The sequence below is a fragment of the Limulus polyphemus genome, unplaced genomic scaffold (assembly GCF_000517525.1).
Source record: "Limulus polyphemus unplaced genomic scaffold, Limulus_polyphemus-2.1.2 Scaffold252, whole genome shotgun sequence".
Classification (NCBI taxonomy): Eukaryota; Metazoa; Arthropoda; class Merostomata; order Xiphosura; family Limulidae; genus Limulus; species Limulus polyphemus.
In genome coordinates, this window is record NW_013665862.1 from 451,205 (window position 1) to 519,478 (window position 68,274).

Sequence of the window (68,274 nt, forward strand, 5' to 3'; positions counted from 1 at the left end):
CCCGCAGATTGCGAATCGAGTACCCTAACCACCTGGCCATGCCGGGCCAAGAAGAAATGCACAAATTTGAAACTTCAAAAAATTACAGGAGATGGGTAAACCAATGTCTCAGTGTGAGAAGTCACTTATGCTCAAAGCAAAAAACTTCAACAATCCTAAGTAAAAATATTGGTTAAGTAAAGATGTGCTAGTATTATTTTTCACTATCTAAGAAAAAGAAAAGAAATACAAGAGTATCACAGAAAAAAAAGGAATCAATTAAAAATAGGAACTTGCTAGTCAATCTACTGAGTTGTCTGTTTTACATTCAACCTCAGGAACAATCTTGAAAAACTAAAATAGCTTTGGTAAAACAAGATTAGCTTTTCTCGTTTTGTGCTGCCCTCTATATGCGAACTTTTTTCAGAAACTTTTGCCACGAGCCTTCGTCCTCCCTCTGTTGGAATCCAAAGTTCCAACACGTCTCTCATGCAAATCATCATGCGTCACCTCTCCACCAATAGGAGGGCACTACTATCACTTGATGCATGTGATACATCCTCCCTCTCTGTTGGAATCCAAAGTTCCAACACGTCTCTCATGCAAATCATCATGCGTCACCTCTCCACCAATAGGAGGGCACTACTATCACTTGATGCATGTGATACACACCACTACCAAACTATCACTTCAAAGTTTGGCAGCACCAGAAGATTGTGGGGAGGATGGGTGGGAAGTGCGAGAAGTGATGGAAAGTGGGCAAGTGAGGATGTGTTCCATAGTGTAGAGTGATTTGTAGTGCAGCCCACAACACAGAACACAAGATGGACAACCACTGGGTGAGATGTCTGGAAACCTTTAGTCAATGTCCAGGAGCGATAAATGCTCCATTTGCTATGATAGATGGCCGAAGAAGAAGGGTAAATGGAAAGGGATAAATGGAAAGCTACTCTTCAAGACAAACTGGAACCCCTTGCCAAGGACTTGACAAAAGCCAGATGTAAAGATGGAGGACAGATGGCACTGGATGGAGGATCGGTGACTGGAGTTGATGGAGTAGGTTGGAACAGAAGGGGAGAGACCACCTGTAGGTGGAGCAACCGAGGAAATCAAGATTGAGCAAGCCAGTAAGGAGCAATCAGAAGGACCATGCATGGAGTGGCATGGCTGAGGGAGACCATCTGATGAAGTAAACAGATGAGACCAATCCAGGCTGAAAGAATCGACAGCCAAGGCTCGAGGATGGGGAACCAAGGACCAAAACCGAGGTAATTTGTGACTAAGAGCAGTAGCATTGATATGGGGTGTACCCAGATGAAAACAGAGCCACCAAAAAACAGCAGGAAGCAGGGACCAATCCATGGGATAAACTAGAACCAGTCAGGAAAGATGATTGGTTACAAGATTGAAAGCACCTGGTATATGACACGTCATCAAACAAATGTGATGTTTGTGGGCCCAAAAAAATGAAGATCCATTGTGAAAAACCTAGGGATCTGAACCTAGTGCCACCTTCGTGATTGTTGGAATGGGTAATAACCAGCCGGCAGCTGTCAAGAGAGAAAAAATTGTTCCAAAGCCTGACGAACAGCCAGGAGTTTGAGTAGAGAACTCTCATCCATAGACCAACAATTCAAAACCTCCTGGTGTTCCATCCATGCACTCCCAGCCCTGAAGGGATGCATCCATGAACAGGTCTTCTTGGGTACCACAAACAGGTGAGAGTAAAACCCCTGTGAACCTAGTGAGCTGGTTCAAAAGCCTGTTGTGTGATGAGGTCCTGAACCAGCTCTGACAGATGCTGCCATGTCAAGGGATCCCAAAGAGAAGGGGATGGAACACTGGATAATGGAGGAAGGAAGAGAACATGGATAACGAATCCCTCCAAGAACACCTTGTTAACCCAGACACTGGCAAGAAAAGGTTTCCACAGATGAATGAAATTCAATAGACAAGCCTCCACTGGGTCTGAACAGACCACATAGTCACTGGTACTGCTGTTGGGAAATTGTGCATCATCGAGTAAATCGTCAAACCATGGCACCGTGGGAGGGTGGGTTAGGAATCAGTGCTGTGCTCAGTCATAGTCACCGGTACTGCTGTTGGCAAATCATGCATCATCAAGCCATGGCACCATGGGACAGGAAGGGGAAAGTTGGGGGACAGGAATCAGTGCCATGCTCAGCCCCGACTGCGACAACGAGTTACCAAGCTAGTAGTTTAGACTGTCGATGGGCTGAGCCCACTCGCAAATCCAAAGACACAAAAACCATGTCTCAAAAACAGTGTTATATGGAGGTCCTTCAGATAAGGAGCCTGGAGATGGATCCGCGCCAAAACCACATCATGGGCCAAGGGGTCCCAACAAAAAACAAACCATGTTTGAAGTAAAAGTTGAAGACGACAGATGAGTCAATGCAGAAGGATGAAGGGGATGTCAGCAGAAAACCTCCTCAGGGTTCCTATGAATAGCCTCTGTTGCCCCCCCAAACAAGAAAAACTAACCCCAACAATTGTTGGTCAAGAAAAGGAAAGTCCGCCCGATGGTAAGTAAAGGCAGACTGATCCAAAGTGGGACAAGGCATACTAGCACCCACTCCCAGCTGAGAGGCAATTCGGTCTGTGTGAACCCTAATCTCGGGGGGAAGGGGAAAAGACTAAACAGGGTCAGGAAGTTTCATGTAAGAGGGAAGGTCTAAGGCCATAGGAAAAAGGTGTAAGAGACAAAACATCACATACCTAATAGATAAAGTCTGAAAAGACCAATGACGGATGAGCTGAATCATCAGGTAGTGAAAAGAAGGGCATGGTAAACTCCGGTTGAGGAAACAATCAAAATTGTCTACAGCCTGGCCTGGCCCAAAAGGCTAAGGAGGAAGTGGGGCAGAAGTAGGCAAGTGAGGTAGGTTCACATACCGCTCAATCTCCCAGCGATTGAGCGACAATATACCCCCAGCATCAAATACTGATGAAGTACCTGAAGTGGTGACTAACTTCGGAATTCATAAGTGAGAAACAAGAGGAAGTAATGCTTTATTAAAATATTAACTCCACAACTGTAAAGTGTTGGAAATAAAGTTAAGAAAAATATGAAAAATTAAAAAAATAAACCACTTTGAGGTAACTAAATATTGTAAAAAAGAACATCTGAACTTGAAAACTGCCAAACGAGAAGTGATAGTTCGGTTGTGGCGTGTGGAGGGAGTCACATGCGTCATGTGATATTATTGCTCTCCTATTGGTGTAGAGGTGACGCATGATGATTTGCATGAGAGACGTGTTGGAACTTTGGATTCCAACAGAGGGAGGATGAAGGTTTGTGGCATGAGTTTCTGAAAAGAGTTTGCATATAGAGGGCAACACAAAATGAAAAAAGCTAATCTTGTGAGAAGAGGGAGAGTACTTTATCAGAATTACAGTGTTTAAGATACGAGTTCTTTTGAAACCTGGTGAAGCAATATGTTGAAGGAAAACAAAAACAAAAATTTGGGTAAAGATTTAGAGAAAGTTTTATGGCTAAATATTAAAAAAAATGGAGGGAGAAAGGCACAGTAGGAAAAATACTCTTGTAATGATAGTTTCAGGGGAATATTAGATTCAAACAATGTAAAAATGAAAAACATTTCATACATGGTAAGAAAAAAAGATTTATAACTAACATATTTTCAGTATGTTTAGATCCTTGTATAAATATATCACTTATCATCTTCATGTCCTTAGTTACAAATACTTTTTACCTTCATTTGTGCATTCAAATACATAAAAGTGAGCTTCTACGATTTAGACATAAATTTTTAAATATGCACTTATTCCTCTAATCCCTTCAGCTATTTGTAAACTTCACATAACATAGGACAGAAAATAAATCAATCTGGATTCAAATATTAATAATGTAACAGTAACAATGAGCAAGTTAAGTTTTCTTTTATTACTCCAATGTCACTGAATTCACACAAAAAACTAGTTAAAATTCAATTTACAAAGTAATTTATAATACACAAGCACTTACTTACATACATATAGTTTTGGGCTTTTTTTTATTGAAGGTTAGTTGAACAACAAAATAAGTGCAAACATTCAAATTGTACAAGTATACTGAATTACAAAACATGAAATGCTGGTCTTGTTGAGAAATAAATCAAGTAATAATAAAGTAAGTTGCATTATTTTCTAATGATAGTTAACTTTACAAAACAAATAACAATACTTGTCTGTAAATGGGCACAAGTTATTTTGGTATTTGTCATAATCTCTAAAAGTATTCCACTTAACATTTTGATCACATGAAGAAAGTAAATCACAATTACATGAATTCTGTTCATGCCTTAAAATGTTTAATTTTTCCATGAAATAATAATAATCATTTCTATAGCCTCAACCCATAAAATTGTAGAAAATAGTATTAGACTTTGAACCCAAAGTAAGGAATGGTGCTGATGTCAGCTGTTAGTTTTATACCTGTAATCACCTAAACATCAACAGCCAAACTGAACAGCTCATTTGCAAGCTTTACCATGTCAGACTCGATTACATCAGCTCATATTCTTAGTAACTAAAACTTGCTGCTTTAACTGCACTATACATGTATAGAAGCTTGATGATAACTTCTATTTTCTTGAATACTTCAAATCATCACTCCTCCTGACAAAATTTGAAAAGAAAAAATGTTAGGCATTCTTTAGAAACATGGATCAATTATCACAACATTGTTATTAACCATAACAAATCATTCATAGATCTTTAATAACTGTCAAGTAATGACATATTAAATGCCATTACACCAAATTAACAGTCTTATTAACAAAGTCAAGAAAAATCTAAAGTCTATTTGTATGCATACAGATAAAAATTCCGCATGTACAATAATGTGTGAGCATATTAAATCTACATGTAATGCCATTTATGGTGTATGAAAATATTCGTTATTTTGGCCAAATATAAAACATATCAGAACTTTCCAATTCTTTGGACTCTCCTTACAGTTTACATTATAATTAATGAATCCAGTTTTGATTAAAAAAGAAAGGCTCTACACATTTAAAAACCTGGTAAAACTATAAAGCATAAATACCTGATTATACAAATATATATACACGGGAATAACTATCACAGGACAGCTTCATCTGAAGCAGCTGCTGAAAGACGATCCAGAAGGCTTTGAAGCTGGTGTTGTAGGTTTTTGGAATTTTTCTCACCAGCAATCTGGAAGGCAATCTGCTTTGTCTCAAATGGCTTTTCAACTCCACTGTCTAACTTCCAGTCTTTGGTTAGATTTAGTCTCTGCTGACAGAGATAAGCGGCAGCACTACGAGGAAAGGGCATATCTCGTCTGTTTTCCTGGGATGACTTCACTGGTTTTAAGGGTATAGAGAGGTCTAGAGAGTCAATGAATTCTTGTTGTCTCAAGGGGTCTCCTTGAAATGTACTGTTATGTAGGGGATCAAACTCACTACAAATACTATCAACTTGCTTTGAATGTATGATTTGGTCCAAATTTTCTACAACATTATTGTTAAAAGAAATTGTTTGGTTATTATAAACATCTTTGAACTGAGAAATAGGAAATGAAATTCTGTTCTGATGAACAAAACCTTCCTTTTCCAATATTGGCTGTGTTTCAAAGGACTTGTAATGGACAGGAGAGCTACACAGCAATGTGTCAAAATCCTGTGGTGAGTTAGAATTGTTAACATCTGATAATGCTATAGTAGTATGATGGTTAGATGTGCAAAGAGGTGGAGTTTGAGCTCCTGAATCTAAAGAGTGATGACTGCTTAAAGATAACCTGTGCTGCATTGAAGTAATAATATCATAATGTCTAACATCTTCTGGTTGAGTTTCTAGAAATGTTGAACTGGAGAAAGAGTTTGTTTTTTTTACATTCTGGTTACCTGATATTTGGCTAGAATTCAATGTAGGATTCCTGTTGTCTACTGCTAAGAATACTGGGAGGCTTTGTGATTCAGGATATGTCTTTGAAAGTTGCGATGTCAATGTTGGTCTGCAAAGTTGTTTATATCTAGGATATGCAGTAAACTGTTCCAGAGATTCACCAAGCTGTTTGTTAAGTTCTTTATTTTCTTGAGTTAAAGCCTGGAGAGCATTCTCAAGCATTACAACTTTAGCTTGCACAGTTTCTAGTTCTATCTTATTTGCTTGTAATGTAATGTAGAGTTCTTCCTTCTCATCCTGAAGCTGTTTCATGTCACTCCTGAACTTTTTCCCAAGTCCCTCACCTCTTTCATTCTGTATTTCTTCTAACTGATGAACTTTAGCATGTAAAACTTCATTTTCCATTATACAAGTTATAAGCTGTCTTTGAAGTTCCAAAATGTTTGTTTCATTAAGGATAGAAGGTATTTTAAGCTGACTGTTTGCTTTAGTAAGAACTGTTTTTGATTCCACCAGTTTTTCTGGCTGACTGTTTTTAGTTGAGAATCCCAATCCTGCAATCCTATCATCTGGGCATTGGTAAGTTTCACTGCAATCAGTTTTAACATACTGAACATATAGTCCATGAATACGCAACTCCAAGTGATGTTTTTCCAATAATGCAATTTCAAGTCTTTCTTCAAGCCACTTCCTCTCACTTTCTAATTCTTGACAAGCCACTTCCAGCTGCATTACCTTGTCACATAAGGATTTTTTTTCTTTTTCAACTTGTTTCAATTTCATTTCTATATTTCTTTTCGTCTCGTGGGTGGATAACATATCATGTTGGTATTTCATTAAATAATCTTTGTCTTTTGTATTATGTTCTTCGCTTAAATTATCTAGCTGCTTCCTAAGCATGAGCCCTTTTTGGTTAATAATATCCAGAAGTGCTGTAAGTTCATCATCTGCCTCTAACATATTACTGTCACTTTGACTTTTTTCTCTTTTTGCACATACCATGTTAAAAGTATCAGTAACAAGTGTTAGACTACTATCTTGACCATGGTCACGACAGTCTGAATCCAAACCACTGTCTTGCTTATTGTCACTTTCCATTGTTAATCTTACTTTTGAATCAGCAGATACATTGTTTAGAATATCTGAAGAAGGATGCACAGAAGAAAAACAATGTGGTTTTCCTAATTTTAGACTACTGCTTCTAAAATGTCCAGAGCCACAGGTAGGAGGAACCTGTTGAACAATCTCATTAATAGTATACTTTGTTCTGTTTCTAGGGGCTTTTCTGCATTCATGATCACATACTATTTTTTGTTGGATATTTTGAAATGCTGTAGCAAAACTGCCTTGAAACTCTTCAGTAGCTTTCATTCGTTCTCGCAGCTCCTAAAGGGAGAGAAAAATTACTTTGTCATGTATGAACAATGTTTCTGCTATAAAGGATGAAGAAATAACAAAAACAACCAATATAACTGCAATCATTTGAAGTTAAACTGACTGAAAATTAGTAGCTTAAAAGTAAACAGCTTATATCTGCTAATCACATTTTATAGATTTAAAAAGATTTGAGTAAAAACTAACAGTGCAGTCTTTATAATGTAACTTTAAAAATATAATCTGAATGTATTCTTATAGTCAAATATATATTAATTCATCCTCAGAAATAATAAAGGTGTTATAACTGAATAATAATATACATGGAAAGTAACAATAAAACTGTATCCAAAACACAAAGCATATTTTGCTAATAACCACCTATTTTATAATTAGTCAAATCAAAAGAATCTGTATTTATATTTCAATAAACTTTATCAAACATATAACAGATTATTGAACACAAGAAATGCAATTCATTTACTCAAAACATTTTAAATGACAGCATGTTCTGAAAAACCAACTCATGGCACACTGCTGTGAATACCCAAGGTTGCTTATAGCAAACACAAGCTACTACCTTACCCCACTAAACTGTACAACACAACTATGTTTCATATGTATTGTATATATTCTTCTTCATGGTAACCACATTAATATGCATATAAATGTCAAAATGTTTGTAATGATTAAACAGCTTATTAATTGATTACATACCAGAAATTATTTTGAACTGTGTACATGGCTCCAGTGATTTTATACACATTGTAAAAAAACAAATTCATGGTGCTCAGGATTTACAAACTATTAATAATAAGCAACAAATAAATTGTGGAATATTTTTACTATGATTTACTAAAATATGTATATTTAAGCAAAGTATTTTTCATCATGTGTTATATGTACATTCAACAATATTATTTATAATAATTATATAATATTGCACAGGTGTTTTCAGTTAATTAACCTAGAAGTATTTTAGGTTGACTAATTACTGTAGTAATCTGTTCATGCATACTATGGAAAGCTAGAAATGGAAGCTACAATACTAATATTGTAGGAAACTACAATAGAAAACCACATAATTCTCATAATGTTATTATTTTTTTCATAATAAAAAATAGATATAGAAAGATAAAAATATATTGATAGAGATAATATAATTTTGTCTGTGTTTATATGTAGGTGTGTGTGTGTGTGTATATATACATATATATAATACTTACAACACATATATGTACATGCGTATTTTCAATATATTATAGTTAACTTATATTAAATGCTTGTTTCTACTTATCATCTTGAGCATTACCTAAGAATCACATGAGCATACAGAACAGTCTTTAAAAAAAAACATCTTACCTGAAAATGTAATATTATCAGTTTCTCTTTTCAGCCCCCAAAACAGTAAACCTTTTTCTAAAGTTCTTAGAAGTGTTTATTTTTTTTTTACTTCTAACAGATATGATGACTGAAAACAATTTGTGTTCAATGCATGAAACTCTTACATGTATATACTATATTTTATCATAAAAATATTGTAACAGTGCTTCCACAAAATAAACTTTATGTACATAATGTTCAGTTCATGACATACTGGAAAAGGGTAAGTAATAAAATATTATACTTGTCAAAAATAATCAGAAATATTCAGCTAATCAAAAACTTCCAAGTAGTCATGGTGTCTGCCATGATGTCAATCCTCCTTTTTGGACACTTAACTTTACTTAGTCATTTCTAGTTTATTCCCTGGTTAAGAAAGGTCCACCTTTTGAAAGGGCTCAGGTTATAGAGTTTTGTCTTTTATACTTATGTATTGTATATTCTGAATAATTTTCAATTACTTTATAATAATATCTGCATAATTCTATTAGTCTTCAATAATATTTCCAATAACAGACCAGCCATCTTAAATATTATCACACTTAAATGCCGGGGATTTAATTATTACAAAGAACTACAGGAAGAGATTTAATAGCTAGAGTAATATATCCAGTACTTAGTCAGCATATGAAACATTTTCCTTTCTACAAGTGTAACTTACAAGCAAGAAAGTAAGAACTACAAAAAACTCTGCTTTAGACTACATCTATACGTTTTAAAAATCTTCAGATTCGAAAAAAGAGACATGATTATACTGATTAAAAAAGTAAAAAACAACAACAAAATGCATCAGTAAAAAATGCTTGGATAAAAAACAAGGATAAAACGTCATAAACATTAAAAGTCTTTATTATATTATTTGTATTTAAAGTAAAACTACTAAATGATCACAGTTATGTGTTCATATATTTGTATTACATCAGTAAGTCAGGAAATGTGAATAAACAAAATTTAATACATGGAAAAATACATATATCCAAACAGAGCAAATAATAACAGAATATTTACTTAATATTTCTTTAACTAAAACTGAATTTGTTGCTTAAACCTTGATGGAGCAAATTACATGTTAAAGCTAACTTTATTACCTTTCTTTTGTATACTTGAATAAACTAAAGCACTGAGGCATATCTGGCTTGAGTACTAGAAAAGTTCAGAACACTGCTGGAAGTAAGCCAGAACTAGTAATGAAAGTACACCTACATATCACCTCCCACACAAATTAAAATTATGGACAACAAACAGTTCACTCTAAAACCAAAAACATGCAAGCCATTATTTAAATAATAGAAATGACAGCATGCCTGAAAGCCAAAAACATTTAAAAACCTTCTATTCTATAATTACACAGCTAAACTTCTGATAAGCTCCACACAGGACATGTACCTATATACACATGTACTATATGGAACAGAGCTGCACTGACAGCCTTATCTGTAGGACTTGTTCTAATAAGATTAAGCACAGAGAAGCTCTCACCTATTTTCAGTAATTCAATATACAGTATCATGTATACTTACTATCAATGTTGATTTTTCATAGTCATGCTTGACTCAATAATTATGTGTGTATATATATATATATACACACACACACACATTAATTTTTGTGATCTTAATAAAAATGTAACTCACATTTTCAATGACATTAATTCAAACAAAATGAAACCTTATTTTTTTATTATAAAAGAAAGGAACTATCTATGAACACATAAGCTCTGACAACTCATAACTACCTCACAAGGACCACATTCTTGGAAAAAATTTGCCCTGACTCTCCAGGCAAAATTTCAGATTTTCCATAGCTGCACAAGCACACAAATGAAATACTCATGTTTAAACTTTTATTCAGAATTCTACCTAACTACTACCATTTAGCTTGTAATCTGTTTTTAAAGGAAAATAAAAAACCTGAACAACATCAGGCTACATCAACACACAAAAGATTTTCAAACAAAGACATTCTAATTTGATGGTAGACAATAAAATGTTGCATTTTCATTCATATAAGAATATTCTGTCTAACCTATTATCACATATAATGAATTAGATGGTTAACAAGACATACAATAAAACAGAGAACTAACCAAGACTAAATACACAAAGTTAATACAGCATGTCCAGGATTTTCTTTCAGAATCCCTTCTAAAAGAAAGGATTTGGTGCTAGGGGCAGTCAAGTGCCAAAGGTGCAATATTTTTCAAATGGTACAGTTTTATGCTTATCTAGCTTTTTCACACCAAAAGTTATCACCTTGAAATGAAACCCTCAAAACTACCATACATGTATGGGGGAAGTTTTGAGCTTAGGGGAAGTTTCCACCTGCATGCATATACAGGTTCTGAGAATAAAAAAAAGGGAAGCTTCACTATTTTCCCTATTTCTTTTAAGGTTTCAAGGTCATTTTTCAATTTTCCCAGACTTCTTGATGCCCCCTTTTTTTAAATTTGACTTTTACAGGTTTTGGGCAACCATACACCCTGATTTTCTAAGATCCTTAAAAAATAAAGTGCATATACCTGCTGAAAAAATAATTCAAATCAGCTTTAGCAACTTTAATTACTTTATAGATAGATTCTGGTTCACTCTAATATAGTAATACATGTTTTGATTATTCATAGCTTGCATGTCACACTCAACAAAACAGCTATTTTTTTCAAATACTACTAAATTCACACACACATATATCTTTTAAAGCATTTTTTAAACTACAGTAGACAGAACTGAATATTTTTGCATACTGTAGGTAGCATTAAAATACCATAAAATGTTCTTGGCAGAGATTAACTTTTTAATGTTTCTTAGGTTTAAAGAAAAAAAAGTAAATGAATATATAACTATCACTGAGCAGAAAGACATTTCATTTCCAATAAATGATTTAAAAAAATACAAGATGTCTTCTAATGTTAAGTGTAACACACACACACTCATATATATTCCTGTATATAAGATATATATAGAAAACATATATAATCAGTTTGAAAGATACATTTTAAGTACAGGGTGCTTAAAAAATTAGAATCAAACACATCACTGTTGTTAATCTGAAACAAATCATCTAAAGTTCAGTTTTCACACATGAACATAAATATTCTTCCACAAAAACAGGTTTATTCTGTCTCACTATCTATAAAATGCAAACCATGAATTCTAAGTCAAGTTTTTATGTATATCTATATATGAAGTAAGTATTGTAAATTAAAGTTCTTAAAAAATCATATTAAAACTAAATCAGCAACAGAAACAAAGGAGTAGAAATTCCTGTTTTCTCAAACTACTGAACATAAGAAAGTTAACATTTTCCTAAATTGAAAATGGATTTACAATATTACTTACCTCCGCTGACACTTTGACTATTTCTCGATGTTAGCTTTGCCTATCTAAGCACTGGTCTCGCATGCTCCAGTTTTTATATATCTCACTTAAATGCCCTTGGTAATATCTAACTTGCAAATTACTCCACCTGCATCAATGTACCCTCTATACTGACACTGTATATGAGCACCTCACTCAGATAATGTAATCACTTTTTCAAGACTTACACCATCCCAGTCACTAACACTGGCTCTTAGTGAGGAGGAAGGGCGGGGGAGTGTCAGCAGAAGTATGTATTATTGGAAATACATTTTCAATTTAGGAAAATGTTAACTTCCAAAACATACTTACCCTCCACTGACACTTTAGCTAGAATCCCACAATGAGAAGGTGAGGGCAGTGAGGGCATTGTCCATACAGAAAGCACCTGTATAGAACAGGGATATAACAAGATAAGAGTGGTACCCAAGTGGGGAACTAAACTATGTCCAGAATGGGTATGCTCTTCACCCAGAACTTCATATTGATATCAAGGGTGGAACAGTGCACGAGTAATTATTATAGGCAAGCCCCAACCAGATAACCAAGGTTCCACAACTCAATGTTGGAATTAAGGGGTCATGGTCCCTATATCCCATGTTGGTGGCTAGGGCAATTGGACCGCAATGTGATATATAGATATACTTTTGATTTGATCCCAACATGTAGCCATAGAGTGATGTGTTCTGAACCACCAAAATTACGATGAGAAAGTAAGCAACACCAAAGTAGATGAACTTTTTCTATCACCTGAAGAAGTCTGAAAGGCACCACCCCAGGCTCGGAATGATGCGATCATATATGCCACCATGCCAGGCTCAGAATGATGGGATCATATATGCCTTACTCAACCAAAGGAACAGCATTCATCCAGTCTGGATTTATGAACTTTCATCCTCACTCTCCAATCGAGTGGGCAAGGAGCATTTCACTTGCCCCTGGAATTATGGAGAGAATGTGGAAGACTGTGTTCAACCAAGGACCTAGGATGGGACCACTTTGCGTTTGGAATTATGAGGAGATAGCGGACCTCCATCAATGAACAATATACAACCCAACATTGTTCATAAGAAGAGCCAAGAAATCCCAACCGGATAGTGTAGGATCAAATCTGAACCAGTATTACAAATAGGCTCCCGCATAGGTCAGTGTCGCTCCTACCAACATTTGTAAAATACATCCAGGAATCCGGGTAGGAGGGTCCTCAGCTTTGCCCTCTTTTACAAGAGTGGAGGAACACACTCAAACACTCTGGAGGAAAAGCCTCTGTCCACCACCCCAGCGACTAGAAACTGGATGTGGTAAGGACTCCCTTAACAAGGACTGACCCAAACAAAAGAAGACGAAGCTAAACCCAAGTAAAAAACAGGTCAAAACAAGATATGGTGAACACGTTTGGTAAAGTGGGTACAAACTCCTTGTGAGGCACACCCCATGCAACTGTAGATGTTAAACCCCAATGAGCTGGGAAGAGTCATGGTGTAGAATGTTGGACTGAGGATGCCTCAATAAAGATAAACAAAAAGGAAGATGCAGAGGTGGACTCACATGAAGAAACTGCAAAAAAGGAAATCATGGCTAGGCCACCAATCTAGGCTAGCAACATCTTGCAAGTAAAGATCGAAATATAGCCAGAACTCTAACAGTAACAGAGGAAGTGATGGAAATTCATAGATGTGCAATCCCATCCAAGCCTGAAGATGAGGCAGTGGAGATTCCAAAGTTTATAGTTGAGTAGCAATAAGTGGCTGAACACTAACAAAGGAGACCCAAAATGAGAACAAAGCTATCAGAAACTGCACAGTGGAGAATCCATTGGTTCAGGAGAAAGAAAGGACTGAGACTGACAATCTGCTATGAAATCCATAACCCAAGAAAATGGCAAGCCAGGAGGATGACATGATTGGAATATGCCCTATAGAGAAAGAACCAAATTTAAGAGACCACTGGAATTGATGAAACATCTCATGAGGATATTCACCTGCAAAAGATCTACACCTTGCACTACTGCTTGTTGGACAGCAAGAAGTCCTACATTATTGATGTAGAATGAAGATTCATCCTCCATTCATAGCCCACAACCCCAGAGATACAATCTTCCCTGTAAGTAAAAGCCTGACTGCCCATTCAGCCTGGAGCTGGATGGGAGGTTGATGAGCTAGGCATAAAACATGGTGAAAAGATTTACAACCCAGCAGAAGACATATGGTGCTGATGCTAGATGAAAGACTAGATCCCTGAATTGCAGAACCTGATCCCTGTATACAAAACATAACTAAAGGCAAGATGAATTCACTATGCAAATGTGGAGAAATGCCTCAGCAACCACAAACTTGGGCATTCATGAACCTGGTGAAGAATGTCAATGTAGGGTGAGAAAGGACTCCATTTTGGACTGGGTAGAAACAAAGAATGGGTTGAGATGAGAAAGAACAATGATCTTTCACGAATCTCCCCTTGTCTCAGGTACAATAAATAAACAGGAATAAAATCCTGGAAGAACAGGATCAACTGTCACTACCACCCCCATGATCAGTAACTCTGATAGCCATGAAACACAAAATCCACACCCCACTGGTCAGAAGGAGGTGGAAATACCACAGGGTGAGAGGATAATGGAGGTAGAGAATGGAATAGAAAGACCAACCTTGATACCAGAACCTGAAGTGCCTATGGATCTGCAGTGAAGGAATACGTGTCCATCATTAATTGTAACCTCACTCTAACTGATCCCCACGCACACACCTTGGTTGATACCGATGCCATTGGTGTCAGTTGGCTTACATTCAGTGTCAAGATAGAGGGGGCACTGACGCAGGTGGAGGAATTTGCAAATTAGATATTTCCAAGGGCATTTAAGTGGGGTAAAAAAGTCTGAAGCATGCGAGACTAATGCTCAGATAAAAGCAAACATTGAGGAATAGCTAAAGTAAGTATGTTTTGGAATATTTTTTAATGTTTAACACACTTTATACTTTATTTATCTGAAGAAATATGATTCACTGAAACACGATGGTTAGCCAGGCTAAAATTGAATTAAATAAGTGTGTCTCAATCCTCTTCAAAAAAGTGCACTATCAAACCAATTATCTATGTAAAAGTAATGAAACTGTATCATTAGTGTAGAGAAGAACCACAACTTTTGGTCACAGAATAAAACAAAAACTTAATGAACACAAGTAAAACCCAGGAAAAAGTGGAGGATGAGTTATATGTACACTCACTGACCAAAATATTAGAAACCCCTACCTATAAAAAAAGACCAGTCCTCATTTCATGTTTACACAAAGTAGGTATTTATATGTTAAGAGATATCAAACCACCAGAAGACTATAAATATAGACAGTAAATATTACAAGCATCACTTCTTATTATAATGAGAAAGATGAAAGATTCATTGAGCTTTGAACAAGGTGTCATTGTTGGAACTTAATTGGCAGGTGTATCAATCTCAAGCATGGTCAAGCTAACTTGCAAATCAAAGGCTACTGTGTCTGAAACTATACTGTATGGTTATTAGGTCAAAAACTTCATCTAATAAGGGAAAGTGTAATCAAAAGAGAGAGCTATCAAAAAAGGATAAGAAGCAAATATCAAATATTGATTGGTTTAACAGACATTTAACCATTTAACTCAATAAACAAAGAGCTGTGTGAAATTAACTTTGGTAAGTGTGCCCTCTTTCATAAACAGGCATGGGTTTCATTAAGTAGAAAAATGAAAAGATTCAGATCTTTTACTAGTTGCTCCATATACACATATCTGAAGTTTATTGCATTTTTCACTAAGCTCTTCCATTTAAGCAGGGGCTAAAGGTTATTTCTATATATGGAAATGGAAAGAAAAATTACATAAAAATCAATAAAAGTGTTGTTTAAAGCAAGACTCCTCTCAGAGCTAAACAGAATAGAAAGTTGAATTTTTTTAAAACATTTTCTTTGCAAATTACACTAAATAAATGTTGCATGATAACAAAATATCAATTCATCCTTACTGAATCAATCTATACACACAGTCTTATATTAAAGAGAGACCTTTATTTCAATTTCTTTTAATTTTATAGAATCAAATAATTTCTCAACCTCAAACACCCCTAGAATCGTGAATAGGGATGTAGGTAGATTTAGAAATATCTGGATTGCCTAGGACAAACACAGAAACTAAAGGTCACGTGAGAGTCTAATATTATTTTTGATTAATTCAAAGTTGTTCAGCTTAATCGATTAGTGTAACAACTCATGAAAATAATTAGTAATTGAAATAATTTCCAATTATACTAAATCTATTACGTATGTGTATATAATAGTGTATCTTTAACTTAAAATATTGCTTATTTATTCATTACAAGCTACAAATATTTCCAGTGTTACTTAATGTAAGATTGCTTTATAAAAAAACAGATTATGCCATGTTAATATTCATTTTTCTTTATTTGCTAATAAAGATTTTACTGCTAAATAGCTTGCTCATTTAACTGTGTTTGTCAGGAAGTAACTAGACAAAAACTAGTAAGAGTTTAACAATATGTAATACCATTAAGTCCTTAACCTATTTACAACTAGCTCTAGCAAGATATGAAGAGGAAAAATTAAAGTCTGAGTGTCGTCCTGTGCCACTTAAACATATACGCATTATATTTGTAACATGCACATCTACACACACTAAATATTTACATTCATGTTATAAATAAAAATTAAAAGTGACTAAATTTATGTTCAGTCATTATACAGACTGTGAAAACTATTTGTCAGAAAAAAAATAATCATATAAGAAAGTGTGATAACATAAAATGTCATTCACTAGTATTCTGAGGAAGTTAGTTGTTTTTGTTTTTGGCACTAAGTTACACAAAAGGCTGTCTATGGTCTGCCAGCACAGAAATTTGAACTCTCGATTCTAGTGTTATGAGTCCATAAACTTACCATTGACCCACATGCTGACTGCAATCAGTGTTTTTTTAAACATTTATTCGTATAACTGGACAGAAAATTAAATTCACAGCAAATGTTTTTGATATCAAAATATCAAAGTTATATAATTATAAAATAGATTATCCATAAATAAATAGACATCCAAGTTAGTATTTTTAAGATCCAGACTGTCAAGACTAACGTGGTTATGTAGGCAATATCAGTATGTATTAAAAGCTATTCCGTTTCTAACATTTCCAACTTTTTGTTTACAGATGAAACTTCTGACATCAATGCAAATAATATGAATGTCAGAATACCCATTTCAAATAATTTTATAAAGTCAAATCTAAAACATTGTCTAGCTCTAACAGTAAGTCCAAACAATTCCTCACCCAAAAAAAGTAAGTTAACAACCTTAGGTTTGACAAGGTATAATAAAAGTTTTATTTTTAATTCTATATCCAAGAAAATGTTAAGACAAAACATTTAGCTTTAGAAGTTCCTTCAAATTTTCTATCTTGTTAAAAAAAAGTTTTAGAACCTTCATGAGAAGTGTTTGCTATATCTTTAACTCCTGCTCACTACAAGTTGAAAGAGTAGTCTGAAAGTCATTAGATCAATTGGGACTGCTAAAAACGTATGTGTAGATGTATATGATGGATTAGTAATAAATTTTGGCAATGTTGAATCAAATGTCATTGTAACTGATATTTTGTTTTACCAAATCAACTGGACAATCACTGAATCATGTTTTTTCTTGATTTGTTATTAATACATTTGATAAAGAGAGTGACAGAAAACTGGTTGAAGATTTCCTCATTAAATTGAATACTGGACTCCTCTGTTGCATATTTTAGTTTTTAAAGACTCACTTGAGGAAACCATTAACATCATCAGCATTTTAGAAGACTAAGTCTGTGGCTAAGACTATTGTTTCATTCAATGGTATGTTAATATATAGTAAAGTGGCATCAAATCCATTCCAGAACACTTCATGATCAAACTGAAGATCTTTGAAAACTCAATGCTGCTCTTAAGTGTGTGCTCTGAGGAAGTGAGAAAGATGTTTAAAAACTTGTGAAGTTCTAATTACATGTTCTTATGTTAGAGTCAATACTTCTGAGTGGAATACCTTCTTTGGGGTTTTTAGATTAACTACATATTAAGCTAGATATGGTGTGAACTTCAAAGCCAAATTTTTACCAAAGTTATGTCATTAATAATGCCATCTTTAAAGAATTCAAATTGGAAAATTTGCTTTCAAACTTCATGCAAGCATCTCTTTTTGCATGTCAGTACTATTAAAATCAGAGATTGAGATTGTTTTTGATCTGACACAATAGCAAAATAAAATCATGATGTTTAATGCAATTTATCATATGTTAGAAACCAATGCAACATAAGACTAAAAATATTGGTTTATGTTCATATTGTTGTGTTTTTTTCTGAATTCTTTAACTCAATTAAGCCTGGATGGGTGCATCTAACCTCAAGGGCAAAATTATACAACTAATTAAAAAATTATAGAAAACTAGCAAACCTGTGGGCATGTGAACCACATTTAAAGGACCACTATAATGCATATTTAGTGCATGAACTATTATTTAGCACTTTTGCAGTTTAATAATCATTGCCACTATAACGTAAATTTAATTTCTTTAACCAAGTTACGTGCAGTAATTAGTAGGCCTACTTATTTACATGCTCTAATGTAATTAAAAGCCAAATTTGGAGTCTACTTTCAGGGAATCCCTATAAAGGTGTTTTTGTGAAATACCCAGGTTTCCTAAGGAGTTGGGTGAGAAGTTTTACATTATATCTTTGTGCAAACCTTGGGGCCGAGTTAGAAGTTGACGAGTCCAGTAGTTTAGGGGGAGTTATGTGATGCACACACAGACACTGAATCTTATTATATGGATAAATTTGTAGTGATTCTTCCACATGTTAAAATAAAAAACTTCAAAATTTATTCAATTTTATACATAAAAAAAATCCATGAAAACTGTATAGTATGACACTTTTAGCACCCTAGAAGGAAAGTCAAAAGTCACAATAGTTTGAACAAACATTATATTGACCTGGTAACTTGAATACAATTGTAAGTTTATCACAGTTTCTCAGCCTCAGATGTCATTGTGTGGTGTAATTGCCTATATCTCAGCTTTGATAATTCATAGGCTAGTGATCTAAATGCATAATAAAAACTTTTTCCATTATTTTTAATTGTACAAACCAACATGTTTTTCAGTTCAGCAGAGATTGGAAAAAAGTAATAAAAGTTTAACTTGGTGATATGTTGGTAGCAAAAAAATGTTTGTGTACAATTTCCAGCAAAATTATATTCATGATCTTTCTTTAAAAGCTTGCTTTATCCTTTTATACTTCATAATTATGATGTTGCAGTATGATAGAGAAAGAAGTGTTTTTTGTGGAATAAGATGAGGCAGGCTTAGTTAACTCCTTTTACACTTGACTGTATCAAATCTTGTTTTGCTGACAAAGATGCTGTGTTAGACCAAGTTTACATAATGCCTTACAAGTCTAACTAAAAGTTTGAATGGAAAAAGAAATGTAAAATATATGTATATAAATTATCAAATGGGTTTGAAACTTATTAAATATATTAAATGAAACCTTTTGACTAACAATTTAAAAAACATTTCATTTGCTTATAATTTTGGGATCATACACACACCAGTGATCATAAATATTGTGTATCACACTGGTAGTTAGAACTCTACCTTCAATATATACAACGTGTACATTACACATGCTGTATAATTTTCCAACTTGATTGAATGACTTTTGAATTACCTCTTGAGCCTATAATGGGAAGGAGTTAAAAATAAAGGAAGCTATTCTCACAAAGGAATTAGAGCCTTCCCTCAAGAAAAAGGAAAATGTAAAGGAACTTGTTCTTAAGCTATAGAACTTTGCACACAAAATTTCTTGGAAAAATAACCAAAGGTTAGACTGTTTTATTCTATCTTGTCAGAGAAAGCTAACCTGTAATTTCAAGTATATTAAAATGCAACCACAGTTAAGATTACCATACAAGTTACAACCACCTACTTCTAACACAGATACAAACTAGCAAGCAGCAACATGCAATCAAGTTCCACAATGATAACCAATAACCTAAAATATACATCTGCAGAACTTTAGAAGTATTAAACAAAACCATATGTATACTCAAGATAAATATGAACATGAATGAAGTTAACAGTAAGATAAGTTAAAATGTAAGTCAATTTATAATTTATGCAGTTCTATTTCATTTACATTAAAACTTCAAAGGTACTCAGTGTTATCAGTAGGCTTAAATCATGCCAGAAACTTTAATCAGGCATTTGATGTTTTTGGCTTGCTTAAATTTAGCCATCTATATAGAAGAGAAAATCAAAAGTATAAGAAAAATTACAGGTGTGATTACTTACACTTAAAAAACTTTCTGTAGACTTTACCAAATAAGAAAAAAAGTTCTAAATAAAAAACTACAAGAATAGTCACACACCTCAAAAATAAGAAAAAGCTACTTCTCATATTAACAAAAAATACCACAACATGCAAATGAGGCATGCACACTCATGCATGAAAGGATAGGAAATGTACAACTGGTTTAAAAAGCCCTGAGAACTTTCAGTTATAAACTCATTAAAACCTTAGAAAACTTGATCTACTTGGAAATTTTAAGTTAGGTCTAAATCCCTAAACATTGAAGTACCATACCATCATCAACAGATCTATAAAGTTTTAAGCTATACCATCTATGCAATGGAAATTGCAATTGCAAATATAACAAACTTTCCTGTGCTTACACTAATTACAATAATTAGAGTTTGAAAAAAATAACAAATACATTTATATAAAAAATATAACTTATATTAAGGAAAACTAGTACTAATAAAATTATACCAGCATAACTAAACTTTAATTCAACAGAATGTATTTTGATTTCAAGTTAAAGAGGAAAGGGCTGTATATTATGTATGCATATAGTATTATATGTAACACTATTTCCTTCAATATTATAAGCATATTATTTAAAATCACAAAATATATTAAATACATCCACATAAATGTGTTTCATGTTCTACAGAAACATAATATGACACATATGTAAGTGAATTTGTAACATAAAAAATTAATATATGCAGTGGAAAGAAAGTGAGCTTCTTAAAACACAAATTTTTAAAATAAAACTTAAAATAATTATATTTCCTACCAAAATGTATTACTTACCATTTAAAATTATATTTATGTTCAATTTTACCATTTTTTAAAGCAATATTGAAAAATACAAATGAAGACATGTAAATCCTACCTCGAAAATCACTATTTGTATAACTTACTTTTTACTTAAGCTAAGTGCTAGATATCTCAATGGTAATACAGTGCTGAAATAAGTATATTAATAATCCACAATAAGTGTTTTTGGCCAGAAAAACATTAAACACAATGCCAGTAAATATTAATGTTCACAAATGGAATAAGATTTTACCCTACCTTTTACATTTCTCTACAAACCATTTTCCAGTAACCCAAAAAGTCCAAAAAAATTGTCTTTGTTAACAAATTTTCTACTATTTTAATCAATAGGTTATAAAAAAATGGGCTACATATGATGCAGAAGTTATTACCACACCAATTAAAGCCACTTCTGAGAGATGCAGCACTTAAAACAGGTTAGCTACATTGAATTGCCTGCCATCAGTAAGATGACAAAGCAGGTGATACGCATAGGTGAACCTGTTTAGAGATCAGTTGAACAGTATGTACATGTATATGAAAGCCCTATATATAAACTTCCAATGTAAAAGTATAGTTTTCCATGTAGCACAATGATTTAATTTTTCTACCTTAACAAGCACTAGCCCTTGCAAAAGAATAAACAAAATTTGAACACACAAATTATATAGCTATACAATATCCTTCAATAAAATATATAAAGTATTGTTACGATATAATGATTTTATGTAATTGAGTTAATTCCTTTTTTTACAATATATTTTATTCATTCATTATTTAGTGCACACACTTTTATCAATTTACCTACCTCTCAATGTATTCATCTTAAAATCACTGAATCGAAAAAAAAAAGGAGTCACTAATAACAAAATCTCCTCCTATCCCCAGCTACATCCCACATGTATGATAAATCTCAAAACACCTATAATCTATAAAAGTGTAACAGTATTTTTAGCACCTTTACATGCTTTCTTATTGGCTAGTACTAGCACACCTGTTTTACTTTTTTCGACAAGCAACAACTACAATATTATAGTGATCATCCATACGTATATATGTATACACACATGCATACATAACCTGTACGTATCAATAGTAGAACCCTGTTTTTTCATAAAAAGGCATTTCACCAATTCAGAAATTAATTCCAATTACAAAATACTACCAATAATTCTCAGAATATTTTTATCATAAACATAAAAGGTTCACAATAAAAGATACTATTAATAAAAGTATTTTTTTCTCTACAAATATATACATTTATATAACTTATATAAATTTGAGTTAAAACATCTGTTTCAAATTTTATTATTAGGCCTGTCAAAGCAATCTTGTTATCATACAAGATCTATGTGTGTATATAAGTTAATCCATAAAAGTATAAATTAAACTATACTCTTCACTGATCCAAGTACTTTGGTGCTATCAGCATACTTTATAGCTACTAAACCAAACCACCCAATCGGATGATTCCAAAAGGTAAAATAATACTTCCCATTGTATTGGGAAATTAGCCAATTGAAGTTGCATTAAGCTAAAGTTTTCAAATTCTTTACATTTTCTGAAAATATTTGTCTAAACAATTAAAAACCTACTCATTGTTTTTTGCTGGCATCACACTCAATAATATTTAAGATTGTTGGTTTGTGTGACATCACAGTAATAAGTTTTAACAAATCTTTTCACTACTAGCCTAATATGGGTTTCCACTAAAAAAAAAGAATATAATAGCATCTTGACCACTCACCTTCAGTGGTATGCACCAGTAGAGAAAGATATGTTAAAAATAATTATCAAAAGAACGCGAGGTGAAAAAATAGTTTAAAAAAATTAATTACAGACATTAATTTCCATACAAGTTTAATTTCTTTCTTTCTAGTTCAATTCCATAATATCTTGCTACCTTCCAATTTCACTTGTACAAAATGGTGTTACATAATCCACAAACTACCTGCTAAGATATATATATATATTTTGGAATTTGCAATATAAATTATTTAAATTTGTAATAATCTTGTAAATTTTGTATAAGAAAGTGTTACATACTTAAAGAGAATTCCACTATGACAAATACAGGGATTTTCCTAATCTAGCATGTACAGCAGTGCCATCCAGTTCAAAACTTACTGTCCAGGATCAAATTAAAACTAGTCATAATTTATATAAATTTAATTTGAAGTAAAAAGTTATGTGTGTGTGTATGTATGTATATATAAAAGAAATTAGACTTTTAGTGTTTTTAAAGGTGATTTTTCTCTAAAAGTCTAATTTCTTTATTTTATCACCTTCACATTTTTCTACTTTAATACATAAAAGTTAACCAAAAACCATTTAATAAACATACACAAAAATTGCAAATTTTTAGCCAGGAGTAAGATAGTGTTTGGCAAACTTTTGTAAGGTTGTCAGTTTCAGCATATAAACAGAGCCTTCTGATAGGTACATTTAATATCAAATTAAAATTGCAAAATGTCTAGCATCATATAGAATTATAAACATATCTGTTGTCACATTGGGTAACTTGAGGTACTGCCAAAGGCTAATGATGAAGCATTATCAACTCAGTAAACCTCATGAGTCATTAATAATGATTAAGCAATTCTAGCTACACAATATATTGTAATATAGCTATAACAGTATGCACAATCTAATTTGCAAGTAACATTTAACATAATTTTAGTGATTATAACCACTATTTAGGGGGACAAAGTTACCTGGGATCCAAACTCAATGTTCTTTAATAGAAGTACAAATTTATTTGTTTCATGATTCAGAAATAATGCTTTTAATATTAAATAGAAACTGTTACAGAATGTAAGTTATGCAATATTTAAAAAAGGTTTTCCTTCCTTCAAATTATACATATTTAAAAGGCTTATATAAGGAAAAAGAAAGAAACTAGAAACAATGAAAGTTGTTCTAGATGTATTAAATGCCACATGTTATACAAATTTCACATATTTTCAAAGGATACATAGCCCTACAATTTATATATATATATACACATTTCACTTTTTATAGGGAAAGTCCTAAAATCCATCTTAGACTACTTGCCAAGATAGTTTATCGTACTTTTTATCCATTTTATGATAATCCTCATTCTACAATCCAATATCTGGACATCTCGGAGAAGCAATATAAATTATTCAAATATGTAACAATTCTATAAATGCATCTTTTAAACTTCCACTTTGTTTACTTTAAACTGACCACATCTAACTTCATAATGCTCTTGTAGCTTGCACAACCTATATGCATCTTCACTGAATGATAGTTTTTTTTTTTGTATGCAAAAATATGATTTCTTGCTTCCACATTTAAAACACATTTCTGATTTGAGAGATTATTCTATACAGTGTTCCTAATGGGTTTCTTATTCTAGCATATCTAAAGTTTCATTTGGGTTAACAGGTGAACCAAGATTACTTGTTTTAATGTTTCCACCAATCTATGTTTTGAACTGGTTATATACAATCTACATGTTCATGAATTACAACTACAGAGAAGGATATTTATGCATTGAATTATAAATCCACTATGTTTTTCACATATTTATCCTTTCATCCTAACCCCATTTTTAAAGTTTGCTTTGAACAACTACTAATAACTAATTCAAAACTTATTGGAAAAAAGCAGGATTTTATAATTTGCAACCAATCTAGTCTTCCTATGATATCTTGACTGTGTCTTCATGGCTAGTTGTTTCATGTTGGCAGTGTGATGGAAATTTGCATTTTATTATTCCATCCATTCATTCAGGACATAATATTTTGGGCAAATATAGTCTCCTCAAGTTTCTTCTTATTGTTATTCTATGGTCCAATGATGTAAAAGTGACGTTATGGAAAACATGGTTTGATTATGTGAGGTTAATCATGAAAGGTATTACAGATGCTGTAACATCCTCTGGCCAAAATACCAGGGAGCAAGTTGACTGAGATTCAAGTTGTATGACTGCCATAAATAGAAATGATCCTGTAACTGGTCCATTCCATTTGCAGAAGTTCCATATTATTTATTACATTTCATCATACAGTAATGATTTTGTTGTTCACATCTATCTGCCATGTAAAAATCTTGACAACTGCATTTTCTTAAAAGTTATTGGCATGACAAGAGTTTCAGTCAAACTTATTATGCACTCTATTCATGGCTTGTTAAGCTTTTCTAATACAATTTCCCAATGTTTCTAAGTTTTGGTTACATTCCTGACAAAATATTTTTTGGAAGAAAACCAAAAGCACTATCAGTTTCAGCTTTCATTAATTCTTTATTATGATTCCTTTTACTAGATTTTACACATCAGATTTTCACTGGATCATTTATGGACTGGCAGGTGACTCATACACACAATGACCAGAAACTTAATGATTAATTGGGGAAATGCCAACAATTCAAATAATATACACTCACTTACACAACAGTTCCTAAATACAACTAAATAGTGGACTTCATATAACACACACTGGTTATAACTGAGCACAAATCACTAAAAATTACTTTTATGGAAAATATCTGACAGTATCTAATGAACTACATGAGCTTTAAACCTTGGCTGCTATTATTTCTTAAAGCTTGATGTTTCTTAAATGCTAACTATATAATAATTTTTAATAAGCATAACTTGTTTAAATTATAATATAATTCTCAATTAGATTAAGTGTACTTACATCACACTAAACAATAACATTAACATGTAATTAGTTAGTAATTAGTAATAATGTCTAATGGATTTACATTTAAATGTATCTTTTGAACCTTTAAAACAAACACTATCATTAGAAAATCCTTGCTCAAAAACATTGCATTTACAACAGTGAAAATGCTTGAAAAAAATAACAAAATCCTACCTTAATGGCGACTAGAGACTTTGCATGTTCTCTTATAAGGAAATAAATAGGCGCTGGAATGGCCATATCTGACTGAGCGAGACTAGTCGAGTCTCTCGGTGAATAACTGACTTGGGAGACTGATCCGACTTGGGTCCCAATCTTGTAGCTTTGGCTGTCAGACTGATCTTCAGCGGTGTGTACATTGCTTGAGCCGCAAGTTTCTGTCTTTTGATGCTAAATGTGTAACAAACAATAACAAAATAAACGATCAAATATCGTTTTCACTTTCATCATATCGTCCATAAATATTGTACTTTTCGCAACGTGAAACAACTGCATAAACAGATAGCATCCCTCAAATGCGTAATAAACTCCGTGGAAAGAAAAGAAAACATAACCCATTATTACATATCTTAAATCTAAAGAAACCATACGAATCGAGTTTAAAATACTATTCTATTTCAAAGGGCCAGTCATTACGTTTTTTGATTACCTATCAAGCTGAGGATATGCTCAATAGTCCAACAAACACGTCATCAGTAAGTGACTTACTTTGGTACCGCCTTTTACTTCAAATAGCTTCAGGTACGAGAACGGCACTCTGTGGCACAAATATTACGTCAACCAGAAGCAAACGAAATCAGCATCTTTATACGCCTTACACTTGCAGGTTTCGAAGACCGCGTATTACTTTAAAAACTACGCGTAAATTAATTTTATTCTAACTTATTCATTTAGAACTTTACAGAACGCAACACTGTTTCAAAAAATTACCAATAAAGTTCATGCTATGACGTTTTATTTTTTTTCTTTCATAAAGTCACGCATGAACAAGACAAACAAGTTGTTCAAGATATTCTAATTTGGTTGGCGGATACGAGACTAACTAAGAAAAAAATACATGTGCCATTTTTATAAGCATTCAGTCTGAACAAGTATCGCATACATTTCTTTAACGCCCACATTTATATGGATGTTACGTGAACATGTATGAGAACAAGTGGAATGAAAAACAGAAGGTTCAAGACGCAAAAATCAAATAATTTTCATTCTCAAAACACTGCCAATGGAACAAACAAGGAACAGAATGCTTAAATCAAAGTAGTGCCTAAAAACTAAAATCCTAAACATCAAACAACACACTAATGAGCTGAATAAAGATATATATATATATATAAGACCAACTGTTCAGAAAATATCAAGTTTCACTCGCAAAATAAACGTTGAATTGCACTGATGCCATGTTCAACTGCACTCGTACGTACAGAGTTTCACTCACACCTTGTTCAACTCCACTCACTATCATGTGAAATAGTAGACGACAAATAACAAGAGACTTGATGAATTAAACCTCACTTAATAACTTTTCCTTTTATACTAACTGTAATGAACAAGATGAGTTGCTAGGAAGAATAATAGTACATAGTAATTGATTTAATATTTTAATTTTAATACCTAATGAACTCTAATATTTATATCAGTCTAGTAGTTGAAGGTGGCTACTTTTTTTGTTGTAGTTGTGAATTAGGATACCTTTGCTTGTAAAAAGATTATGATCAGTATTGTACTATTATCATAGATAATTGCATTACAAAAAACCTAAGATACTACTATTACATGCAGTCTAGTGCAGAGAATCTAGAAATATAGAGTAAAGAGATAAAACTTGTGATGTATTTATCAAAAACTTCATTTGGGTTTAAATTTCTGTAAGTTACAACTGTTTTTTTTTGCAATCTATGAAAACAACTTACATATCCTATCACCTTGCCCATGGCTACCCCTGAGGCCTTTGACAAAACAGCCCTAATCCTCTTGTTATAATTCATATAGCACCTAAAATTTACTTCTTCCAGAAGAGTTGTAGTAAAAGACTTTTCAGATGCAAAGTTCCTCTTTCATGTAATTATAAAAGTATACAAGCCATGATATTTTAACATTTCAAAGAAAGAATTATCTATATTGTTTTATCTTCTTTGTAAAGCAAGAGAAAGCATGATTTCAGCAAGGAAAAAACAGGCTACTCCATGATTGACAACTAGTCACACACACACACACACACACACTAGAAGTAGTGAAGAAAGTTAAACAGCATCACTAAAGTAACCAAAGAACATAGTAGTTCATTTAAGCTACAGTAGGATATTTCCTTAGGGCTTAGAACTGTGAATACAATATAATATATGTATTTAGGTCTACAAAAGTGATTAAAAAGAACCATGTGACAAACAGAAGACCACCTGCTAAAAGTTATACAGACATGTGACCTGTTTGCAAATGAACAAGTATTTCATTACCATTTTGCCTGTGATACAAAATTTAAAAAATAGTATAAAGCATGTTGCAATAGTTTTCACAATGAATTCATTTTGGTGGTAAGTTGCATCTATAATGGTATTTCAAACATTCAAAAAGACAAGAAAAGTGCCGAAGTAAACCCTACACGCTGATACCACTATACCACAAGGAGCTCCTTAAAGAGAAAACATCTTGCTACATGTCAAAGTCAGCATGACAGTTCCTCTACAAGATGCAAGGAAATCATGCTATATCATTCATAAATATCTCCCTCTGACTTCTGTACCTTTGGGTTTCTGCTTAAATATGTCCTCAAAACTAATCATCCATGTATGGTTGATAGATTTTGAAGAGCATGTAAAGAAGAAGCAGACAAATGACTTTACTGTATTGTGCAAAAATCTCTTGGAACAGAAATTAGACCCCCAGCAACAGTCCATAATCATGGCCATTACAAAGAATGTCACTAGAGGTGAAGAAGAGGCTTAAAGGACTAGGCATTCATCTTTTTATCATCATCTTTAAATGTATAATGGACGTAGCGTGTATGTCAGTATCTATGTATGTAACCAAAACTCCTGCGCCATCTATTGAATGGTATCACAAACAAAAACCCATAAAAAATTTCACACTCTGAGTATTCAAGATTCAGACAATTAGAAAAATAACTGTGGTATATGCAACAACCATCTCTTTATAATAGAACACAATTTTAAATAAAAGTACTTTCCTCTCAAGAAGAACACAACATTCACTAGGACTGTACGTGAGGATTTGATTATATCTTTATTGATGTAACTTTTAAATGTAGTACTGAGAAACTGGAGTTCTTAAAAAAAAAACTATTATTTTTTCAATAAATGGTACCACTTTTAACATATAAAAACATTACAGTTTATATCAGTAAGTATATATGAAAATTTTGAGCTCTGTACGTTGAATCCTTTTGATGCAATGAGTTGCAAATGATTAAAGAGCAAATCTGAACACTTTTCCTGTGCTGCACTTCCCAGAAAAAATCTGCTTTTAGAAAATGTTCATTTTCTAAGTTTTTCTTTATGAGGTATGAATACTACAGTTAATAATTACTAGTACAAACATCTGCCAGGAGGGCAGCATTTCTGCTAGTTATTATAAATTGTGAAAACCAATCTTTATTTGAGCTGCTATATGGTTCTACATATTTTGCATTACCCTCAAACTATTCAAACATTAACCAGGCCATAAAATGGCCAAATTTTCATCACAGTTATTATAGATACAAAGCAAAATTCACATCATGCAGTAGGTTAAAATTAGCAATAATAATGATTGAAAAATTCATATTTACAATTTCACATAAACTGATACCTATTGGTTTTCAATTCTACTACTGTTCAGTTACAGGTAAGCACAATGGAAACATAAAATAGAATAATATAACAACTTAACTTTGAAACCAGAGCAATGATTATTTCATTAAACACTATTAAAATGTGTCATGGTGATATACATGGTATACAATGTACAGGAAGAATATAAATGATAGGTGTTAGATGCATTTCACTCAATAAAAAGAAATAGCAACACTGTCATTCAAATCAATACATATATTTACCTTTAACAGTTTAAGGAAACTGTAAACATAACCTTATTTTCAAGTGCATTTAATAACACAAATATGGCTTAGTGATATGAAAATTGTACATTCTTACCAACATTATCTAGTGCTTGTGTATCTAGCAATATGACTGATAGAATTTGCCCCTTATATGTAATTCTTTAGATAAAATTGATTTTGAATATTTATAAATAATCAAAGATATGACATAATGTGAAGGAAAATTCCAGACGTGTAAATGATTATGTACTAAATTTACGTACATACACAATATAAATTATACACTATACAAAACAGGTGGAATTCAATTAAAGCAGCATAATAAGAACAAAATTCACTAAAAGCTGGTATTATCATCTAATCATCTTATGAGATTTTGTTTCTCAAAAAGTGTTCTTAACTTACCAAAATAAGGTGATAGTCTTATTTTATACAATTCATGAAACTTATCATGTATAAAATTTAATATACTTATAAAACTCACAATGAAACTATATACAGTTAAGACAAAAAATTATGAATGTAGTATATCATTTCAGTTGTGCCACTGCTAAATTACTAACAAACAAAAAAAATCAACCTACATTCAATTAACTATTTTTAGGGGTTTATATTAAGAAAATGTAACATTTATTATGAAGAAGTAAAGGTCTGTATGTACATGTAGTTTATAAGTGGCACTTTCATTATTTTTGTATCCCAATGCTTAGATACACAAGCCTACAATAAAATAATAAAACCAAACAATACCTATTGTTTGTACAGGGTAGTTGCAACATTCATGTTTCACATGAATTAACTAATTTCATCATATGCTATACATGCATATATAAGTTAACTCACAAGAGAAGTTGGGTACATGAAATAAACAAAATGTGGTTCATGTTCAATTGCCAAGGACTACTACATGTTACAAAATGTCTATGGAAATGATAGACAATAGAAGAAATGATAAAACACTGAGTATACTGTACCTAAGTTCTACTATCTAATTAGATAAATTAAATGATTTGAGTAATAAAATAGCAGACTAATAAATATACAGAAAACACTATCTTAAAAGAACTGACATCAAATATATGAGATTACACATAAAACTTTACAAGTACGACATACTAAAAATTGGGGTGACACATAAGAGTCTTGGGATTGTCTGAGGGGCAAATTCCCCAAATAAAAGTATTCAAGATTTAGACAATTAGAAAAATAACTGTGGTATGTGCAACAACCATCTCTTTATAATAAACACAATTTTAAATAAAAGTACTTTCCTCTCAAGAAGAACACAACTTTCACAAGGACTGTACATGAGTATTATTCTCACCAACTCAAAATTACAGGGTGGTCCAGAATTATCTTTCCTATTTCACAATTTAATAATTAATTAACTAAGGAAATACAACCATGCATTTTTCAATATTTGGTAGTCCAACTAAAACAGTTTTTATTGACATGTCAGTAAGCTTCTACATGTGCACCATAAGTAGCTCTCAACACATCTAACCGATGTTCAATTTCGCTATAACATATCCACAGTTAAAGTGGCAATGGCATCCGTTATCCTGGTCTTCAGCTCAATGATTTTTGCTATAGGAGTGCAATACACGATATCCTTAACATACCACCATACTTCTTTCTTCTACTGGCATCTGTAATTATGCTGTACCACGGTTACTGACTTGGTCTCTGAAAGCTAAACAACACATTGAGCCTTTTCTTGCACGACTGTCATTTTACAGGGTAACACTACTCACTGGAGTGAAAAAAACATGACAATAAATACTGTTTGAGTTGGGCTACAAGATGTTGAAAACTGCATAGTTGTATTTCCTCAGTTATTTAATTATTAAGTTTAAAAATAGGAAAAATAACTTTGACAACCCTATATTACAAAGTACATGTAACAAAATAGCTTACCCAAAGAAGAGTCACATCCACCTATGCTAAAAATCATACAAATCTTTCACATTACGTTAAATGTCAATTATTATCAGTATTAGTATTACCGTGGCTCATTTATTGCTTATTTATTTATTATTTATTGCTCATTTATACAATTTTCCACTAATTACATGTACCATATATACTCGAGCAGACCAAACAATGTCCAGTGTGAACTACCAACACAGGTTATCTTAAAAACTTGACCTACTTATTTTTTCAGTTTTACAGACAGAACATATTCAAAATGTACTCTCATAAATTCTAAAAAAAGTTAAATAGAGATGATAACATATTATAAGGAGCAATATATAAATTAAACTTAATAACTAGTGATGTCATGCACAGGTAACAACAATACTGTACTAGTATGACTTCAGGCTGCATTAAACAGCTGTGTCACCACCTGTGCACACAACACAGAACTATTTTGATATATTTGAGTTGCCAAGAGCCACATACACACAATTGTACAAGATTTTAGAAATGAAACTAAATATTGTGTCAAATAATTTATTGATTGGTATACATTAATTGATGGGTACAATGTGTATCAATGCACTCTTCATGCTTTATGGGATATTACAGTCATAATTTTTATTACAATTCAAAAATTTTTATAATTACATCCAAAACATTATTCCCTCTTTTCACTACAGCTTAACGTTCAGCTGAAAGCTTCAAACTATTTCAGTATTTGCATCAAAGCCCTTTATTTCATAATGATATCAATGTTCCTCTCATGCAGGAATTGAAACCTTGTCAAATTTCCAAATATACGTGTCTGAAAGAATGTCAAGGCAGGCTACTAGACACAGAATACTAAATGATTTAAGAAACTATGACAAGAGTTTTAAAACATAAGAAAAAGTGAAGATCATTCAGCCCAAGGAAGTCACCTTTCACCAAGCAATAAAAATACTAAAACCAATTTACATGCAGTTTTTCACAACAAAAATCTATATATATAATAGCCAAATGTCTCTTTGTCTGTCACGCTCTGTATTTCCTGAATGGTTATTTGTAGAAAAAAACATTATATATCAAAATGCTTATTTTCAAGAGTACATTACAGGAAAATTATTTATTTTTTGCAATTCCAAATTTTCATCTTGATAACAACATCAATTCAACAGTCTTAATATGTACTGAATGTTCAATCTGAGAAAAAAACATAAAACAAAAATTTCAAAGATAGGAACATGAATTAAAAAAATGTATAAAAATAGGAATGTGTTTGTTGTTGTTTGGTTTATTTTTTCATGGTGGTATTATGTACATGCATGATTTTATTGTACAATATCTCCCCTTTCATACTTCCTTATAGAAAAGTCTACTGTCAAAAAATGTTTACTTTGGTGGCACTCATTTCTTGCACTCATTAAAATGACAAGGAATGGTCACATCTAGCAGAAAAAATCCCCCATGACTACAAAGCGAACCTAAGCACTCTATTCTTCCGGACACACCCATTGCATCCAGTCTACTTAGCTTAAAAACAAATGAAATACGATCTATCTTATTGAAATAACACATGGAATGTGTGACAATCATACTGCATATACACTCTGATCCAAGGGATTGGGTTGACTGCACATTTCTTCACTATTCTTAGGAAAATTACCTATGGAATTGTTTCAATGGGCATCTAATTTAAATAACAAGACACATACACCATATCAATATGCAATTCTTTCCACAATATCATAAATTTAATAGAGAAATAACTCAGTTGAAGAACAAGTATGCAACTAGGCTTCCAAAGCTTAAAAACCTATTATGCCAATACTTAAGTTTGCATTTCTAATCTTTTTATTCCATCATTCATAGAAAGACTACTAAAGCCTCTAATAATTATGAACAACTGAAGAAAGTCACCTCTACATTCTACTACATCCCAAAGAAAATTAAAAACTTCAATTACTAATTCTTATAACTCAAGTGACAATGAAAATACACCTGCACTATTCTGGTTGTTATCCCAGCACTCTTCAAAATGATATCTCCCCTTTAACACAAAAACTAAAACTGGACATAATACTTCAAGCAAAGCATAACTAATCTCATATATATTTTCAATAACTTTATTGCTCTTAAAGCTGAAGTTCCTACACTAAGCCAAATATAAATTTTACCATGATGTAGTAGTTCTTTTTTGGACATTGGCCTAAACAAGTGAAATGTTTACTACAATATAGTAGTTTATATGTGCATACATGAGATTGGTTAGAATATTTAATATATATCCTTTTATTTTACAATTTGTAATTTTATTTTTATCTTTATTATCTTATTATAATGACTGTTCTACATTGCATTAATTTTAATATAATGATTATTCTGCACTTTTAGCTTAGTATATAGACTTAGGACTAACCTTCTAGGACTAAGTCTCCTATACTGGCCAAATCTCATGTTACTGGGTTTACAGCAGAAAATGTCATTACTAGCTTAGGTAACCATCACATAAAACAATACATTCTAATCATTTAAGCAAAATAGTTTGAAAAGAATATTTAAATATCTATGTACATTACTGGTTATATTTTTAATTCCAATATCTGTGGCTAGTTTGCTTTGATCAGGACAGAAATAAATATTGATTAAAGACCCAACTAATGTTTTTCTAACCCTTCAAAGTTTCAGGATAAAAGCCATCAAGGCTAGGAGCTTTACTCTGAAGAAATTTCACAAGCTTTTCTGAAACAGTTTCTTCTTAAAAGAAATAGAATTCATGAGAAATAAATCTTCCCCATCTTTAAGTAAATCAGTCAATATGGAAGTATCTTCACCACAGTCATCACTAAAAATACAAGTAACATTACTGTTCACAACTTCAATCCTGTTCCATTTTCCTATAATACAGTTCCACTACACATAAACACCTCTGAAATTTATTTTTCTAACAGAGTGGCTGACTTATGAAATAAGTTGCCCTTGACGGCAGTGAAGACCAGAACTTCATAAGAATTAAAAAGGGGAATTAGTGATTTCCTCAAAAATAAAGGGTCAGTTATAAATTTGTTTTCTTTTCTCAATGGTAGTTGTACAAGGACAATCTGGAAGGAACATGAGTATTCATGCAAGCTTGGAATTGTAGACTACCAAGGCAAACGGGTATTCCCTTCAAATTTACCAAAGTTTACAGTTTTAAGTTTCATATAAATAAAAAAATATTAAATGTGTCCTTTTGTTTTTTATTGTGTGTTTAAAAATGAACCTGACACTGGAAGAGTTGTTAATCTACAAGCGTGGCTTTGAGAAACTTAAAAGACCAGATTCCTTGATCAACTATTAACAACATTCACCTCTACACTAAAATAATCTTTCCTACAAACTCAAGAAATTCTTAAGTATCATCAAACAGACTCTTTGAAATTAGTTTCCTATAATAACACTACTGCTTCTGTTTGAAGCAGAACTACAATTACTCTGCACATAGCTGTGAAATGTAATGACCATGATTTGACACTAACCGTTACTCATTGTTGCCTTTAATGTTATTGAACTGTCAACTTTGAAAACTATTTTGTACAGGGAGTGTTGAACGTAAACAAAACAAGGAACAAATCTTTGTCATACAGTCATATTAAATTACTAAATACTGCCCAAGACTAGCTGTGGTGACCATAAATAACTCAGATTAATTATTAAAAATCTTATTAAGACTTAAACATATCCAAAATCATTTGGAGAACTGTGTTCAGTCTTCAGCTCCTTACTTTAAGAAGGAAATTAAACTGTTAAAGAACCTTCTTGAACAGCTTCAAGGATGATACTTGGGATAGAAAGGTTGTTATAATAAGATGAGTTAAAATCCTTGTACACACCATACTTGAATAATATACAATATTCAAATATATAACAAATACATGTTGTTATTGAGCAGGATAAGTTTTCTGGTGCTTCATAAAAATAACATCAATAGACGTGGACTATAATTAGTATGATCTGTTTGTTTTTGTCAACTTCTACTTCTAGGTATGTTTCATAAAATCATATCAATATCCTGCTTTTTAGCCTTAGTAATATTCACAGGCAGGTGAAATTTATCCATCACAGATAGCAATAGGTCCCTACCAGTGAAATTATGCCATATAATGTAATTTGTCAGAAAAAATGCATTACAAAATGCTTCTTGGTAATGTTTAATACACGTAATGACACTGAAAATTTTCTTTCATAACATAAGAGACTAAAATATTTGAGTCACACAAGCTAAAAAATTTGAAACTTTCCTATAGGTATAGACCTAAAGAACCTAGTGATGATAAATTATGGTGAAATATTCTACTATTTTTAGGTATTTTTAAAAAACAGAACAGATTTCCTTTAGTTACTTTGCCACAGGTTCAATCCTTACAGTGTTTACAACGTACACACTAAATTATATTGTTAAAATAGATTTTCACTGAATATAATTACAATCCATGATTCACAATAATGAAGATTAGACTACATTATTTACTTAAGTTACTAATGTACAAATAACTTTAATTCTTAACTCGTTTTTAGATTTACTTTTATTTAAAAAAACAATTCTGAAAGATCCAAAAGTTTGGAAAGAATTGAAATTTTATTTTAACTATTAATTTTAAATTTGAGAATATAAGTCTTGCAATTCATGATTAGCATATCTAACTTAGAATAGAAGTAAATTATTAATATTTTCTAACTAATACAAGAATTAGTTTAAAATTAAACATTTGCTTATTAATATTAGTACACCTGTTTCACAACATAAAGATTTAAAGCTAGCAAGACTCATTTGTGTAACTTTGCTTAGGCTTACCTGTAATTTAGCAGCACAAGAAGAATTAGGCCTACTGTCTGTATTACTGTCAGTGAAATTTGTTCTGGCATTCATTATTCATAATATTAACAACTCCTTGTTCATGCTGTTGTCAAATGCTATATTTTTCGATGGGAGTTATCTGGCAAAGCAATCGAAACTTTCTCATAGCGAAAGTAAAAGTATCCATGTATTAAATTTAAAATTCAATCACACACATATAACGAATGCTCCACGATAACGATTGCTACTGAGTACCGTGCAGTTAAAATATGAAAATTACGTTAAGCCTACGATAGGCTTGTTTATTCTGTTAACATTTCGGAAGCTTTTTACTTAATAACAAAATGCAGCGCTAGATGTCTCGAAGGTATAGCTTAGAGAAATTATATATATAGTTTAAAACATTGATAAAACTAAAATATAGTGATAAGCTACGAAAACAATATAGACATTATATAAATATGGATATATTTCAATGTGAATGTTCTACTCCAATATTTTATGATAACAGATAATAAGTTGCAACAAAATAACTTTCAATATCATTATTTTTAAATATGTAAAATACGTATAATGAAATCCATACTTGATTTTGTTTGTTTTAACATAACATTATATAACATAGTGTTTAAGAGAAAACAAGAGTTCCATTGGTCCATCTTGGTTGTCACATCCTCTAAACTAAACTATTATAAATTATAAAAAAAAAAATCTTAAAGCCAGCCTTTATTATTCATATAGTTATTAAGCTTTCTCTTAAACTCACTTAAATTTACTGCCTCCATAACATCCAAAGGCAACCCATTCCAGAGGTTAACCACCCTCTTAGAAAAATATAACTGTATTGGGTGAAGATGACTCCTACCTTGCCAAAATTTATATTTCTGTCCTTTAGTTCTACTATTCTCGCCGTTAAGTATGAAAAAAAGATGATACGTTAATACTATCAAAATCCCTTTGCAATCTTAATACTTAAATCAGATCTTCTCTAACTCTTCTTTTTTCAAGATCAAATAGTTTCAAAGCTCTTAATCTGTCTTCATATGACAAACCCTCCATCCCAGACAACATTCTAGTAACCCTCCTCTGAACTCTTGCCAACAGTTCAATGTCCTCCCTAAACTAAGGAGCCCAAGACTGAACACAATACTCCAAATGTGGCCTAATTAGTGATCATACAATGAAATTATAACCTATTTAGACTTGTATTCAATATTTCTGTAGATACAACCTAAAATTCTATTTGCCTTTCCATTAGCAACAATACATTGTTTGGATGGTTTAAGAGACTGATCAGCCATTACACCAAGATCACTTTCTTTTATGACACTGTTGTGGTTATTACCATCCAAATTATACTTATAATTCAAATTATGATAACCCAAATGCATTATCTTGCATTTATTATAAGTAAAACCCACCTGCCATTTATTTGCCCAACTCACTAAATGATGTAAATCATTTTGTAAAGCAGCAGCATCTTCTTCACAGCTAGCAACACCCAAGACCTTAATATCATCAGCAAATTTAAGTAATTTATTGACCATCCCTTCATCTATGTCATTGGTGTAAATCAAAAAGAGCAAAGACCCTAAGACTGAGCCCTGAGGTACCTCACTTGTGACATTAATCCAGTTTGACTGGACTCCATTTATAACAACCTTCTGCTTTCTTCCAACCAGCCACTCTTGTATCCAATTAGCTAATTTATCCCCCACGCCTATAGAGATAATTTTTACAAGTCTTTTATGTGATACCCTGTCAAAGGCTTTCTGAAAATCCAGATACACCAAACCTACACCATTACCCTCATCTACATAAGCAGTAACCTTTTTAAAGAATGTTAAAAGCTTGCAAGGCAAGATTTTCCTATCCAATAAAATTCTAAAATTTGTTAAATGACTTTACAAAGCATCTTTTATCGGGCTTTCCAAAACTTTTCTCAGAACTGATGTAAGAATAATAGGCCTATAATTACGAGAACAATTTTTATTACCACCCTTGAAAAGAGGAGTGACATTAACTAATTTCCAATCCTTCGGCATCTACCTACTATTCCAGGACTTAAAAAATAGTAGCAAGTGGCTCACATATCTAATCTTTAACCTCTTTCAAAATTCTTAGGGAAATATTATCTGGCCCAGAAGCCTTATCATTCTTTAAACTTCCCAATTTCTTCTTAACAAGTTCAGAATTAATGCAATCCTGTTGTCCGACCTTATTTCCATCTATCAACTGTTCAAGATGAGGAATACTGCTCAAATCTTCATCAGTAAAAACTGAAAAAAATAATAACCCAGCTGTCTCATAATCATCAGTTACAATACTTTATCCCTCAAGGGTCATACCCCATTCTAACATTTTGTTTACACTTAAACACGTATACTTAAATAAATCCTTAGTGTTAATTGTTACATATTCAGTAAACCTTTCTTCATACATCCTTTTTGATGTCCTAATTTGATGTTTGACCAACTTTCTTGATCTTCTATAATCATCTAAGTTTCCTGTCATACCAGTTCATTTAAATTTCATAAATTTATCTCTTATACTTTTTGTTTGTTTGTTTTTGAATTTCGCGCAAAGCTACACAAGAGCTATCTGCGTTAGCCGTCCCTAATTTAGCAGTGAAAGACTAGAGAGAGAGAAGGTAACTTGTCATCACCATCTACTGTCAACTCTTTGGCTACTCTTTTACCAACGAATAGTGGGATTGACTGTCACTTTATAACCCTCCCACAGCTGAAAGAGTTAACATGTTTGGTGGGACGGGTATTCGAACCCTCGACCCCAGATTGCGAGTCAAGCGCTCTGACCACCTGGCCATGCCAGGCCAATATATACCTTTAGTTAGCCAACCTTGTTTTTTATTTGCAGCCACCATTTTCTTTGTATGAGGAATATTTTTATTTTGAATATTTAAAAACTTATTCTTAAAAGGTTTCCACATTTGATCAAAGCCGTATTGGGCTATCTACTGTGTCCACCGCGGGAATAGAGCCCTGGATTTTTGCGTTGTAAATCTGTAAACTTACCGCTGACGCAGTGAAAGACACCATACCTTAAAAATTAATTACAATATGATACAACAATGTTCAAATATTTACACAATGTATGTTGTTATTCACCAAAATAAGTTTGGTGTTTGGTAACGATAACGTTTATACTGGTCATAAAAAAGCTACGTTTAATTTCAATTTAAAAAATCAGTTTTAAACAAGATAGATAATAAATCACTAGACGTTTAAGTTATATAATATATTTATATTTTTGTATTTATCATTGACTGAAAATTTTAACGATTTTTGATTCTTCTAATATATTTTTATAAGATGTTTGTATTGTAGCAGTTCAAAACTTCTGTGGTATCCAACACGTTTAAAAGGTTGTTGTTGTTTTTTTTTCACGCATTCGTTCTGCGTGTAATTAGCGTTTTCTGATAAATCGGATTTATGAATATCGTAAACATACATTAATCCTTTTGCTACGGTAAAGCTTACATACTTCAACGGCAACTCAATGAAAGCCTGACCCTGTGTGTGTGTGTTTACTTCCTGGAGTAGGTAAACCCAATTACCTGAGTTGAAAATTATTTCCTTTGAATACATTATTTGAAATGGTCATTGACAGAGGTAATCTAAGAATTGTGGAGTACTGCACTCAGACCCGCAGACATAAAAGTTGGGAATTTCCATGATTCGCTCTTTTACACAAGCTTTTGCTTTGATTCTATTTTCCGACTTCGCATGGTGTTAAAACTCTCCACTCCAGCAGCCAATTGCAGTTTTACTGTAAATAAGAAGCTTACCTGCCAAATGAAGAGCTTTCACTGATTGTGCAAATAAAGATTTTGTTCATTTGTTGAGTTGTGTATTGGTGTTTTCTATATTATTCGTTTAGGGAAATGTTTGCATAAATTTGAATTAATAAAACCAAGCTTTTTCATAAGTTAAACTGTCTTCCTTCAGAAATGAATTAGGAATTAACTGTATAATTATTATTATGTGGTATGCAGGCATTTTAGGCGTTTTTACCCCTTTATTTAATTTTAGAACTAACTATTGGTCTGAGTTACAAACATGATGTTTGTAAACTATATAACATTTTTTTTTGATACCTTCAGAATACAACCTCCGTTATTTTTCAGTGGGAATAGCAAACAGTGACATAGATAATACATATGCACTGAGAATAATACTATTATTGTTTTTTGTATATATTGATATATTTTCTCACTCTTGAACTGATTTTGCTTTGGAAATAAACAGACACATCTTCACATCATACAGTTTTTTATTCTAGGAAAGGTGATGTCTTCAGTCAATAAGCTCACGTTGATTGTTTGTGAAATATAAGATTGTTTTTACTATGTTTTTACATCATGTCTAATCTCTTTCTTTTTCATTGGTAACATCCGTAAAAGAATTCTCTTCTAACTCCTTGTGAGATAGCTCGTCTCCACATGAGGGGTCAGTGCTTGGTAACGTAACTCCTCGGATAGTCATCTAGCATTCAGCTCAGTTTTCTTTCTCATAAATCAGTCAGAGTGAAAGAACTCAAATTTACTTCTGCAAAACAGTTTCTGTCAAACCTCCTGTTATTATGCAGATCTTAATGAAATATCCTTACGGAAAATCAGTGTATCTGAAAAATCCACAGAGTAGGTGGGAAGGAAAACATTTTGGTTCCATGACCACATGAGTTGTTCTTACAGAGCTTTCTGCTTTCGCTTGACAAATGTATTTTCCTTTACTCTTCTAAGCTTTTGTCTTACTAAATTGTAAAAGACGTTATAGTTGAGGAAATGGCATTTTATATGAGCTGAAGGACTTAAACTCAGGAAAGAAAATTGGTCACCAAAAGGAGGCAGCTTTCAGGGAAATAGTAGTTGTGTCTCAGAGAATCTGACATTTTCTGTTGCTACAAAGGTCTATGACTTCATTCTTATTTTGGCCACAGACATGGGAATGAGAACTGTTGGAAGGTGGTGAACCTATAACCACTAATCAAGTTCTACCCCTGAGGGTCATTATCGGTGCATAGGAGACATATACAATGTAAAGTCGTCATCTGTGACGTATTTCCACATAGGCTGACTAGGCCCAGACCTAGGGTGACAAAATTCTGGCGGCATCGTTTTTATAAAAAAACCGATGAAGTGAATACAAATATGTAGTGATCCCAACATTAATAAGCAGTTGTTAAAAATAAAATTCTTAGTTTGGGACCCTTCTCTTCCTGTCCTGAGATTTTAAAATAAATAGCTTTATTAAGTATGAACCTCTTTATAATTTCTCTTCTACAAAAAACAACAAACAGAAAACAAACCTAAACAAATGTTTCGCAACTGAGCCGAACTCTCCTCTTTCTAAATTAAAATGTGTTCATTTCTTAATTCCACCTTCGGCATTTTATTTGTGTTTATGTCTTCATTGACATGTATTTTAGTGTTCTGACCAAGATCTATAAAATATTTCATAGCTCTTGGTTGAGACCTTGTCCAGTCCATGGAGCGCAGGGGTGGCACTTCCAAATAGGCCAAGGGGTGACAAAAACTTTAATACGTCACTGGTCGTCATGATGACATATGGTTTGGTGAGTTTGTGACTAAATGGAGTGGTTTCTACTGGACTCTAATTCTTTCACAGACAAAAGTAGCTCAACTATAGCTCTAATCAATGCCACCCTAGATCAGCTGAGAGAGACTGTAGATGTCATTGGTGGGTGATATCTGTCAACCTTAGCTGTTTTGCCAGCAAGTGATACGAGAATTGACTGGTGAAGATAGTGATCCGTGGAGCAATCAAGAACCTCTCTGGTATTCGAGGTATGCTACTAGAGCAACCATGGGTCACAGAAAGACCTGAGATCGTGTAGTGCCCATCGACAGGTCGTCTCCTACTCCAGGAGTAACTCATCACTCTACCAGCCTGAACTAAGGACCGACTACTCAGTTGAAGGCCAGAGCCCCTGACTACACCTACTGTACCATACCCATGATGTTTCAGCCAGGTATTGTACGAGATCCCACAAGGGAGAGGCTTTGGTCACAAACGCAGGCTTTTTGAGTGAAGGATAACAGGCTATGACTCAAAGGCAAAATAAAACCTGGGCTTTTTCCTTGGAGCATTTCAGGTAGATAACTGCTTAGAAAGGCTGATCACAGGAACAGGAAAGCTATTGTCTGACCCTGAACTTGAATGGCCCAGCTCTGGACAGTCAATAAGTGTGGTATAAATGAAAGACTGGAATACAGTTGTAGTCAAATTATTCCAATGGTTCGACCCAGTGAAAAATTCAGTAATCCATTGGGCCAAGTTCAAGGCTTAGAAGAGGAATGTCACCAAGAGCCTGACCACTTATATGGACAGTCTACGTTATCTGCACAGTAAGGCATACCCTGCAATGGCTTCTACAGACTGATAAGACATCTTTGTTGATAAGATCATCAAGAGAATGCCAGGAAAACTTTGTCGTTGGACGAGGACTGGCTAGGAAGATATTACCTGTCCCTGCTGTTATCCTAAAACAAGGTCAGTTTACAGCACAGACCATACAGTCAATCATGACTGATTGTGGTCTAGTCTAGATTAATGGCTTAGTAAACAATTAGGTACTTACGTATATGAAAGTATGGTTTCTGTTTTTCTTACATACTTTTGTTTGATTACCACCAGAGGTTGGAAGACATGCCTTTTTTTTGCAACACTTGTCGGATTTTAATATTGTACTTTTGAATGTAAAGATACTTATAATGTTAAGTATGTGACGATAATGTGATTGTAAAAGAATTTATTTTGTATGGCTTTGATTATATATATATATATATATATACTATTTTATGAAGGGTTTTATTTTGTAATATATATGTTAACTACATGAAGGGTTTTTGATTTTATTTTGCATTTTAACGTGGTTTATGTAGAAAGTTGTATTGTGCATATATATTATGTTTTGTAATAGTACCATGGCATTTTGTTTTGTATTATGGTTTGTTTTATGTTTACTGCTACTTCGTATTGTTATTAAATGGTATATTGAACATGTTTTTTTAAATTGTTTCTATTCTTTTTTTAATTTGATTTTAAAGAGCTTGTTTTTTATTGGATCTTTTGTTTCGCATAATATCTTATTTCATGTTTTACTTATCTGTATTGTGGTTTAAGTCTTTTGCAGGGATGGGAGTAAGTTTGCCGATTTATCGACTGATAAACAAGAAGTTTTAATTGGTTTTCAAAGTTAGGGATGGATGGATCAATCTGAAGGTAAAGAGGAGAGGGGAAGTGTGGTATATAGGTATACCATGCCCTTCCTATCCTCTTGTTGAAATATGTCATTTTTCAACATTTGTGTGCATATTGAGTATTTTGGTATTAACATAGTAAGCCAGTCAAGGAAGCCACTAAGATCCTCTTGCCCTAGTTGTTCATAGAACTACGTCAGTCAACAAAGGTATCACATTTACTCTCTAGTGGAAATATTGCTGTAATGTAGCACATCTTGTAAAAAAAAAAGCAACTGTAATCATTTCGACTAGAAAGTTGGGTGATATCCCAGGGATTTTACAACCCTTACATTGAAGTGAGAATGCCTGCACTATGACAAGAATGACATTGTTGGTATTGTTGTCATTTATATATAATGCCATGTTTCTCAGTCTGGAACAACTTAACTTTTGATAGAACTTTAATGACTATAACTTGAATTGTTGAAAGTATTCACTTAGCATCACATCTTTCTCCCGTAAAGATGCCACGCTTACAATCGTCTTTAACTTTGATTGGTGTGCGAGTTAAACAAATACTGTTTTACTGTGATCAAACTCATGTCTCTTTTTTTATGTCAGACTCAGTCAGGGTAAAAGAAAGTTAGATTTCTGCTCCACAATACATTTTCTGACGAGCTTCCTGTGGTTCCTTCCCAATTACTTTAAGGGAAATAAGTGAATCTAAGAATACCACAATGGTACCTATACGTGCCACATTATTGTATACGAATATGATTACCTGTGTATGGTGTTTCATAGTTATACAAACATTACATAAGTCTTTCATAAATGTTGTATTACATTAACGAATTAACCACAGAGAACATAACTGTGAAGTAACACATGAGTAGAATAAAGAATTTGATCCAAATATTACTAGTGCAACGTATGAAATGAAGTGCGATTATTGGCCTATGAAGCATAATGGGTTTGTTTGTTTGTAGTTAAGCACAACGCTACGCAATGAGCTATCAGTGCTCTGCCCACCACGTAAGTGATGATGTAAATGAATAATATTTTCGGTGGATCAAACTGAAATATTCAAGAGCAGGCGAAATTATCCATATAAATGAAATTCACTTAAGATAGCTTATGTCCTATAGCAAAGATAAACTTGATGTTCATTATGTTATATTGTACTGTAACACTGTTTTGATTTTCGTGAGAGTTGTGCTTTGTCTGTGTTGTGTACACGTTTTATTTTGTCAGGTGCAAGAAATAAAGTACTGTAGGAACACACGATCCATGGTTTTGATTTTTTGTTCTATTGGACTTAAGATGTAAAGCTAGAGATGGCCAAAGAAAGTCTAGAAAACATGGGAAAGTGGGGTATCGTACTTGGAAAAGTGTCGTGTTTTCTTTCTATCTTAGCTTAGTTAAGACAAGTAAACGTTTTATTGAGATTTTCAGTATTCTTTCAATATATGCCTCCAGATGTTCTTTCAGACTTTCATATAAGAAACTTGCCTTATACATTATTGACCTTACTTCGTGTACTAGTTACACATGGTAAGGGCGTGTGTCCCACTTAAGCATTTTTAAACGGTTCTTATGCGTGATGTTGGTTGACATTTTTCTTCGAATATTGTATTCGCTTCCTCTGGTAACACTGCACGAGTTTAAGTTTATAAACGCCCTACTTTCATTTTGGTTTGTTTGTAGTTAAGCACAAAGCTACAGAATGGGCTATCTGTGCTCTGCCCAACAAGGGTATCGAAACCCAGTTTCTAGCGTTATAAGTCTACAAGTATACCACTGTGCCACTGGCGGCTTCACTTTGGACAACCAATGAAATAAGCAGCATATTTCATTCTAGATCGGGGACAGACTGAGAGTCCTAAATCTCCTTCTATTCTCTAGAAGCACTGTCTAACGTATTGTGCACTTGTCTTTTGATTGGTTGTTGTTTGGTTTATCAAAGATTGAATTTTCTTGGATTGATATTACATCCACTCTCTTTTCTTCAACTCAGTAAAACCAAAGGATGAATCCTCATAAAGGTAGTATTTGGCCCTACTATGCCTGTCAATCACTGGAACACATGTGATAGCCTGACATACATCAATTACAAAAACACCTTTGTTTACCTTATCAGGATGTTATTTTGGATAAACTGAGGAAGAAACACATAAACGAATCACAGTGTTATTCCTGTAACCTGCAGAAAGCACATCTATAGTAAGCATAAAGAACAGATATGGCGTGAAAGAGTACATAGAAATGTGAAAAGCTCAAATCCACCATGTCCATGTTATACTGTCATTAAAATCTTAGTCATCAGAACTACTGCTCCACTCTGCTGTGTCAGTGATGTGATTTTGAATGTGCCCAGAAACCCCGTGAATGCTGGTGGATCAATGTTGTGTTTTCATATTTAGGTATGTCTGCTGGTCAGTCTTGAAAAACAAATGATATGAATATTAGATGTCGCAGTATTATGAACAACATCAGAGTATATGTGAACATTAAATGTCACAGTTGCTGGGTTTTTCTGCATTCATAACAATACATTTATTGTCCTTATGTTATGGGCATATGTACATACCAAGGTTGTTTTTATATTAGTGTGTATGTGCTCAATGTTAAATCAAGTCCGTTTGTGTGGAAATAATTGTTTTTTTGGCAGAAGTTGATTCAATACCCATAATATGCACTTCCTATTGACAAACACACCTTCATGTTGACTTGGTGGTACTGGGACTACCAAAAGCACCACTTACTGTTTCTTTTCTTAGTCCCATTATGGGGATCCATCATTTTCAGCTTTAATTCTTCAATACATTTCTTACTGTTGTGGTTACTATCATTTTCTATAAGATTAATAGTTGCACCTGGGAATATCATGTGTATGCATCTTTAGTCAATACTATAAGATGTAATACTTTTAAAATAAAGTTCTTGTATGCAGAAGTCTTCTGGACGAAGAAAAAGGAATGTTAATTAATAGTTATATTTAGAATGAAACCATTAACATTCCTTTGTCTTCTTCAAGAAAACAACTATGATACATATTTCTGAACACAGTTAAATTAATTATGTTCTGAACATTTCCTGTGATTATAGGTCATGTGTGCACTTTGTAAATATTGATGTGCATTGTGTAAGGTAGGTTAATTAAAATCATAAGGAAGAGAGATAAAAAAGATCGAATTACTTTAACTGATGTCCCTATGGGCATCAATCTTTGTCATCTGTTTTTCACTGATAATTTTAAGGTATTGTTACGTCTCCGTTTGCTAATTGATTTTTCCGTAACTTCGTTCCAACGAAACTTTAACGACACAAGTCTTTACTTAATAAAACTGGTTTATTCTTTCCGAATATAACTCTGCGATACACTTAATCTCAATACTCGCGCTAAAACAACACTGTAACGAACGAACGTTAACTTCAACAATACTTCTGACTGCAGTTCAATCACTCACTATCTATACACACATTACCTTCCCCTCTTTTATATACCAGCCTACCCTATCTAGCAAATGCTAGACCATTCGCCAAGATACGGGATAGTTCTAGAAACGTTGCGTCACAGTAGTCATGTGACTCGATGACGCAACAGTATTCTGTTTTGTTTGTAAAGTAATGGATAATAGGACTTAGTTAAGGTTTCCTAATCATTTATGTGCTTTTTACAACAGGTATTTTAGGATAACCAGAAGAGTTACACGGCAAGTTTGATGTAAATTGATAACCTTGGACGAGTCATTTAATTAGGTGATATAATTTTTACATCTTCTCAATGTCTTTAGAATATTAGATATATATTCATGTTTTATTCAGAAAATCATAATTAACTGTGTGAAATATATTTCAATACTTCCTCATCAAGGAGATGTTGAATGGTATTGTCCAACTGGTAAGGTACAAGAAATTACAACTTATGGCACTAGTAGATTGTGAGAGACAGAGCAAGAGATTCAATTCAGATTATTAAAAGAAAAGATGTATCTTTCTATGTGTGACAAGTAAAAGTTTGATACCATGTAAATAATTTTTATCTACCTTTTTAAATATTATTTTTACTTGTTTACTGTCTTTCTTTTGAATTGACTTCCTTTTATTTTTTCTTTCTCTTTACTCAGTCTTATCCGGAGCCGCACTATAGGCAGAGAGAACAGGGCAGCTGCCCAGGCCCCCTTACTTTTGAAGGGCCCCGACTTATTCAGATCCTCTGATTCTCAAAATATACATTAAAAATGAAATATAGTACACGCTAAACACTTGTTGCTATAAACGCTTACTGTCTTACATATTATTTGCGCTGTCATACGGACAATTCATATTGCATCATTTTTGAAAAATTTCTATTTTCTGCGCACTCACCGCATGTGCACATTAACCGGACTAGTGTAAGTGTAGCTTTAGAGGGGAGGACAGTCAATTTGGGCAGATTCGGCTGGGGTGGGGTTGGTGCCACAGTTTATTTTACCCTATTGGCACTTAGAAATTGTCGGTTGACAAGTGTAATGCTAATGGTTATTACTCATTTTCCAGTGTTTTATATGATAAATTTGATAATATGCCAGTTTAGGCGTAAGCATTGGTTTTATATATATTATTATTTAATGTATGCAAAAGTAATAATAATAAAAGTAATCAAAAGTAACCATACATGGGTTTGCAAGTACAATAAACCGAAAGGTTTTAATTCGATTTATACTGTTTTTAATGATATTATATATATGCATTACATATATAATGTTTTTCATATTATATCTATTATCTCTATGTGCGGATAATTATATATATTTTCATAATATTATACCCATGCATGTAGCATACTGTGTACAGTCTTCACAATTTTTAGTAAATAAATAGTTAATGTAATCTGGTACCAAATATAATAATTTCTGCATATTTTGGTTGTTTATTTTACTTCCTTACTATTTATCTCCTAAAAAGTTCAATGAAATTAAGTATGAATATGTAATAAGGGCCTCTATAGATTTCTTGCCCTGGGCCCCTTTTACCGTAAGTGCGGACCTGCTCTTATTACATATTTGCATTTTACAAGCTATTTAAAAATTTCACTCTATGTATAAAGATTGGGTAAAATATGCAATATCACGACAAGTGCTAAAGTCCAAAAAAATAATACATGCAATATTATTTCATTTGACATGTTTTGGATATAGATATAAAATGTTTTACGCACGCCACAAATTATTTTCTCTTATCTACCCTCTCGGTTCACATGGTTTAACTGATTCACCCATACGTACCTGATGACGACAAAACCTTGTCGAAACGTTGTACATTTGCTGTTATGTTAAACTTGTATTAAAGTTTTTCTTCATTACCCATTCAAGCCGTCTCCAACCATTATTAAATTATTATGCGACAAACATCCACCAATAGACATGCCTCACACACACACACTGCCTCCATCTATGCTGTTCTACCTAATTATCATTTCGAGTTCAGGCAGAAAACTAAGCACTGGTAGACAGTGAGGAAGGAAGGGTGGGTAGCGTGAACGGAAGTAAGTACCTGTCTGAAATATGTCTTCAGTGTAGAAAAATTATAGCTTCCGACAATGTACATTACTTCCGCTCATATACATAGCTAGAACCCCACATTAAATAGGTGGAGAGACTGGTGTAAGGGAAAAAAGAGAAGAATCCTCCAAAAGCATCGGAAGGACACACCCCAAGAGGGAATCCCCAAAGAAGAGGATTATACGTTGAAGACCTCAACACTTCTGTACCATGAATACTTTTCACCCAGACATGGAAAAGATGAGACTGGGTCGTGTGGACAAAAATGAATAGCACATCACATTGTGGGTAAAAGAAGGGATGTGCTCCAAGGTGTAAAGTGGCTAGGTCATAACAGACTGTACACAGCAAATCAACTGCGTCCAAAACTCTACCACAAGGAACCGACATCCACATCCACATGGGGGTAGGACGAGGATCATACCGTTGGTAAGTCAACTGCAATCCAAAACTCAACTGCTGGTGACTGACATCCAAGTGGGGGTAAGAAAGAGGACCATACTGTTTTCACTTCAAGTTCAGCTAATTGGAGGGAGAATTATCACCACCAATTGGTGAACAGACACGTGTCAGAATGAAATACAGATATATCTCTCTCAAATCAAACATACCAGAACCACTCCAAATCCAGTACCATCCCCAGCATAAAGACATCTAGGGGAGTGCAGGAAGACAAAGCAGAGCAACGACTAAGTATACCAATTTTGACCCCGAGATGAATTGAGTAAGTGAGCAGGGACAACCTGAACATGTATGAGGTCTTATGTTGATTGGTTCAGCTCTAACTCCAAAACTCAACCACTGGGAACTGAAATCCATGTGGGGGTAAGATGAAAGATCTCAATCTAAGGGGTGAACTGCCTTGATGCCAGGTACACTACATATGTGAGTACATCATGTTGATTGGTTCAGCTCTAAATCCAAAAATCAACTGCTGAGAACTGACTACCATGTGGGATTAAATAAGGGATCCCAATCATGTCTACACCACCACTCTACTCTCAACTGAATGTATGTTAGTTTTGTATTGTATATTTCATATTCTGGAGGAGACCTCCATGATCCACCACCCCAGCAGCTTGGAGCTGGTAAGCGGTAAGGGCTTTCTTACTCCACTGTAAGAAATGGGGGAACACAATGGAGAGTCCAGAAAAACGTTCACACTGGAGACAGTGCCATGGGTGACCACAAAACCCTATTTTGAAAAGCAAACCAAACCTCATTTATTCAATCTAAGGAATAGCAGTGATGGGCAGCAATCCCCTTCAACTTTACCCATGAAGTCCATGTGTGAATATGGTCCGGGTCAGGCAGAAGGAATGTAACAGGAGAGACAAGGTATGGGAGTCAAAACTTTACAGTATCAGAAAAAATTAAAGGAGTGGGATAAGGCTACTTGATAACCCATAATCGAGGAGATAGAAAACGCCTGATCCAATAATCAAGTGATGAAATCTGTAACAACAGGATTAGTGGGATGAGCAGGGGAGAACCCCGGCCCAAAGGTGGAAGACATTCCACTTACATCGATAAATCTCAATGGAAGAAGGTCGAACAGAACTTGCTAACAATGAAGCTACTCGCCATGATAAACCAGATTTCCTCACTAAGGACTGGATAAAAAACCAGGCATAAAGATGAAGAGCAGGAATGGCTGGATGAACTTCCTAGGACTGAGGCTGCCTTAGAAGGGATGGAGTGGTGTGAAGAAACAATAGTGGAGCAAATTGGATCTGTGGAAATTACGATTGAGCCAGCCAATACGGGGCAATCAGAAGGACCTGACATGGAGTGGATGATAAAAATCACCTAGGAAGGAGTTCGATAGGAGGATACACATGCGGGAATTTGTCTGTCCAATCCTGACTGAATGCATCGACAGTCAGAGCAAGTGAATGAGGTACCAGAGACGAAAACTGAGGTAACTTGATATTGAGGATAGTGGGAAATGCATCCAGGGCCAGGATATCTACCTGAGTGCACAACCACTGGAAAACCTGAGGAACTGAAGACCACTCTGTTGGATAAATTTTGCCTGGGTGGGAAAGATGATATACAACCAGGTTGAAAACACCAAGAGCATGACATGCAAGGAGCTGAATATCTTGTGTGCTGGCCCAAGACAAGAGATCCAACATTCGAGAACAAGAACGAGTGCCTCCCTGGTGATTGATATATGCTACGATTGTATAATTGTCTGTATGAATCATAACCAGTCGATTATGGGCAAGAGGAAGAAAATAATCCAAAGCCTGTTGGACAGCAAGCAGCTCCATAATATTGATATGGTAAGACCTTTCTGTCATAGATCATAGACCCAAAGTAACTTGGCGCTTGACCCATGCCCCCAGCTATGAAGCAAAGTATCCGTGAAAAGATGTAAATATGGACGAGAGGGAGGAAGTGGGATCCCTGCCGAAATATGAGCCTTGTTCAACCACCAAAGCACATCATTGAGAAGCGAAGGAGGAGGAGGTGTAATAGGAACTTCCAAGAGATCCCCATACAAGTTTCCACTGATTGTGAAGAGTCCACTGAAGGGATCTCATATGACCATAACCAATGTGGATATGTGCCACCATAGAGGATCACATCCCCAAAAGAGATAGAACCTCGTGAGCAGTAAGGATGTTGATGACTCTCAGCTCCATTGAGTGAAGTCGAAGGGGGAGAAGGTTTGCCCGACTGAGATGAGTGTTGAACACCCAAATAGATAAGATATTGGGTCGAAGCCAGGAAGGATTTCTGAAAGAAGCAGACTAGTGTGTTGGGCGGACTCTAGTTCGGAATGAGCCAAGAGAGACCAGTCATCTATGTAATGGTGGAAGTGCAACCCTCGAGAGTGCGTAAGACCCACAAAAGCCTTAACTTCCCAACAAAAGACATACAGGGCTGTAGCAAGCATGAAAAGAAGAGTGCAAAATAGATAAACCACCCCATGATGAACAAACCGAAGGCAGTGTCTCGATTGTCTTCATATGGGAATATAGAGATAAGCATTTGAGACATTGACTTTGGTCATCCATAAACCCAGAGAAAAAGCCCATTTGAGAGTGAGAAATGACTCCATGATAAAACAAGGTAGCATCAAGAAGCGATTACAGTGTGATAGATCTATCACAGCTCGCCAGTCTCCAGTTTTCTTGGGGACCACAAACAGCCTCGAATGAAATCCTGGAGAAGGGTGGAGTACAGGTTTCATAGCATGCTGAGAGAGAAGATATTGTATTGCCTTGTCCAGACACTGACATGTAGGGGGATCCCAAGGCAATGGAAAAGAAGGAGGTATCTGAGACAGCAGAGGAGGGGAGAGGAAATGGATGACAAGTCCCTGGTGAAATCTCGTCATAGATGAACAAAGTGGGATAAACAAGCCCAGAACTCACAAAGTAGTCACTGATATTGTTGGTGACATGACACTCGTCATCGAAGAAAATGACGAGAAGATCCTCTTGTGAAAGGAACAGGTAAGGGTTAGGAAGGAGTAAGGCAGGTAACAGATATAGGGGATTGTCGAGGCTCCATGCGAGATAAACGATCAATCAACGAGGAAAGAGTCAATTGCTGTCTCACAGATTCCAAAGTCGTCAGAAAATCTCCAAAAATCAATTGATGGAGAAAAGGGGCAAGGTGTAAGCCCCGATGATAAGGAGATGTTAAACAAAATTGGGACAATGACCGCATCTATCGCCAAACAACCCTACCAATAGAGGAACCATGGATGTAAAGAAAGAACTGAAATCGAAAACTATGCCAACAAGGAGGTTATTAAAGCAAACATATCCCCCAAGAAACCCTCAGATAGAAGGTGGATGGTGGACATATACCATAGGATAGACGTTTGTAAGACAAAGGCGAGAAAACTTAGTATGGGACAAAAGAACAGGGCAATCATGATCCACCCTGATTAATTAATTTCCGTAACTGGGTTTCGAAAGTGAAATAATACCACTATGAAATATTGAAATTATCGGTTGTAAACTAGGAATAAACGCTACGAAAATTCAAATTCGAGCTAAGAGAGCACTAAAGAAAACGTCTTAACATAATCACTGGCAAACAAGAAGTTATAGTTAGGTGGAATAGCATAGAAGGAGTCACGAGTCGTATGTATGAGGCACATCTATTGGTGGAGGTTTGTCACATAATTTGCATACATGAATCAGTTAAACCATGTGAACCGAGAAGGTAGGTAGGAATAAAAAGCTTGTGGCATTCATAAAAAATGTTGTGAATAGAGGTAAGCATTGAACAATAATGGCTACATATGTGAGTGAAAGTAAGGTACCTTGTCAGAAACACATTTTTTTTTCATTTATGTTATCCTTTAAATTTTAGTTAGATAATCCAAGGGGGTAAGCACTCCTCTGTAGATGCCTATAATCATGATTTTGTGTTTTTTGTTTCATTATCATTATGATGATAATTTTGTTAAAGGGTATATTTTTCTTTTTGTTTTGTAAAACAGTATATTTGGTTTGTAATAACTCCTTAAACCCAAGCAGATGCTAACAGCATCTGACTGAAAGTCCAGATATACCCATTCAAAGATGACAACATCCAATAACATTTATGCTTCTTTGGCTGAAAATTAACATTTTCTTACACTGAAAATGTATGACTATTATGAACTTACCTCAACTCACCCAAAGCTATCTCGATCGTGGTCTGCCCTCTAAGCATTTCCAAAAAAGAATTTCACTACAGCACACCAGTCTTTATAACCCATAAGTTTTGCACCATTTCAAAACATGTGCTGATCATGTGACTACTCTCCATCAATCATACTGTCCCATCTATAGTGGTGCAATTAGTTCCCTCTTCTATTCTAAAATAATTCTCACTTTCGAGAATTGGCAGGTACAAACCAGAAACACCAGCATATCAGTGGGGAGGAAGGGTGAATGAGAGTAGGTAAGCACCTATCAGAAATACATTTTCAGTGCAAGAAAATGTTACCTCTCCTCACCCAATGCTAGAATCCCACATTGCATTGGTGGAGGGGCCAGTGAAGGCACATCAATATCCAATCAAGCAGAAAGCAACTGTACTGAAAGCATGGGTGTGCAATAATATGAAAGGAAAGCACATTGGTGGGGTATAGCACTACTTCCGGAAGAGATATGCTCTTTGCCCAGTAATCAACATAGTAACACAAAGAGGGCAGAACTGAAATGGCAGGCACAAATGCATTCAGCAAAAGAGATGTACAGCATTGAATCAATGGAGAAGTGCTGTATAACCACGATTTGAAACAGTATAATGTTGACAAATACTGAAAGTCTAGTGTGTAAGTGACAATGGACCCATATAAGTATATGCCAAAGGTAGTGCCTTGGGTTACATTTGAGTATATCAAGTACAGTCCATCTGGGCAAAATATCCAGAGGAAATGCCTTGTATAAGATATTGTGGTCAACAAGTGCAATCTGCCCTGGCAATACCCAGGGGGAAGCACTTTGGATACATAGGATTAGGTCAAGTGTGGCCTGCCAGGGCAAAAACATCTGGGGGAAGTGCCTTGTATACTGAATATTATTGTATAATTCATTGTTCGGTACTGTAAAGATTATAAAGACTATAGTACTCTTCTCACTGAGTGGGTACACATAAGCTAGAAAGTTTTATTGAGGAAACCTCCAAGGTCCACCACTCCAGTAACTGGGAACCAGAAATGGTAAAGACACCCGTGCTCCACTAGAAGAGAAGAGGGGGAATACATTTTGGGAGTCCAGGGAAACAACACACCAGAGAGAGTGCAATAGGAGTCTGTGATTCCCTATTTTGAAAAGCAGACAAAATCCTATTGTAGGAATTACTGGTCAGTTGGGATGGGCAGAAATCCCCATCTGCATTACTCACGAGGTCCATCAGTGATAATCCTTTATTAATGAATCTAGTAACTTTTAGTAAAAAAAATATAGATACACATACCACTAGATAAGCTGCTGGTAGTCTCATAGAAACAGCCCATCTCAACAGTGAGCATTATAGAATTACTCATATTTAGTACAAATGTAATATGAAGCATACCTGACCAGGCAACACCCATCACCAGGTGTGATCCTGAAATACGATATGTATCAACTGAAAATATGTAGGAAAAGTAATGTGTCGACTTAGCTCTGTCAAAGTTGAACAGATGCATGTAGAATCGCCACAGGCGGAAGGCGATATTTACCCACGGAAGACATAGTCAGGTCATGCAGAGAATGTGAGACAAATGTATTGGGAGTTGTCCACAGCCCAGCCTGAACAACCTCCTCCAAAGGCTGGCAAAGGTGAGCAGTTAAAGACATATTTAAATGACAAAGTGGGTGCAAAGAAACATTGTGCAGATGGCGACCTTCCATGGACAAGTCAGAATACGTCTGTCTGATCGGAGGGTAGGCATCTACTACCACAGCTGAAGGGTGTGGAACAAGAGACCAAAAGGAAGGAAATTAGGCATTACAGTTAGTGGCAAACACATTTATATGCAGTGTTCCCAGTTGAGAACCCACCCACTGAAATACCTGTGGAAGAAGGGACCACTTTGTGGAGGGAGAACCAGACTGGTTTGAAATAAGTGATCAGCCACCAGATTCATAATACCAGGAATATGATACGCCAATATCACCACGTAGTGGTCGTGGGCCCAGTAAAGAAGATCCACAGTATGAAAACATGGAGATCTGGATTTGGATCTCTCTTGCTTGGTGATATAGCCAATGACAGAGGAATAGTCAGAATGAATCATAACAACCCACTCTCTCGGGAGCAGGAGGAAATGATACACAGACAAATGTTCTAGGATGTTGAAAATGGATAGAGGTTTTTAATAGTTTGTACTTTCATCTATGTTAAATGGTTTTTGGTTATGAATGATTTTTCTTTGTTAAAGGGTTGTGATTTCTGTGCTGCATGCAAATGTTTAAGGGAGTAAGAGAAGGTTATTGTACTACTTGACTCTTGTGAGTGTATACAGTTTATTGATTTTAGAATTGAATTTGACTGTCAGCTTGGAGACAACCTTGAAGTAAGAAAGAGAGGAAAAGTGTGGTACATAAACATATTGCATTTTGTAACCTCTTGTATTAATACAGTATTATTCTAACTATCAAATTGTGTGTATGTGCAGTTTTTGCCTCACACGTGGTCAAGAAAATTGTTATGTTTATTTTATTCTAGCAACCTTTGTTCCTTTGTCATTCTATTGGGACCACACCCAATCGGCTATGGTGGATAGCTGTAATGCTAAATGTTATGCAAGAATACAGACAGCAGTCTTTCAATGGTAAGTCGGATGGCGTTTCGAGGTTAGGCCTACCATATGCTTGAATGAGATTGAACAGTTATGTAGGTAAATCTAACATTACCTGAGAAGTAAGGAACATTGAATTTAAACAGTCTGATAGATTATTTCAACCTGATCAATTGGAGAGAATAGTTTAAATCCTGTACAAGTAATAGACAATTATCCAAATCAAGTGCACACACTTTGCAATACATTATAATAAAGATTGTTCTATCTTATTTTACATTGTGTTTAATCTCTATTTCATTCTCATAAACTCAAATATTCAGAGAAACACAATATTGCTTCATGATAAATATCGTGTTGAATCTCCCGTTATTCTGTGGATCTATCCCATCACTGTAAGGGAAATCAGCTTCACCCGAAAATACCATCTCCTTTCCCTTGGTGCTTGACCAGTAATTTGTTAACGATCAGCACAGATTTTGAACAACTTAAATTATGCCAGTAATACAATGAGGAATATTACAGTTCCATACCACACAGAACTTTTAAAAATTGTCAATACTTAGTTTTTCTGCCTTCCTTTTATATTTTTGAATAGAATATATTTTACCAAGTTTGAATTATTAAAAGTGGGGGACCGTGTCCCTCTGTTTGAAAAATGGTTGTGCAATGACCCCCATATCTGATGCCTATACCATTGCTTAGGCTGCACTTGATAATAAAGATTTACATGACATGTTACATAATTATGGAAATAATTCCTCTCACAAAGCTTTAGTAAAAAGAGAAATAAAAAATTCTCAAACTTAAAATACATCTTTGGTTTTCCTTTTGATTCACTATGCATCTTATCCTAAAATAAATTTTTAGTTTTAATTTAAAATACTTTATATAATTAGCGAGTTTTACTAGTATTTGAGATAAAATACCATTTTACAGTTGTGCTGTACATGGTGTTTTACTTACTTTTTTTTGTCTTAAGTGTTGATTGAAAAGTCACAATGAGGCTTCCTATCATTACTTTGTAAAGTTGGTATGTTAAGGAACTAAGTTATGACAATCTGGATTTCTAAACATGTTTCAAGAAGGCTTTCTGAATATTCTTTTGGTCATAAAAAAACACAGATCTTTCAAAATGTAAAAATACTATATTTTACATTTCACACCAATAAATGTATGTTGTATGTTTGTAGAAGTGAAAAAAATTAAGTGGTTTCCATAGATATAATAATATTTAGTAGTTGGATGAATCAAAGATTTAGAAACCATTGAATTTGTAGTAAATACCAAATTTTAATAAAATAAAAAGAAAACAAAATAAGTTTATAAATAAATATCACTACAAAACTGAGAATAAAGTTGAAACAATCTTTTATGACTTATAAGGATAAAGTTGCATATATCTAGTTTACTCCACTATAAAATGAAAATTATAAAAACAGACTAAAACACTACAGCATACAAAGACAGATGTTTCAAAAACTTCTCAGCAAGGTTGGCTTGTACAAAACAAAAATCATCTTACTACTTACAATCATTATCGATCTATAGATCCTCAGAAATTTAAAAACCATTGCACTTAATAAATAATACAGGACTGTCTTGTAAGCAAACAAAAAAAACAACAACAACACAGGATTTACATTAACCTAATCAGATTTGGAGGGTAGAAAAGATCTGGATGGAATGTAAAAAATTATAAATCATGCATTATTAGATATAATGAAATCATAGAGATATGATATGTTCTTTGTTGAGTATGAAGAAATTAGGGATATCTGGAGATGACTGTGCAGAGGAATTTAGAAAGATGATGGTTTGAAGTAACTTGGGCAGCTATATGATGGTTGATGGAAGCTCTTCATGTGCAAGTGCCATCAAATACTATTAAAATACACAAATGACACAAAATTTAAACTGGAAAATAAATTTCTCTGATATTAAGGTAAGAAGCTCATTTGAGATATTCAGAACTTGTTGACTAGTTTACTTATAAGGATCACAAACAAAATGTAAGAGTTCAATAAAACAAAGTAAAATGTACAGACATTTTACCACATATTACTTGAAGGTTTACTTGCATGGTGCAAGCTTTCAACTCCAGTGCAGGATTCTTCATTATGCACAATTTGGTTAGTGAAGAACTACCTAGGCCTTATGCTAACCAAAAAGTGCCTGATGAAGTCTCCAGCTCTAGAATTAATATCTTGCACCAAATACAACTTCACAGAGAGTGTTAAAAAATTTCTGTGCATTTTATTTTTTATAATCCTATGTTCATTGTGAGTTTAAAAAAAATATCGGTCAGAGATTAAACTTGATGAATGTTCCATAGAAAACATAAAAAATGCAATATATGGCACTTACTAAACTGAAGAACATGAGTTGTCTAACATACTTCTTTTCCAGTAGGCATGTCCAAGCAAATAGTTTAACGTATTTTATTCAAAGTCGTTCAGATCTTCTACCTTAAAATTATATACTTTATCATTGACACTCTATGTCCAAAAAAATAATTTTAAATAAATGATTATCAATATCAGAAATAACTTGTGCATCCATAACACTTTTTTTGCTCAATAACTACTGGTGATTCTTTTTTTATTCATAAACTATTGGTGATTCTTTTTTTTATTCATAAACTATTGCTGTATAAATATTTTATACATGTTACTTAAAAATAAATAGTAAATAACAAAGAAATTAAACTAGATTTGTTTTCTATTTCACGATGGCAAAGTAAGTTCTGTAACATACACCTTTCAAAGAAAACAAAAATGTTAATTTTGTACAATATCATGTGTTTTTAGATTGGTGTTTACATTTCTTTTTCATACCATGTATCAAATGCTTACTTTGTTATAAAATAATTATTTAGGATATAACCAATTAAAGCTGGAACCCAAACATTTTCATAAAGTTTATATTACTTCTTTATGACTACAAAATGTGTCTTCTAAAAGTGATGAATTATCTAGATTCATTAATGATGTTGATTTAACTACATCTGTGATTGTACACATTTGATTAATATATGAATTTAATTTAAAAAGTGGATTCAAGTAGCAGTTGATTATTTTTTAGTGAAAAGTACTTAAAGAGGAAAGTTGATTTTACATTTTTCAACTACAAAACCATAATATTAAGAAACAGAAATTAACAATAAACTCCATTAACTCTTTCTATATACAAATGTTTATTTTAACAATCGGATTTGTGCATTCCCTCTTGAATATGGGAAAAACAATATCACAAAATAACAAAATGAGTTGCAGGTCATGTATTTATTAAGTTTTGTGATACAAAGGATAGAAAAGGCACTTCTTAATTGCATGTACCCCTACTTTATAATTAAAAAAGCATTTGTGCTTAGAGATTCAAATAATTTAAAGAACTATATCTTTGGAAGTTTAGGTGCTCTTACTGGAGGGTTACTTTGTTGTATTAAACGGCGTCCTTCTGTTTTGTAGTCGAATGTACAATGGTGAAGTTCAGCATAGCGATGAGTTGCACAAAAGTTTTTACCACACCTGTTGGTATATTTTGCAAAATACATTATTAAAGTTACAGTAAGTATAAATCAGTGTTCAAATACCTTTACTTAAACAAAACAGAAATTACCAACTAACTTTTTCTATTTCTACATAAATATACATATTTATACAAGATATGGAAAGTAATCTACATATTTTACTAGAAAATCATTAAGTTAATGTTTGGTTTATGAAAGATTATATTGACAGTTTTAAACTAAACTGGATAATAATTATTGTATTAATGGAGATGCAGTATTAAGGAAAAAAGCTGTGATAAATTCTTTGTGAACTAAGTTTCAAGTCTTACTATTCAGTCAGAAGTTACAAAATATCATTATTATTTGGCTGCATTAGAATTTCAATTAGAAACAATCCACAATAAGCTTCTTAATGAACAATAAAAACAACTTTTAGACATTACAGTATATCACACATATATTCTGGATAAAACACCATAATTTCATAATCAGAGTAAGTAATCCTATTATCTTTATTAGCTGCTGCTTAAGAATGATCCCACAAATCTGTAACAGTACAATATTTCTTAAAAAAGAAATGCTCATTTCTTTGTTAATTATTCAAGATTAATTTTAATGTTTGTGCTCTTCATAAAGAACTACAAATGTTTTGTAATAATTTTTAACATGTATATTTAATGTATTTGATATGAAAATAACATTTTCACCTTCAAGAAATGATTTGAAAAAAACAAAATGAGATTATTATAACTATATTCCATGAAAAATTGCTAAATTATTTCTACAAGTCAGTAAGTTTCCTAATTAATAAAACTAATCACTAATGTTTCCTTACAAACTGCCCTCTTTGAAAACTAAAATTTTGTGGCTATTTGTTCAAAAATAACATGTTACTTGGACCAATATAACATTTTTATGGATCATGTGATTGATCAAAGCCAATATTTGTAAATTTACCTTTTAGTTACGTAAAACTACAATCCATAAGACAAATATAGGCAAAACTACTGTTATAAAGCATTAATCATACATCAGATGAGCCATCATGTGATCTGAAATGCAAAGGATTAGTTCATCAGTCTATGTTATACCAGTTGTTTCACATTCTTGCCTCAACTGTCACTTTGAAGTAGATCACAGGATTTAAAGATCAAATTATTTATGAACAATGGAATTCAATGAAGATATGGATTTTTTACTAATATCGAAAGCCACTGGATTAATGGAAGCTGGTTAACCACAGAACTGGCAAAAAGTGTTTCAAAGTGACATTGTTATCAAACCAATGGCACTGTTGCTCAGACACATGGACCAAACAGACTATCATCCAGAACACAAGATGATTACTGTTATTTGAAAATTCTGGCTCCCCACAATCATCTGGTACCTATTTCTAGACTGAATCAGATGTTCACAGATTTTACAATGCCAGTCTGTATGTCAAATCTCAGTGAGGTTCATTCTACTCATAGCGAGTCACAAAACAGCTTGCTTTCCATGTGCCAAGAACACATCCAGTAGATCAATGTTATGTGGAGCAATTCATTTTACAGATGAGTTACATTTCCCCATGTAGCCAGAGTATGCTCATTTTGAGAAAAATCTCAAATTAGATCTAACCCAACTCTCATCCACATGACAGTGATGGAAGCGTGGCATGAGCAGGAATAAATATTGGTGAACATACCAATCTCTAATCTGAGGGCTAATACCAATAATGCTATAGATTACAGTAAGCACATCCTTTGATTCTTTATGCTTGTGCTTAACTGGTTAAGATATCCTTTGAAGAAGAGAGAATTGACAGAATGAAGTGGACTGGGTGTATGCTGAACTTTAAGTTCATCAAGCATGTAATGGATGCTTTGCTGAGATGTGTCACATCTTGTCAATGACTTTAATGACCTAGCTAAAAATGACCTAGTTGAAAACAACTCTTTCTGAGAAGCGATTGAGCATACATTAGGACTTTAAAGGCAATAATTTTAAGTATGCAACTACAGTAATATGCTGTCTTTGCCATTCATGGTGATCATGTCATGAACTGTAAAGATATGAAGTCACATCTACAAAATATTGATTTAGAAATAGAATAAGCTGAATAACCAATCGTTTTTTTTCCAGACCACACGAGGGATTATTAGAAGTGTGAAATGAAAAAATAAACTGTGAGGAGAGATAGACATTATTTTATAAAAGTTATTTTATTTGTCATGGCTTAAACATTATGTATTCCATTTATTCTTTAACTGTTTTTCATAGTGTATGTCTATAGAAAATTTTACCAGGTAAGTCATTTTGTATATAATTACTTAAAAATCTGTACAAGTCTAGTAATTTTACATCTATGGAACTAAATTTTAACTTAAATTTTTTAATTTCAACATGAAGTTAAAATTTTCTTATACTGAAAACGTATTACCGAAAGGTACTCACCTCTACTCACATAAATAGCTGTTCTTGTTTAGTGCTACCATCTGTATGCAAAATTTTTCTCGCATGCCACAAACTTCAACTTTTCATGTACCCCATAATTAACATGGTTCATCTCCATCTTGCATGTAAATCATCATGCGACAACCCTCCACCAATAGGAGTGCAACACACCCTTCTGATGCATGTGACTCCCTCTATTCGATTATTCCAACTATCAGAAATACATTTTCAGTGTAGGGAGATTATAACTTCCAATACGGTACATTACCTCCTGTCACATAAATAGCTAGAATCCCACATTGAATAGGTGGAGTGATCGGTGCAAGGGAAATAAAGAAGAGTCCTTCAAAAGCATCTAAAAGACACTGCAAAAGGTGGATCCTTGCAGTAGAGGACCATACGTGGGAGACTGCACCAGTGTTTGTACCAGGTATACTCTTAAGCCCTGTGTGGAAAGAGGTGATGCAGACAGTGGGTGGAAAAAGGGAGGAGCATATCCAACAATGGTTGGATAGGGATCCAAACCATCTGATATCTGAATCTCAATCCCACAGATGACAGTAATGTTGGTAAGAAGAAAAAGAATGTGTGCTCCAAGGTGTAAAGTGGCTAGGATGCAATGGACTGTACAATGCAATTCAACTGCATCCAAAACCCAGCCATCAAGAACTGACATCCATGTGGGGGTAAGAAAGAGGATCATACTATTGGTAAGTCAACTACAATCCAAAACTCAGCTACCAGGAACCAACATCCATGTGGGGGGTAGGAAAGAGGATCATACCATTGGGGAGTCAACTGCAATCCAAAACCCAGCCATATGGTGGGGGTAGGACAGAGGATCATACCGATAAGACAGAACAATCCATGCAGTTGGAGAAGGTGACATAAGCAAATGCCTGACAGTCCCTTCCCTAGTGTGAAGTCTGAGGAGAGAAGGTTGAACTCGACTCAAAGTGCACTGAAAAATAACCCAAGATGGACCATGTATGGAGGTGGTGAGAGAATGGATTTTTCCAACCTGATATGAAGTCCACCCTACTGGCTTCGGAAAGGAGAATCTGTGGATATAGTGTGGCAACATGACAGGTTGGTGTCAAAAAAAGTCAATCTTCCAAATTACGATGTGTGCACAGACCCAGAAAATGAAAATGCTGCTCAAAGGCTCGTACTACTCAGCAGAAAACATATAGTGCTGAAGCAAGTCAAAACACGAGAGCTTGGAACTGCTACATCTGGTCCTTATGTAAAAAATGTAGAAATAAACAAGAAGACTCTGCTATGGGGATTTGAAGGAAGGCATCTGTAACATCAGACTTGTTCATCCAAAGATCTGGTGTGAAGTGCCATTGAAGATGAAGAAAAGATTCCATGGTGAAATGAGGAGGCTGTAGGAAGAGACTGAGTCGAGACAGATTGATAAGAAAGCAATCTCTAGTGTTTCTTGGTCACCAGAAAAAGACGAGAATAAAATTTAGGATGAACGGGATCGACCTACTGAATGGGTAGACACCAATGCCACTGGTGCCATCCCAACCTTCCGAAGATCCCTGAGAATACGGATGGAACCTATTCTTTAAACCAATAGGATGAGGTGTCGAAGGTGGGGGGGCTGTGAGATGCGAATGACCGATCTTCCACTGGAGAATTACCCATTGGAGTAAAAGAGAGGCAAGCAGCCAATAACAATACAGAAAACTACAAACATGCCATATAAAATTGGGCTTCGAAAGTTTTAGGGATTACAGTAAACTAGTATAGCCGAAAAAGGGGCACCTTCTGGAAATCACAAAGAGGAGTTTCACAATCCAATAGTAAGAGTTAAATGAATCTGCGAAAATGAAGAGCTGGTAAGAGGGATAACAGGTTCTAACCTGGAACCACATAAATCCAACAACAAATCTAACTGTTGAGTGTCCAAATATACTAGAGCCAGACGATGATAAGCCTTTGTTGCCCTGATAAACGAGGGGAGTAAGGCATAGCAATAATTTCTCATAATTGCATTGTAAACATCCCAGCATACATGGTAATATCAGGGTAAGGAGAAAGAACTAAGTAATCTTCCCAAGATCTATCTGACAACAAGGCAGGGTAGACTCAAAAGCAAGGGGTGAATCCCCAAAGCTTCACAAACTTGCGTAACTAACTGCAGAAGGTGGTTGATCAGATGAGCCCTCAGAAGAGGCAGCTGTAGTAAAAGAAGGAGCAGAAAACAGTGTCTAAATTCTCCCCAGTATATTCAGGTTCATGCCAACTCTGAACCTCAAGGTCACATGAAGGACTCCAACTCATGGTGGTAGTCGGGAAAGGGGGTGCACTCTCGATGGAGGCTGTACGTGTCCTGATTCAGGAAAGAACAAAGGAGGAATGGACAAGGTCTGGTTAACCCCCGTGCCAGAAACCATTACACGAGAATTAATACTGTCAAAATGTTTCAAAAGAAAATGTGAACCACAAAACATAACTCCTAACACTAGCAGTTTGTCAAAAAAATTATTATATTGTCGACATACAGAGCTTATATACAATACCTGCATGAAGGGCATATGAAAGCCGGTGTAAACTTTGGCAATCAAGTGGGGTATAAAGACTGGAGCAAGCAAACACAATGTTTAGATGGCAAAGATGAAGATCGAGAAATAGCTATAAGTGTCAAATCTTCTCTGAATGCATCGACAGCCAAGACAAGTGAATGAGGAACCAGAGACAAAGACATACAGGTCTGAAACAAGTTTGAAGGCCAAGGCACGAAACATGAGGGATGAAAAATCAGAACTTGAGCATAAGAATACAAAATGTTAGCCTTGGGGATCCTCAGTCTTGGGGAAATGGCCCATCAGAATGTGATAAAAGACAATATATTAAAAAGAAAAAGAACCAATAAGTGATTGAGGTGGGACAGGTCAATGAGTAACCAAAAAAGAAAAAATCAAATGTAGCAATACAAATACCATCCCACGTGATTATAAAGTCACAGGAGCATCCCCCCTCCAAAAAAACGGATCAGTGGAGGAAAAGAGTTGTCCATAAGTTCCGATTAGAAGTGGAAGGGAAACAAACTTGATACAAGACAGTGTCTCACCCCAGAAGATTCCAAAAGTAAAGAAGAAACATGTGTAGGGAAAGAGCCAAAGATGGCAATCGCCTCAACATATAGGTAAGGAGGAGGAATGTATCCCACGAAATGCCTCGAAAAGGAAGTGATGCCAGCCAATATCAGTAGGGCAGGTGATATGGGAAGACCAAGGCTGGAAAACTTGGCTAGAGAGAAAGGGATAGGATTAACAGATTCTGCCCTCTATACAGGCGACAAAGATTCAAAGTGCAGAGAAGAAAGAAAACAAAAAAAACAACCTGCCTGATGGTAAACTGAGGGGCAAAATGAACCAAAGGCCGTGGAAGGCAAAGCATGCCAACACCATCTCTCAAAAGAGAGACAAAAAGGCCTAGCATGAACCAAAATATCTGTAAAAGGAGAAAAAATAACAAGTGTGAAACGTATATAAAAAGAGCTGAGGTAGGCCTAGCAGACTCCTCAGTAAAGGCCTTGTTTGTTTGTTTTTGAATTTTGCGCAATGCTACATGAGGGCTATCTGTGCTAGCCATCCCTAATTTAGCAGGGTAAGACTAGAGGGAAGGCAACTAGTAATCACCACCCACCACCAACGAATAGTGGGATTGACTGTCACATTATAATGCCCCCACGGCTGAAAGAGCGAGCATGATTGGTGGGATGGAGGTTCGAACCCGCGACCCTCAGATTGTGAGTTGAGCGCCCTAACCACCTGGCCATGCCGGGCCACCTGAGAAGGCCAATTAATAAACAGGTGGAGGAAAATTGTCAAAATAGACGTCATCCCAAACAAATTCGGTAGTTTAAGGAGGAAGGCGAACCATATTGGGAGAAGGTTGGACAGACCCAGGGGTCCTCACAAACAAAATTATTTGTAAGAAGTATAAAATAAATTAATTACCAAAATAAAAAAGTTGTTATACATGTATTTCAAAATTAAGTAGGTGTATATTGACAATAAAAAATTGAGTAGATGGTATTTGATGAAGAAACAATATATTTAACCTAATTTACAATTTACCAATAAGATGAATTACAGGTAAGCCTAAAATTACAATGACGCATATAAGCATTGTATGATGTTGTAGTACAAAGAATATCACTAGGTTTTAACTAAAAAATCCTAACCTTACAAGAACTAGGTACAAATCTGAACTAAACATATGATATTGAAACTAAATAAGTACAGATAATAATATTAATATTCAAAAATATTCAAAAAGCTGTAAAAGTATAACAGCTCATCTGTCCAAAGTCGGTGCATTGTATTTCCAATGTGTGGGCCCCCAAACTCGAAGCCTGATGAAGGTCAACTCATATAATGATTAATATCCCAATGTATAAAAGCGGACAATTCCTCAGTTGAATACCACCATCTGAAGCCCAGGTAATTGTGCTTGAAGTAAATGATAACATTTTCGAAATGGAAATGTAAGCTTTGGTGATAACCAAAAAATTTGTGAAAAACAATAAAGGTAAGTTATCACGTAAAACTGGTCAAGTGAAGTAGTAAAAAAATAGAAAATATCTACACTTTGTATGAAATTAAAAACAAAAAACGTTTTGACGATAGCACTGCCAAACGAGAAATGATATTTCGTTAGAATCAAATAGAGGGAGTCACATGCATCAGGAGAATGTGCTGCACTCATAATCATAATTGTCGCATAATTATTAAAAAGCGAGATGCAGTTTAACCACGTTGATTGTGTGGTATGTGGGAGCTCATGTCTTGTGGCATGAAAAAAAACATTTTGCATATAGAGGGCAGCACTGAACGAGAATAGCTATTTATGTGAGAAGAGGTAATGTACCATATCGAAAATAAACATTAAACACAATCAACTTATATTGTACTTACATTAGACACTTGCATATATAATATACAAAAATTACCTGCAAGTATAACTTGTTGCAATTCCAGTTTTTTTATTACACCATGCACATTTTTTGCTTGTTTTCTTCTTTGTTTTTAATGTTGGTAGTTTCTGTTCTGAGCTGCCTTTTGTTTTTGTCTTCCAGAATTTGTTTTATTGCTGGATTTTGAGGATGTCTGTAAAAAAATGAAATACATAGTACGTATGATGATAAAAACAGTTGCTTTTAAAGTACTTATGTATATTAGCAAATATTAAAAATGCATTTCACAAACAAACACTACTAAGGTTTTAATTTTTCATAATCTTTCTTTGTGAAATAAAAATTTGTAAGCACATGTGCATGGTTTAATGAGTTAAGTTGATACTATCAAAAACTTAATTTTTAAACTCAAAACATACACACTTTACAGGTAATGTAAATAATGAAAGATACATACTTTGTAAGTAATGCAGAGCACTGAACAATATTAAGAATAAAGCAGTTTCAGCAACGAGCAAGTTTAAATAAGTCTTCTAGTTTAATAAAAAAATAGCTGATTAAAATAATATCAGCCAGCCAAGCTATGAAATACCTGGAAAGTTCATCAGGCATCCATAACATATATTGTTGTTGTATTTCTGCAGGAATATGTTAATATATCAATGGAGTTCATTTCTCTAGTTTGCATTATTGACTATTCATATATATTCTTTAAATATACATTATTCCCTTATGGTATTATAAGCTGATGTACACATTAAATGGCATA

General features: G+C 34.0%; 2 protein-coding genes across 4 annotated transcripts in view; both read right to left on the reverse strand.

The window, feature by feature from the left end:
* Positions 1 to 3,124: 3,124 nt before the first annotated feature.
* On the reverse strand, positions 3,125 to 36,938 carry LOC106478810. 2 transcript variants are annotated; one of them, XM_013939380.2, is made up of 4 exons: positions 36,606 to 36,938; positions 25,993 to 26,208; positions 5,051 to 7,257; positions 3,125 to 4,620 (listed from the first exon to the last, which is right to left on the reverse strand). In XM_013939380.2, exons 1-3 carry the CDS (start codon positions 36,678 to 36,680, stop codon positions 5,086 to 5,088), a joined length of 2,463 nt encoding a protein of 820 aa, XP_013794834.1. In that variant the 5' UTR covers positions 36,681 to 36,938; the 3' UTR covers positions 3,125 to 4,620; positions 5,051 to 5,085. The 2 variants fall into 2 exon arrangements, with proteins under 2 accessions (XP_013794834.1, XP_022238188.1); XM_022382480.1 differs by lacking the exon at positions 36,606 to 36,938 and adding an exon at positions 27,729 to 27,748.
* Positions 36,939 to 59,796: 22,858 nt separating this feature from the next.
* Positions 59,797 to 68,274, reverse strand: part of LOC111085145 — a 44,707-nt gene continuing 36,229 nt past the window's right edge. For both annotated transcript variants that reach the window (XM_022382482.1, XM_022382481.1), the window contains 2 exons: positions 67,542 to 67,698; positions 59,797 to 60,149 (listed from right to left, as the gene is read on the reverse strand). In XM_022382482.1, the coding sequence (XP_022238190.1) occupies positions 67,618 to 67,698 (81 nt within the window). In that variant the 3' untranslated portion in view covers positions 59,797 to 60,149; positions 67,542 to 67,617. The remainder of the gene's footprint in view (positions 60,150 to 67,541; positions 67,699 to 68,274) is intronic.

Coding starts and splice junctions, on each gene's coding strand:
- LOC106478810 (XM_013939380.2), bottom strand. CDS start 36,680: ATGAATGCCAGAACAAATTTCACTGACAGTAATACAGACAGTAGGCCT. Junction 26,209..36,605: donor CTTGTGCTGCTAAATTACAG/GTAAGCCTAAGC, acceptor TTACACATTTAG/CATCAAAAGACAGAAACTTG. Junction 7,258..25,992: donor AGTCTCTAGTCGCCATTAAG/GTAGGATTTTGT, acceptor CTCTCCCTTTAG/GAGCTGCGAGAACGAATGAA.